Genomic DNA, 72089 nt, shown 5'->3' on the forward strand with positions numbered 1-72089 from the left:
AACATATGTACGCAATACAGTAAAGAATGCCTCCCTGATGTCCACAAGCATAAGAGATGATGTCCATTCCATTGTAATCAAGATAGGAGATGTTACAGTCATCAATATCTATAAACCTCCAGCTTCCACATGGCCAGCAAATGTCATTTAGCCATACCCTCACCCTGCTGTCTATCTAGGCGATTTTAACAGCCATCATGAGCAATGGGGATATTCTGTGACTGATTCCAACGGGGACCCTTAGACTTCGTGCGCTGAAGAGCACAGTTTCCATCTTCTTTATGACTCTAAAGATCGGCGTGCTTTCAGATCAGCTGCTTGGAGGAGAGAGTATAATTCTGATTTATGCTACGTGTCTACCGACTACAACACTATACCTCTACCAACCATACGAAGAGTTCTCCCCGTTTTTCCTCATAGCCAACATCGATCCGTTGCATTGGAAATTGGAATTAAAGTTCCAATAGTGTCTTCAATTCCTCGTCCACGCTGGAACTTTCAGAGAGCAAATTGGATTGGCTAGGCTAAACACCTTGATAAGTGCCTAGGATGGATTCCACCTGTAAAAGACAACTACTAGAGATGTATTGGTGCTAAAAAAAGCACAGCAAAGAAGTTCATACCTACAAGTTACCGAAAGGAATATATACCTGATTGGAATGAAAAGAGTGATGTTCTCTACCAAGAGTTCCTTACAACTGGTGACCCGTGCATAGCAGATGAATTACTCCACAGTCCGGATGCTGCCCGCAGGCAAAAATGGACAGAAACAGTTGAAAGCCTTGACTTCAAACGCTCAAGTAGAAAAGCATGGCCCATTCTAAGAAAGCTAAGAGGGGGATGCCGGGTAGTTCGAATTAGTTCTCCAATAACTCCTGATATGGTTGCAACGCAGATTGTGGTCAACTCAGAAGCTCCAGAAGTCGGGATCACACTACGCGGATAAAACGTGAACTGAAAACAATGAAGGAAAACAGTCCAGAAGAGAGTACTTATTCCAGGCCGCTCACTCCACAAGATATATCAAATGCCTCACAAGATATGAAGTCAGGCAAAGCCCCTGGGTTTGATGGCATACACCCTGAAATTTTTATACACTGTGGAAAATATGGTAGAATATGGCTGGATAAATTCTGCTCTGACATTCTGGACAGAGGGTCTATCCCTTGGCTCAGAAACGGACAAAGATCATCGCTATCCTAAAACCAGGAAAATCTAACGACCACCACAAAAATTACCGTTCAATTGCTCTTCTGAGTATAGTATACAAACTTCTATAACTGAATTAGTTCCGTCATTTTTCAGAATTTGCCTGTAGAACAAGCAGGGTTTCAACCAAACCGTAGCTGTAAAGATCTGGTTTTGTCACTAGCGACATTTATTGACGCTGGCTTTCAAAAACAACTGAAAACCCCTGTAGCATTGATTGATTTGACGGCAGCTTATAATACTGTGTGGAAACAAGGACTTATCTGCAAACTACTACGCGTTTTGCCATGTAAGAAGATTGCACAACTCATTGAGAGTATGCTCACCAAGATGAAGTTTCGTGTAATACTGGGAAATGGCACTAGCAGTGAGAAAACAATGGTCTTCCCCAAGGTTCTGTATTAGCTCCTTTGTTTTTCAACCTGTACATAGCTGATATACCTGAAACTAGCTCTAGAAAATTTGGATATGCTGATGAATGGGCTCTGGCAGTACAAGATAAATTCATAGAAAACACTGAAGAAACACTGACAGCTGATCTTGCCACCTTGGGACAGTACTTTCGCAAGTGTAGATTACAACCGAGCCCAAATAAAACTGAAGTTGCATGCTTTCATCTTAGCAACACAATGGTCAATCGTGAATTGAAAGTTCAGTTTGAGAACACTTGTATTGCCCACAACAGACATCCAATATATTTAGCGATTACTCTTGACAGAACTCTGTCCTTCAAGAAACATCTTCATAAAACGGCTGCTAAGTTATGATCAAGGAACGACATTTTACAGAAGCTGCGTGGAATCATCTGGGGATCATTAGCATCTACCCTACGATCTTCAGCTCTTGGTCTTGTGTACTCTGCTGCAGAATACTGCTCATTGATATGGCTGAACAGCAGTCACACCAAATTAATCGACACTCAGCCGAATCCACTATGCGTATGATATCAGGGACAATTAGATCTATTCCCAATGTCTGGCTACCTGTTCTATCCCATATTCCACCACCTCACCTCCGTCGGGAAAATGCTCTCCTACGAGATTATAAGAAAATAACTAACAACAATCAGTTGCCAATCCATGGTGACATGAATGGTGCTCTTTTCAACAAGCTATAATCTAAACATCCACCAATTAGAACAGCCAGAAAACTAGCAGACGCTAACTTTAATCTGCTTCAGGCCTGGAAGCAAGTATGGATATCCAGTGTTCCATCAGAAGATCACAACGTACCATGGCTGAAAACAAACCACAGGGTTTTGATCTTCCAAGGAAGACCTGGACAACTATAAACAGGACTCGCACTGGCCATGGCAGATGTACCGACTCTCTCCATAAATGGGGAATTCTTAATTCGGCAGTGTGCAGTTGTGGTGCTGTGAAGCAAACAGTTCGGCATATTGTGGAGCAGTGTCCTCTCACCGCCTAACAGGGAAACCCTAGAGAATTTTTACTGCTCTCATATTTGTGTGTTGACTATGTAAATAACTTGAACCTGTAAATACTTTAAACTGTAACTCTTAAGTATTACTGCTGTAGTTACTGTATATGCAATGTGATGTGTTAGCCATACGCTAAGTAATTAATAAATTAGGGGTTGTGTCGTCTTTTATGACGATCATTTTCTACAAAAGAAGGAATAAGTGGTCAGAAAAGAGTGGAAAGTTACCGAGGCCAAGTGTTTATTTTCACGACAACCACTTGACAGCGGGGAAGTCCCTTGAGTGAGTTAAAAATGAGGACAGATATTTATTTATTATTCTGGATTGTGCAATCAGATTTCGTCCGGGCCAGTCTTAACCATCCTATAAGTCCGGCCCCACGGTGTAGGTGACAACGCGTCCGCCTGTCACCCGGCGACCCCGGGTTCGATTCCCGGCTGGGTCAGGTTTTTTAAACTGTAATGATTAATATCCTTGGCCTGGGGACTGGGTATTTGTGACGTCCTTAATCTTCCTTTCCTCACACACAACATTCCACACTACCGCCATTCCAATTACACGCAGGTTCATACAATATGGTGCCAGTAGAGGGGAAAAGGATCCACATAAGTCGACGCCCCGAACAAGTAGCATAAAAAACATCTTATAAGATCACTGGTCACCTGATTAAGACACTATTGCGCCTCTAATACCCTGTGAATAGGCCGTATATGAATTTTTAGAGGGGGAATCTACCTAGTTGATATAAGAAGCGGGAAGCGTTATCCTGGAGCATTCTTCGGTTTTATCTCGCGAGGGACAGACGTGTGTCAGTCTCGGACTACAGTTTCCTATGTGTGTGAACTATTAATGTAGAGAATAGTTGAAACGACTTAATTCAAGTGGTGTATGAGTAGAAATAAGAACGGGGATGTAATTGAGTGCGCGGTCGAATGATTTCGACGATATTTGAACAATAAGACTGAACTAATAGAATTATTATTATTATTATTATTATTATTATTATTATTATTATCTCCGTCGCCTGAGACAAAGAAGGGAGACGGATGATAGTATAAGCATCTCTATAATGAGCAGTGATACAACAGTTTTTTCTTGAATGGTTATACTCAGTGTTATTCCCAAAGCTTGAACAATGCTCAACGTTTCCTTAATTTTTGTGAAATTCTATTTTGTATTCGTCATGTATATTTGCGTCATTTTCCATCATCACCAGCAGTCCAATAAACCCCCTTTATTTACAAATTCTAAATAATGTTCTCATTCGTTTATAGTTAGATGACACCCGTATTCTCCTACCCTAGCCGCTAAGTTTTGTATATATTTATTATGCCCAATAGATTAAAACCCAAATGCTGGGGCTGTACCTTAATTAAGGCCACGGCCGCTTCCTTCCCATTCCTAGGTCTTTCCCATCCCATCGTCGCCATAATAATAATTTCGTGTGGCTATTTCTAGCCGAGTGCAGCCCTTGTAAGGCAAACCCTCCGATGAAGGTGGGCGGCATCTGCCATGTGTAAGTAACTGCGTGTTATTGTCGTGGAGGATAGTGTTATGTGTGGTGTGTGAGTTGCAGGGATGTTGGGGACAGCACAAAACACCCAGCCCCCGGGCCATTGGAATTAACCAATGAAGGTTAAAATCCCCGACCCGGCCGGGAATCGAACCCGGGACCCTCTGAACCAAAGGCCAGTACGCTGACCATTCAGCCAACGAGTCGGACATCGTCGCCATAAGACATATCTGTATCGGTGCGACGTAAAAAAAAAAAAAAACATTAAAACCCAGTTCACGACCCTGTAGATATATCGCCGGACACCCTTACGGATAGCGGGCGGGTGAATAATTGTTTATACCAGAGAAAAACGACAATGCATCAATACGCCGAGTGTGGGAGACACTGTCTCCTGACAGCGGTATCATTTTCAGACTCCCGCCATGATCTTCTCGATGCATGATCGTGCATCTTTACGTTTGAAGGAAGTTCCGAGATGTCAGTGGAGAGACGGCGTGGAATGACATTAGCAGACGATAAGTTTGAGTGGTGTCTTTAAAAGTAGGAAAGATCACAATGTGAAGATAAAGTTGGAATTCAATAGGAAAAAGTGGGGTAAATATTCATTTGTAGGAAGGGGAGTTAGAGATTGGAATAACCTACCAAGGGAGATGTTCAACAAATTTCCAATTTCTTTGCAACCATTTAAGAAAAGGCTAGGGAAACAAGAGATAGGGATTCTGCCACCTGAGCGACTGTCCTAAATGCAGATTAGTAGTGATTGATAGAAAAGTCAAGTAATTTCTCACCAATAATGTACGGCGTCATAGATTTACAATAAAGTAAGATGCCTCTTAAGATGCTCTTAGTACTTTCTTAGGCACTGTGGCATGCTTTTCTAGAAATTTGACATTTACTTTCAATTGTTGCTCATGATGCTTAAAAAACCGATAGATTCACTCACATGCTCTGTGTGTTTTGTCTGGAAGTATCTCGTAAGTTTTGCATGTTTCAAACTCTCGTTGGTTAAAATATCCGAGCAAAGAACACACTGCAGCCGCTCCTGGTTATTCACAAGAATGGTACCTAGTGAAACCTAATTTTAGGTAACAGTTTTGATATTTGCACACTTTTGTTTTGTCGAATAATTAACCTTACTGCCGGGAGATGAAGCAGATGTGGAAGGTGAACACACAACTAAATTCACATCCTGATGTTTATTCGATATTTTTATGGAAGAACTAACTTCGACGAAACACTTTCGTTTTTTACCACAGTGAATCAACCACTTGTCCATGATTATGATGCAGCATTTACCACTAAAAGAGGAGCATTAACCTCCACTCAGAACGCCCTAAATCCATCTGTACAGCACAGTGTACAAGCAATTTCCTCGTTAACGACCGGCACGCTTTTGAATACTAGGTGGCCGGCTGAGTTTACATTCCTTGTCCGCGGAGTGCCAGGATTTCCCCAACTGGAGACACAGTTTTGTCAACTCTTCACCGAACACTGTAGGTTGGAGGCCAGCTGGAGTAACCGTTGATGGTTGTCCACTGTGTGTGAGCAGCGAGACTGGGCAGAACTGCGTGCAGCTGTGCAATACTGGAGACCTGACAGGCGAGCGAGCTCCAGGACCGGCACGCTTTTGAAATATTCCACGTTGACTATCACTGACAATGTAAGCATGCTATTGGTCAAGAGCCATTTGCTACTGGTCACAGCAGGGGAGACTGTACAGCAGACAGTCATAAATCGGGTTACTGCTCGGGGGTGATACTGTTTAACGTTTGAGTCGCTGGTCGTTAACGAGGAAATTGAGAGAGCTGCACTATTCACTCATAGTCTTTGCACTGACTGACGAGTTTCCGGCTGAGAAGGAAGAATCTATTTCCATATCGTAGCGAACTAGTGGTGGTAATACTGTCAAGTGGCTTAGTGTCATTACGCTCTAATGGGTGGAGTTTGGCGCCACGGGTGATAGGTTCGGATCTGAAATGGCGCTAGGTAATTGCTGTAGTCAAAGACGTGTGACAGCACCTGATCTTCGAACTCGTGCTGGCAGGGTATGATTGCCAGCCTTTCTGGTTAGTAATTATCAAAATATAAGTAAGGTGACCAAAATATGGCTTCTGATTGAGATAGCTAGAAATAAAATTCAGGAAACTCAATCGTCAAAAGTTACCAGTGTTTCACCCATCAGTTGGATACCGCACCTTTTCCAAGCACGCCGGTAGAGACACCACTGCTGCTGCTGCTGCTGAGGTTATTTCATTCCTGTCCTTTGACAGGCGGGCCGTCAGCTAAACTAGTAGCTCTTTGGCCTTTGATTTTTGTTTTATTGATACTTTGTCTTTAAACGTGGTTGTATGTGTTGTACATACGTCTTATTTATTGTTGATTTGGCGCAGAGATCGCCGGACCACCAAGGGGAACCAGCCCACGGAGAGGACCCGCACCCCCCCCCCCCCATAGTCTTCCCCCGCTAGACCCCGTTTATTGAATTCTTTCTTTGTACATTTGTATTTACATATATTTACATTTGATAATTGTTTCCTTGAGCATTCTTCTTGGGTTAGAGTCTTTAAGTCCTTCTTGCTGATCGTATTCACTACATATGTATTAATTTACAATAATTACATAGCAAGCACAAGTTATATATTTTACACAATTATAAAGGTAAATTTGTTGTTTCGTGGTGCCTCTTGCTTGGCTATAGTTTTTGGGTCCATTTTGTTTTGTATTGTAACATATGTGTTAGGTAATACGATCCATTTTGTATTTCACAGGTTACAGTATTTACTATTTATTTATACAATGGTTTATACTACTTAGTACGTCTCTTGCGGGGTATGGTCTGTCTTGTCTTGGTGTTATTTGTTTGTTTATAAACATCTGTGGTAGTACTACTAGTCACATGTTTGTTTGGAATGTCATTCATAGTCGTAGTGGTCACTGTGTTAGTGGGTCAGTCAGTGTTGTCAACAATGCGGTAGTAGTAACTATGTGTTCATTGTTTTTGGTCTCGTCTTGTGGCTGTTTATATTTTGAATTTGGTCTTTGCATAGAATGGAAATAAAATATTTTATAGATTAATAGTAATAATAATAATAACAGTAATGTAATAATGATAGTGATAATTATGTTAACCAAATGTTTATGTTGTCCGTTTAGATATTATTATTGCTGTCCAGGGAAGTAGTGACAATTTTGATTAATAGCCATAATATGGTAATAATAATAATAATAATATTTTGAAAGGCAATAATAATAGTAATAACCGTTTAGTAATAATATTGGTGATTGTGATATTATTCATTTTCACGTATGCAATTTGAACACTCTTACGGTAAATTCACTGAAATTTTTCACTATCTTTGGGATTACTAGAGATTTCACTTCACTTCACTTTCACTCGTTATTTGTGACAGCACTTTTTGGTGCCTGAGTCGGCCGGTACACTATTCTGGTGATGTGTCACCGTGGTCAGGAGCATCCTTTCAATTATGATATGCGATTGTTGAGACTTTGTGGCGGTGACAGTGGGAAGGTGGTGGAAGTTAGGTGATGGGAGGTGGGAAAATATGGGAATTTTCTGGAGTGCGGTTGCCGTTTAGAATTGCGGTGGCTAGAGGTGACAGTGGTAGGGCTTCTTTAATTATAGGGTTGTTATGGAGTGTGCCTCTTGTCAAATATTGTAGGCGTAGTTTATGTAGGTATGATGTTATTTTTGGGAAGGTATAGTAGGGGGTGAAGTTGGCAGAGGGTGTGTCTGTTGGTAGGTGGTGAGCTATACGTATGGCGTGTCGGTCGAGTCGGTTGAGTTTAACGTATTCTGTTGGGTGGGCAGTAATCCATGTCAGGGAGGCGTAGGTTATAAATGGTCGGATGAAAGTCTTATAAACGTTAATTATCTGGGTGGGTTTAAGTCCCCATGTGAAACCTGTTAGGGATCTGAGTGCTCGAAAACGGCTTATAGCTTTCCTGTGGATGTCATCTAGGTGATGGTTCCATCGCAGGTTGTTTTGAAATTTAATTCCTAGGTACGTTAGTCTGTTAGTTTCAACAAAGGGTGTATTGTACATTGTTATGTGGACTTTGTGGCGTGCAGGGCAGAGACGGGATTTATTTCGGAAAACTATGAATTGGGTTTTGGTGGGGTTGATGGAGATGTGCCAGTGGTTTAGCCAGGTTTCGAGGGTGTTTAAGTATTTCTGTAGCCTGTTGTTGAGGGATGTGAAGGTAGGGCTGAAGGCTAGGATGGCAAGGTCATCAGCATATTGGTAGAGTCGTAATGGTGGTGATGGGTGCGGTACGTCGTATGTGTATAGTATATAAAGGAAAGGAGAGAGTGGGGAGCCTTGAGCAAGACCTGAGGTTATGGGGAAGGTATACGAGTGGGTTCCGTTTATGTTAATTACGGCTTTCCTAGTTTTGAGATAATTAAATATTAGTCTTATGATGGTGGTGGGGAGAGGGAGGTGGCTAATTTTGAATATAAGTCCTTCGTGCCAGACAGAGTCGAAGGCTTTGTTAACATCAAGGCATATTAGGGCGGCTGGTTTACTGGTTTTTATATAGGTGTTTACGGAGGATGAGATGTGGAAGAGGTGGTCTTGGGTGGAAAAATGTGGTCGGAAGCCGGCTTGGGAGGTTGGAAGGAGGTTGAGAGAATGTAGGTATCTCGACATTCTTTTATATAGTATTCCTTCAAATATTTTACTGAGTACTGTGAGGAGTGATATTGGTCTATAGGAGTGAATGTCAGACGGAAGCTTGTTAGGTTTCGGGAATAATATGATAGATTTACCCCAGTGTTCAGGAAAAACACCGGTATATAACATAGTGTTATAGATCGAGCAGAGTATGTTAATTAGGATGAGTGGGGCTTCTTTTATGTGGCGATAGGAGATGTTATCTGGACCGGGAGCGGTGTTACGTTTGTAACGTAGAAAGTTTTGTATTTCTTGGGGTGTGATTGGAGCGTTAAGTGGATGGTTATAGTCTACTTCTCGAAAGTGGTTGAAGGAGGGTTTGAGATGAGTGAGATCTGGGTTATTATGCTGTATTATTGTAGGTTCTTCTGGATGTATTGTGGTATTTGTGGGGGAGAGAAGACTTGAGAATAATGGTCGGCAAAAACGTCTGCTTTTTCTTTATCTGTAGTAGGAGGGTTAGGAGCGACGTGTATAGGATAGGTGGGTCGTGGTTTGTGTGATTTAGTTAGTCTTCGAAATGTAGTCCAGAATTTGTTAGAGTCGTGCATATCAGATAATTCTGAACATGCAGTAGTCCATAGTTTTTGTTTTATTGCTTTGATGTATGAACGTGCATGTCTTAGTGTTCTTCTGTGTTCTCGTAAAGTCGTATTGTCGCGAGTACGTAAGTAGGAGTTGTACAGTTCGTGGGATAATTTTAGTAATGATAGTGCTTTGGGGGGATTGGGGGTTTGGTAGGATGATAGGAATGTGTCTTTGGTCAGCTGTTATTATTACTTGCTCTACTAGACTGATTAGTGCGTGTAGGTTCGGGATTGAGGTAGGTGGGGGGGAGTGCTGGAGCAGTTCTGTTATTGTTTGGCGGTATTGTTGCCAGTCGGTTTGAAAATAACGTCTGGTGGGAGGAGGGCGGGAATATTGGTTACGTAATGTGTAGGATATGTTTGGGATGGTGATTATCGCTGGTGCGTGGTCAGAATCTATACATAATCCTTTTTCTATTACTGGGTTAGTGGAGAGTGAGGGTGATAAGATAAGCATGTCGGGAGTGGAGTTGGAAATAGGACGGGTGTGGAAGGGGAAGGGAATCTGTACTCCCCGGATTTGCGAGATTACTGTATTAAAGTCATTAGATTGTGTTACATTATAAGAATTAATATTAATGTCGGCTATAAATATGTAATTATGAAAAGTTGAGTCTATGTATTTAATGAAATCTACTGGTGGAGGTGACCTGGGTGTAAGGTACATTGTTACTATTGCTATAGTGGTATTGTTTGGAAGATATGTTTCTATTATTAGGTATTCTGAAAAGTTATTCGCAAAATTATAAGAGAAAGATTTAGTTGTTATATGTTTCCTGATTCCTATGGCTACTCCTCCACGAGCTTGTCCTGGTCTATCTGCTCTGTGGAGATGGAATAGCTTAAAGTGTGGGCTTTGTTTTGGAGTTAGGAATGTTTCATTTAAGATGAAAATATCCGGGTCGTACAGCGAGAGGGAATTGTCCAGTAGAGCACGGCTGGTGTTTAGAGAGCCGATATTAGTATAATATAATTTGACCATTAATTAATTATTGGGACAGCGTTCAAGGGAAAAAATGCATAATGCATTTTATTCCCCGAGTACGCTATATCCACGTGAGTGTTAAACACCAGTCGCGCTGCTAGCTGGACTTGGGATAGGATATGGGGGCGATTAAAGGGAAGGACGTTCTGTAACACCATACTTATGAATCGTATGATGTTCTCAGTACTGGGGGAGGGGAGGTTGGATGAGGGAGCGGGGGTGGGGAGATCTTGGGAAATAACTGGGACTACTGATTCTGGTTGGGTTGGGTCTGGAGCTGGGCGGGCTTTACATTTGTAGGAGAAAGTTGGGTGGGGGAGGTTACAATTTACACACTTCGGAGACGACTTATTACTACAGTTTTGAGTGGGATGCTCCTGTCCACAAATAGCACATACCTCTGGGTGCACGCAAGGGGTGCCTGGTGCGTGGTCGTACCTCTGGCAACGATCACACCTGATCTTCTGGGGCGGTGAGGATCTTGAGGGCTCCACTCGATGCCTGCGACGGTAGATGACGGCGCCGTCCCGCAGTAGGCCATCCAGCGTGTTGACGTCCCTGGATAGTATCCGGATCAGGGAAGTTGGACCTTGGTTGTTTCGGATCCTGACGACCTTGTAGATCTGGTGACCCTCTTGCTGCAGCTGGGCGGCGATCTCATCCTCCGTCCAGTCCCGTTCCACTTGGTAGGCCACCACTGATAGGATAGGTGAGGGGCGAGAGGGAGGCGCTCGCCTGGTTGAAGCCTGTTGAGTGATGTTAGCTGCCCTCGCGTGCTTTCCGAATTGATGCACTCCAATGGCTGTAGTTAGATGGTGATAAAACGGCTTCGATGTTTTAATATTGAAATAGCCGTCCCGTGTTCTCTGTATTTCGATTTCATAGCTGGCATGGTTAGGAGTGAACCTTGTGATGATCTTGTATAAGGCTCGTGTGTTGGCCTTATCTAGGTCGATATGCATTAGCTTGACGACGTAGAAGTTTGGTGGTGGCATAGGCACCGTGGTCACAACACTTCGTTGCCTGATGGAGGGTGCCAGCGCAGGGTTCTTAGCCGCTTGGGCGTAGCTCCTTACGTTGGTTGGCATGAAGTCCAGGGTTCGCTGCGGCGATCTCTGAGGCATATGAAAAGGCGCTATGATGTTGGCTTCTTCTTCTTCTTCTTCTTCTTCAATTTCCACTCTTAGTGGTCGGATGCCGGAGCCTGGAGAGCCCAGTGGGGTCAGGTTTTGTACCACTGAGCTCGGCGAAGTGTAGGTTGAACCTGATGTCAGCGTCTCTGAGTCGAATGATGAATTTAGGTTGCACCGTCTTTTCCGTTCTGTGCAAGCCGTACATGTGATAAGCACAAATGCAGTGCCGACGTACTAGGGGAGAATTGCATCTCCACTTGCTATATTGCTCTCCCGGGCTAGCATGACCAAAATATGACTGGTAACTTTTGACGATTGAGTTTCCTGAATTTTATTTCTATAAGTAAGGTGCATTGTTCCTGTGAAGTATATTGGCTTTGAATAGGAGCGGAAGAGCTTCTTGTCTGACTTAGGCCTAATACTGAGAATATGAGGATAGCAATAATTGCTCAAAAATGACATAAGTTTGTATCGTCATATGAACTTCCGATCTTAAATGCGTCCCCTCCCTAGATTACCTTCCCCCCATCAAAGGGGAGTGCCCCCACTTTGAGGACCACTGGTTACTAGGAAGAGGGGTTAGGTTTTTTCTATTTGCTTTACGTCGCACCGACACATATAGGTCTTATGGTGACGACGGGATAGGAAAGGCCTAGGAATGGGAAGGATGCGGCCATGGCCTTAATTAAGGTACAGCATTTACCGAGTGTGAAAATGGGAAACTCCGGAAAACCACCTTCCGGGGTGCCGACAGTGGGGTTCGAACCCACTATCTCCCGGATGCAAGCTCACAGATGCACACCCCTAGCCGCACGGCCAACTCGCCCTGTAGAGGGGTTAGGGATTGATTAATTTACCAAGGGAGATGTGCAATAAATTTCCAACAAATCAATTAAGAAAATACTAGGGAAGCAACTGATCTGCCACCTCGGCGAAAGCCTTAAATGCAGGTCACCGGGCGAGTTGGCCGTGCGCGTAGAGGCGCGCGGCTGTGAGCTTGCATCCGGGAGATAGTAGGTTCGAATCCCACTATCGGCAGCCCTGAAGATGGTTTTCCGTGGTTTCCCATTTTCACACCAGGCAAATGCTGGGGCTGTACCTTAATTAAGGCCACGGCCGCTTCCTTCCAACTCCTAGGCCTTTCCTATCCCATCGTCGCCATAAGACCTATCTGTGTCGGTGCGACGTAAAGCCCATAGCAAAAAAAAAAAAAAAAAAGAAACTAACTACCATGAGTGAAGCGATGTATATAATATGTCATATTAAACAGTAGTTAGCAAAGTTCTCCAACTGCAGTTCAATAAACATGAACCGCAATTCTAAACATACGAATGAAGTATAACAACTAGAAAAAATATCATTCTCATCCAGTTCCTCGTTCTAACACTTCGATTCGTTTACGACTAAAAATATCCCGTGCAAACCAGTCCATTCATAAAGCTTAACTGTCAGCAATCACTAAAGTAGATTGAGCCAACCTGGAAGCCATAATATAATTTGGACGAAGGAGGTGGAAGGTCACCTTCATTATCGAACCATTTATTTTAGATATCAGAATCTTATTATTTGTAAAACTGAGAAGTCACATGCCAGTGGTTCGGAATGCACGTAGCCCCGTGGCTTATGTCAAATGATAAGTCATGAAAAACTCTTTCTATAAACAATTTTCTAAGTAGCCAAATTTCAAGATTTATATTCAAAACCTGCAAACAATTAACAATGTTCCATGTCAATTTCATTTTAGCTACTGGTTCTACGTCGCACCGACTCAGATGTTATGGTGACGATGGAATAGGACAGGGAACGAAGAAACCATAGCCATAATTAAGGTACAGCCCCAGCATCTGCCTGGTGTGAAAGTGGGGAACCTAACGAGCGAGTTGGCTTTGTGCTTAGGGTCGAGTAGCTGTGAGCTTGAATTCGGGAGATAGTGGGTTGGAATCCAACCGTCGATAGCCCTGAAGATGTTATTCCGTGGTTTCTCATTTTCGTACGAGGCGAATGCTGGGGCTGTACCTTAATTTAGGCCATTACCTCTCCAATCCTAGTTATTACCCATCCTTGCGTTGCCGAAAACATTCGATGTGTTAGTGCGATGTTAAACCACTAACAAAGAGTAAATAAGTGGGAAACCACGGAAAAGCATCTTCAGGGAAGCCGACAGTGGTGTTGAACCCACCATCTCCCGAATGTAAGTTTACGGCATCGTGATGTGAACTGAGCAGCCAACTTGCTCGGCGACAACAAATTTAAACAGTGGGAAATATTCAGAATTATAACAAATGCAATATGATTCATCATTTGCACGTTTTCTGCAAATATTAATAACTAGGGCCCGGACGTTTATGACCTAAACATGTATTAGAATATGACAATAAATATGACTTAAAAGTTTTTTGCTCACATTTTCGAAATTTTCAAAATCTTTCAGCTGTTTAAATTAACATTATATAGAAAATATATATATTTTTAAATCTAGAACATTCAATAATAATAAGCAATACTATTAATTTTATTATTTTGAATTTATTTAATTACTCCTGGAACTCTCGACTCTGCACAGAATGAAATAATTATCACATTCTGATGGTCGATCAGAAAGAATTACAATAGCAAATTACATATATTTTAATGCAACATTGACTTGTAAATGGAAAAAGACCGCTCGACATCGCAGGATGTTCTTGGGCCATATATGAAATACGTCAAATCATTAGAGTGCAATTAAGGCTCACTAATCTGTCGCTTTATACGCATTTGTCTCTCTTTATACAGCTTACCTTCGTAATTCACATAAATACGCGTATTTATAAGAAAGATAATTGTAAGAAATTACAGACAAGAATTAGGAAATGTGAAAAATCCGTCTTTGAGGCGACTGAAAGCATGTCTGCGAAAATAGAATTAAAAAGTTAAACATATGAAAAAATCAAGAAAATTCACGGGGAAATATGAACATAATATGAAAAATTACTGAAAAATGACAAAACATGACTACATATGACCCGTGAAAATTGCATAATTTTAATTACCGTATATAAAATCATTTAACTTGTATTTTCCACGGAAATAATATAGAGAAATAAAATATGACATGTCATAAACAGCCGGGCCCTACTAATTATATCAAATCAATGCTGCTAAATTTTAAAGTCATGCGAAAATAGTACGTAATTTGTGTTTAATTTCATATTTATTAATAATCCTACACACATAAAAACATAAATGTTCAGTGACAACTGGACTAACAATATACTGAAGATCAACGTAGGGAACTACGGTACATAGAATTGAAATAGTCCAAGAAACACAGAAAATAGTGGCAACATTCTAGTAGAATATGAAGTAGGATTCAATCAATCGTCCAATTATAACGCAATGGGGCCTCATATATTACTTGTATTAAAGGACGCTTTATTAAAAAAAAGTGACTTCTGATTACTCCTCGTCTTCATAAAATTCAGACGAATCATAGAATTCTTCGGATTTGTTCCCGTCCTCCTTTGCGAAGAATTTGTGCTCATCATCACTAACACTAAATTTGTTCCCCTTCTCACTTGCAACGGGTTTGTGAATATTTTCACCACTAATTTTTTTTACCCCAGTGCCACTTTCTGTAGACTTGTGCTCACTGACGCTTTGAACGGACCTGGAACTATCTTCACTCAATGTAGATTTATGTTTATCATCCCGTGCAACGGATTTCGATGTATCATTGACTGCCAAAGATTCGTGCTTATCTTCACTAACAATGAATTTGATCCCATCATTAGTTCCTTTAGGCATATGGCCACCATCGCCTTCGACTGATTTAGGTCCATCGTCACTTCCAATGAATTTATATTTATCATCTTCTGGTATAAATTTAGGCCCATCATTCATTACCAGGGGTTTGGCGCCATTACGATCGGCAACAGAAATTGGCTTCGTAACTGACTGAGTCGTCCCCGTTGATGGAAGGCCAATATGTGCAGCAATGGCTTCTTTATTAAGCAACCAAAATGGTTTACGGCCTTCAGGATATTTCTCAGTGTCATTCAAGGCAAGATCAACGAAGCCACCTTTATTCATAAGGGTAACTTCGCCCTCACTGACTCGCTTATTTCCTTCATTGTCATTATTAGACGATCCTACGGGGCTGGGATATATGAATGGTCGAGGAACGTACGATGAAACGAACTGCGATGCAGCAAAATTCACCGACACCAGAACGACCAACAGAGAGATCACCTTCTGCAATATAAGAAACGATATACATAAACAAAGGAACATTAACAAATCACTTATAAACATATTTCCTAATTGATTTTTAAAGGAGATTCATTGCACAATTGATAATCATAACAATCATGTTAACAATATTCACTCCTTAAGCAGATGGTTCGGTTTTGCCAACAATGTTTCCAGTCAAATAATTATAGGGATTGCCAACATAATCTAGCATTTGGTTAATAGAGGATAGAGAAAAGTTGTAACTCGTGTTGATAGAGTAACTATTAAATAACCAAATAAACATTTCATCTGCGTGCATATTTAAAGCTACCGTAATTTAAGAAGTTGCAATCTCCCGTTACAAAACACTTCGACTATCTTCTTGTACCACGCAACGCAAAGAATAGGACTAAAAGAAATAGATAGTGATCTCCACTTCAACGAAATATTAACGCGGTTCTTCGTCTTAAGGAGCATAACAGAATGTAGGTGATGTTGATAGCTAACACACATTCCACTATGAAGCAATTTTTATCCCACCGAGTTGTACGAATGAGGAATCGCCCACTCTCATATAAATCGCTATCAGGCATTCATAACGTGTGCGACACGGCATGGTGACTACTGGCTTGCACTTACAGTGGCCTCAACGTAGGAAGATGTAATCTTATTTGATAACCCGTTAGGAGGTGCGTGGGTAGTTTTACGCATGGTGAAATGAATTATTAATACTTTTTGGTTGTATGGGTATTTTGTCCTACCCCTTGCTACTTTCTAATGGTCTCTCCCACACAGTCGTTATTGCTTGATATTTTACTAGCATCCGTGTTATTCGAGCCGGTGATATGTTTGTGTGTCGGTTATTTATACCCAGCGCGCGTGCTCACGTAAGTTACTTATAGTGAATTTTAGTGTTCTCACTGATTTACGTTCGCAGTGGTCAGACTAGCTTTCTCATTTTGTCGTCTGCACAAACTGTAGTAACTGAAGCCATCTCTTTTCAGTTTCGAGTCAGTTAAACATTTATAATAATATATAATGTTATCGGCTTTACGTCCCACTAAGGCTAGGGCCACACGTGACAGTAAATACTGTTGCAGCAAGCAGCAAAAACTGTACCACGGCAATTGCTGTCGCTGGATGCCACACGGCGACAGCAAATGCAGTTGTAGCACAGTTGCAGCAGAGCAAGAATCCTCATCCCCCCTGTGGGTGGGGGACGTAGACGAAGAATACACCCACGGTATCCCTTGCCTGTCGTAAGAGGCGACTAAAAGGGGCGACCAAGGGATGATCAAATTAGAACCATGAGACTACTTGTGATTAGTACCACCACGCGGAGAACACCATGGGTCGCTTTTACTTGCGCGTAGTACCACTATATTACTGTAGGTACCAAATAGGTTTGTGATTAGTAGCAATATAGTGCATTGCCGGCTTCTACAGTACCTGTGATTCGTACCCCTATATGAGCAACACCATGGGATGAGCGACTCCATGGTTCTGCCTTGCCTATGCTTAGTACCCACTATGTGAGCAACACCACGGGATACTGCGGGTCCCTGTGGTTAGTACACTTATGTGAGGAACGCCATAGATTTGCGTTGCCGGTAAATAGCGCCGCAGTGTGCGAAACACCATAGGTCTGTGTTACATGTGCGAATTTCATTACCTGTGAGTAGTACCATAATGTGTGGAATACCGCGAGTCTACGCTACTTTTGATTAGTACTGCAACATGACAAGTAGCATGGTTCTATTTTCCTAGCGATAAGTACCATTATGAGGGGGTGATGACCTGGAATTTGGACCCGTTTCGACTACAAGCATTGTGCTTTAGACGCAGTCCCTTGGTCAGTAATACTATTATTTAACGATAGTTTCTGGGAATGTAGGCGCTTTGCGGGTAGGATCCACTGATTGTTTTATCTTCATATCCATTCCATTTATTCTTGTCCTCACGTTTTGGAATCTGGTCAGTGGAGGATTCTGGATTTTTAAATTGTCATTACATTTCGTCTCATTTCGCACCATTAGGGGCCGATGACGTAGATGTTAGGCCCCTTTAAACAACAAGCATCATCATCATCATCATCATCATCATCAGGATCTTTATATGTTGTTCCCGAAGATCTAGTTCAATTATGAAACTTGCAATTGTACGACTGAGGCGGCGTTGACAAAAAAGAAAGTGGTAGATTCATCCTACTATCAGCGAAAGGTCAACGAAGGGTAAATTTGTCCTTATTCATGAGAACCTGAAGCTTCACACAAACATTTTTTTTAAATAATACCGAATGTCACTGAACTCTTTTCACGATCTATAGTCAGTTATAAGTGGCGAAATATCGTCGTCGTTGCTGTTCATTCTTGTACTACGAAATAAACATGTAACTTTACTCATCAGGAAGTGAGGGGCCCATTTCCAATTATTTGTGGGGGGGGGGGTCGAGTATCTTAGCGCCGCTACTGAGCGTATTGTACAAACAACGGTACTTCTCCACTTCCAGAATGACATGTTCACTGTCCACACACTCCATATTTCGTAAATGTACTGGTGTTATATACGTAATGAACGAAAATGAAATATGCAGTAAATACTGTCTCGTGTGGCCACTGTCCAACAGCTTATGCAGTGCAAGAAATGGGCTCTGGCCCTACGGCCACACGAGCAGTAAATGCTGTTGGAAGTCATCAGCAAATGCGGAGAAAAAATACGCACCATGCGTTGCAATGTGATGGGCCACACTTGCCAGTAAATGCAGTTCGCCGGATGCAGTTCAAGGTCTTGCTGAGGGTGTCAGTTCTTCGCCCAGATTAGGTCGGCAAGTACAATCGCTGTATGGGAGTAACAGATCGGATGAACTAGAAAGTGGATTTACAAGATTGGCTTAAGAGACAATAAGGGATGGTGGTACAGCTTCACCTGGCTTATCGATATCATGGTGCACAATGCTTTACGACTTGCTCAAAAATATGAAGTACAGGTTTTTCAACTGGAATTCCACAGGTAAATCGCGACGACATACCCGATGCCTCACCCGGAACGAACGCGACCCGGATAGGCGACGAAGACCACCAACTTTATGAGGCAGCACGATCTATATCAGATATGTGAACATATTTTACACCTTGGGGCGAAATGAATCTATGTAAATTTCTTTCAGAGTGTCTGACAATATAAGACTGGATATCTATAATTTTACAGTTCGACTCCATGGCTAAATGTTTAGCGTGTTGGCCTTTGGTCACAGGGGTCCCGGGTTCGATTCCCGGCAGGGTCGGGAATTTTAACCCTAATTGATTAATTTCGCTGGCACGGGGCTGAGTGTATGTGCCATCTTCATCATCATTTCATCCTCACCACGACGCGCAGGTCGTCTACGGGAGTCAAATGAAAAGACCTGCATCTGCTGAGTCAAACTTGTCCTCGGACACCTCCGACACTAAAAGCCTTTTCATTTTTATAATTTTACACAGCAATATTGTAATTTCGACTTAATATTATTTTTAAAATCGAAGCTACTTTTTTTCAAATTTAATACTATGAATTAAAGCAAAGAATATCATAAAATAAACTGGAGATAGTAGAAAATTCACATGTGGTGCTCATGGCAAAATAACGGGACAAGTAACGGAAGAAAAAAAATATATAGGTCGTTTGGAACGGATATGCCTAGTCAAACTCCAGTAACCACGCCGCATGGCAACTGGATATATAACAAAAGAAACATAAAAATGTCATTGAGTGATATTGCATTCGTAATTTTGCCAGGAAGTTGTGAATCACAAAGTGCAAGGCTAAAGTCGCACCAACGTCCAACCACAGCGGGCATTAGCCTGCTACAAATTTAGAGACAGTGTTGGATATGGTAAATTAAGAACAATAATGCGTAGAAAAACTGAACGTTGTGAACACGAAGACCAGAATTAGGAAAACGATACTGTGAAAAACTAAGATATCCCATAGCTCAAATCATAGGTTTTAAATATTTGGTTAGGAAGAAAAGGAACTAATCATAGATATTCATCGTTTTCAGAAGCTAGAAAACTCTGCTCCTATTATAACAAGTATCACGCAATTAAAAATATGTTGTTCTTATCGAATATTTACGGACTAAGGACTATACGACCCTGTATTCAGTGTGTATGAATCATATTTAATAGTATGCATTGTTGTTTTATTAACGCCAATCCATTATCCTGTACTTAATTATCTATTCTACTCCATTGACAGTTTACTATTTGTACAATTGCAGCTATAATGTTACCTAGTCATACGAATGTCAAAAAATAACACAGAGCATATCTCACCTAACAATAGCCAATAAATATTATGGAGAGTGCCTGGAACGCGTTCTTTGATATCTTCTTATTCTTCTGCCGCGTTTACATTTTGCACGTCCTGATGCAGTCACGGGTGCAAGTTGTGACGTACATGTGAGGACTCAACCCAGTCTTACGGTCGGTTGCCCTTCATGACGCGACTCTATTTGGAAGGATGTATTTAACTATTGCGTGTTTACCCGTCAATTTCGACGTTCTTTTTACTCTGCCAGATAATCCAGATCTCTCTTGGGGAATCTAAATCAGAGACATGTTCCAGGAAAGACTTTTCAGGGATCACTAATGGACAAAGAGAGTGTATATATGAGGACTGTCAGAAAGCAAGAGTATTCCGTCAGCAGTGTGAAAAGATAACCTGATATCTGGATAACATCCAGACATTTACAAAAAGTCTAGAGATGAAAGACAGACAAGGAGCTAGGATTGATACGATTTCTGGGAATATACTATTTTCTTTCTTTCAAGTTGCTTTATGTCGCACCGACACAGGTAGGTCTTATGGCGACGATAGGACACGAAAGGGCTAGGAGTGAGAAGGAAGCCATCGTGGCTTTAATTAAGGTACAGCCCCAGCATTTGCGAGGTGTGAAAATGGGAAACCTCGGAAAACAATCTTCAGGGCTGCCGACAATGGGGTTAGAAACCACAATCTCCCGACTTCTGGATACTGGCCGCACTTATCGAGCTCGGTGGGAATATACTAAAGGCAATGGGTTGGGCATAATGCCGTATCTGAAATATTTATTTTATTACAGTTTTCAAGAAGCAACTATAAGTTACCAAATGAATGGAGAGTTGCTATAGCAGCCTTACTGTACAAGGGCGGTGAACATAAAGCGGATAGTTAAAGGCCAGTCAGCTTGACAGGTTCGTTTCTGGAAAAAACATTCCTTCTCTTTATATTAGATGCGCCTGCGAAGTTACGAACTGGTTCGAAAGATGGCATTTCGGGTTTCGTAAAGGCTACTCCAATTAGGCTTAATTTGCATCGCGCACCGGAAGGAACGAAGTAACCTCTTTTTCTCGAAAACAAAAATATTCTCCGCCAATCCGATTGCACCATCGTTTTTAACATTAAAATCATCCCCGGTTATTTTTGCCGGTATAATTCTGATACACCCTGTTTAAGCAGAATAGTCCAGTCTTTTTGTCAACCTCCATGTGCTTATCTTTTTATCATATAAGCATCATGTAGAGCTCCTGCACAGATTATGTCAGAATAAATATAATATATTTTAAATTACAGAGGGTAAGTTATTGCAGAACTTAGGTGTAGTTCCCACCCGTTTAATCGTTTTCAGAGGGTTAAGTAAAGCCCGCAGCGAATGTACCAATTACATAGCCGAATGTACACGCGCTGGGAGAGAAGAGACAATTTATCATGCTTTATTTAAACTCGAGGGAAACATTTTGGTGAACAATACCACTGAAATTACGGAAAAATCAATTTATTATTATCCCCAACCCCGTATCAGGAAACGGCACTCGGAGGTAAACTATACATTATTACTTCCAAATCAAATATAGTTTGATATAGCACCAAGTTGTGGGGTAAGCAGTTACTTAAAATGCATGATTGATGAAAAAAACAAACACCATCTCATTTTGAGACATCGAATGATTTTGCAAATAATTTCGCTACCAACGTGTTCTGATTAATATTTAGCTTCCGAGAAATTTGTGTAACAACTCACGAAATTCCACCAAGCGTCAAGACGTGGTATTTCGGAAAACAGACAGACAGCCTTCATTTCGATTTTATACAGGGTGAAGCAAAATTCGCGCACTCGGGCGTCGCAGCGCGACTCCTCACATGCCAGCAATAAAAAAAGTCTCTCACAAAAGTTCGTCCTGCGAGTATATCTGGGAGAAAAAGGTCGTTTAAGAGTGGCAATCTGGCAAGACTGTAACCACATGTAGGGTAACTACCTCTGCCAGCATGTAATAGTCGTGCTGTGCAGTTGGTGCATTGGATAGAGTTTTGGGTTAGCATGCAGGAGGTCGAGGGCTCGATCCTGGGTTGAGGTGGTTTTTTAATTTGCTAATTTCCATCGGACATTACATACTGTAACACAGCAATGCACCGTTTCTTAGGTCACATGTATCTTACATTTACAAAATTTCGTAACGCTGAGCACGTTGTAACGCATCTAGTAGATGAAATGGTTCGAATAAATTCACGCCCACGACGTGGAAAGGGCGTCTTTCAAAGCTGACAAATGAAAACGAATGTTCGTCCATTTCTAGAGAACCCGCTGTAACCGCTGTTGACGATTAAAATGCCAGGTACCATACCACCTGGACTACATTTACGAAATAAAAAACATACGCCTCAGCCCAGGATCGACCCCTCGACCTCCTGCATGTTAACCCAAAACTCTATCCATTGCTCCAACTGTACAGCACGACTAATCTGTGCTGACAGAGGTACTTACCCTACATGTGGTTACAGTGTTGCCAGATTGTCACTCTTCAACGACCTTTTTCTCCCGGATATACTCGCAGGACGAACTTTTGTGAGAGACATTTTTTTTATTGCCGGCATGTGAGGAGTCGCGCTGCGACGCCCGAGTGCGCGAATTTCGCTTCACCCTGTATAGAACTAGTTAATGTACCCGTGCTTCGCTACGGAATTCAACTTTGTATACAGAATTGTAGGTTAGGTAGTGTACACGTTGTGAGCAAGACTGTATTAAATTACACAGCTCTTAACGATACCCTAGAAACGCGACGGATAAATTACCAAACGTCTTTTGTCATATGAAGACTGGATAATGGAATTTTCATTGTAATGGTAGGCCCGCTTGCCTCCCATCAGTCGCAATCAGGTTGGGGAATTTCATTATAATGGCAGACGCTCACTCTCCACCTGCCTGTTTACATACTCATAAAGACTGTCTTAGTGGTTTTCCCAACTGAAATGAACATAGGCCATTACTAGGGCTCTCTAAAGACCAGGTATGCTCGCCCGCCATTATGGTTCATTCCTGCCCTGCGTTGGTAATGCAGTTGACCGCCCCAATCTTGTATATCCCTCTTTTTTACAGTTCACCACGCTAGAAAGTAATGCTAAACTAACATATTGTACAAATACTCATTCTCAGTATTACTCAAACGGTTACTCATCATAAATATTAGTATATTATGTACATTATTGCGTAATTTTTACTCGAGACGGTGACTGTAAAAGCAAGGTCGTTGATAATTTGCCTTTTAATAAACAAACAAACTAGGCAAGTACTCTCACTGGATAAATATTAGAAAAAATAGATTACTAATAAATCGGTTATTATTATATTATCGATAAGTAGAATAAGTTGTTCGTAAGCTATGCGCCGCGGTACCGTCAAATGAAATGAGGGACACCGTGGTATTGATATAGTCTACTGTCATTCTTAAATCGTGGAATTTGACGTGGTAATCGGTCAGTGTCGAAGATATATAAATTGTGATATAAGATTTTGATACCATACGATCTCAATCGGTATCTCATACTTGCGTGAAACTGATTCAGCGCTATTTTCAATGTTGTCGAAATACTAAGAAACATATTTTTCGAACAAAAATAACGCTGAAATGTGATGTACGAAGATGAACACACCCAAGTAACTGGAATTCTTTAAGTTTTCTTCTAAAATTTAGTCCCTTTTCTTATTTACCAATATTTTTAAAAAAAGACATTCTATGTGCAAAATAAACTTAATTTTTGGTGAGTGTTATGAATCTCATCTGCTTATGCAGTTGTAATGAACAGAGGATTTTACCGAGCTCGATAGCTGCAGTCGCTTAAGCGCGGCCAGTATTCAGTATTCGGGAGATAGTAGGTTCGAACCCCACTGTCGGCAGCCCTGAAGATGGTTTTCCGTGGTTTCCCATTTGCACACCAGGCAAATGCTGGGGCTGTACCTTAATTAAGGCCACGGCCGCTTCCTTCCCAGTCCTGGCCCTTTCCTGTCCCATCGTCGCCATAAGACATATCTGTGTCGCTGCGACGTAAAGAAAAAAAAAAGACGATTTTAGTTTATTCAACCGAACATTCATGACACAAATGTTATGTTATTATAAATTACATTCGGGAAGAAAACAGGAATAGAGTAACTACTTCTATAGCTGAATCTTCTCTCCCAACCTGAAGTATTGCACTGATAATCATTTACCAGTGACTTGCAAGGGGGAGTGACCCACGAGGTGTGGAGAATATTGAAAATTTTTGACTTTGGCAAAGTTAAGAGTACTTCTTTTTTTCTTTACAGAGATTCCTCTGGTTTGAGAAGAAGTAGTATTATTTCTTAACATGACTCACCTTATTAAACTTCAAAAGGTTGTAACATTGGTTAACTTGCTCAGGCAGCACATTTAAAAAATAATATTTAATAATATTTTACAAATTTACTGTCTCCTTTTATTACAGTATTTACAAAACAATAATATTCCATCCCATACATTTTTGTTAAAGTACACAACAGCATAGTATCGAATTTTGAAGAAGTGTCTAACAATTTTTCTTTTAAATTACAGCACGTTGGAGAACATGTATTGGTACATTTGTCATTGAAAATTATCTCCTTTACAAGATTTGCACCATTTTGCATTATGTATTATACAATGCTTATAGTCCCTATAGAAGTCCTCATAGTTCCAAATTAATTTCATAACTTCACAATTTGGTTTCTTTAGACCACCCAAATAAAAAATACGAATTTTTCAGAGCTTGCGTCAGAAAGCTCATAGTTCTGTCTGCATATAGGCCAACCACAGATCTTGGTTTTCAATAATGCATTTGCTGCAATGCCACCGAAGTTAAACAAATTATTTCTGTCATATGAAGTTAGTTTTGACAAATATTGTAACTGTGGTGTTTGGATGTTGAACTCCTGTTGCCGGACTTTGTGGGCAGAACTGAATATGGAACGATCAGTCTGACTGAATTAAGGGGTGTAGTAATGTCAGAGGGAGCTGGATGCAGGTTTAAGTCAACAGTTGAAGTGGAAGGTGTAGCAGAGGCAGTGGAGGCATAATGCAGACCAGAAGGGAATCCAAACAACCTGTATCCCACAACAGAGACATTACTGCAATTAGGTGCAGAACAACCCACCATTATGTAATAAATATCCACACAAATATAGCACTATTCTGTCCCTGCACGCGGTGATTAAAGCAATACGTTCGATGTGACGAAGCGAGCGCTCGTAGGAGAAACTAGAGTTTGATCACATGGCCGATTGCGCATGTATGAACCAAAATGGCGGCTAATCATACCCATCTTATAGAGCCTTAGCCATTACGGCGACGTCAGTAGGAATGGCGCGAGTAAAAGCAATGCTTTCACATGAAATACTCGATCAAATGAAAAACCACACATTTTGTCACTTTTAACAAAGAGTAGTACGCTGCCGACCTAACAGTCCAAAGTTCCATAGCTGGAATGACCAAGTCGCAAACAGCCTGATCCGTGAATAATCTTACTCCCTCAGACGGTTAAGGCGCTGGCCTTCTGGCCCCAATTTGGCAGGTTCGATCCTGGCTCAGTCCGGTGGTATTTGAAGGTGCTCAAATACGTCAGCCTCGTGTCGGTAGATTTACTGGCACGTAAAAGAACTCCTGCGGGTCTAAATTCCGGCACCTCGGCGTCTCCGATAACCGTAAAAGAGTAGTTAGTGGGACGTAAAACAAATAACATTATTATTATTAATCTTACTCCGTCGGATGAAGAGGTTAAGCCTTGGACAGAAGCAGACCCCTTAATGCTCAGGCTACGTGCCCTCCCCCTTCCTTCTATCATTTATCACGTCATTCGTTTCATTAACTCCTCTGATGAGGGTGACGTCAGGAAGGGCATCCGGTCGTAAAAAATCGCTACGAACATTCATCTCACTTCATACCCGACCGCGTAGGGAAACGGGGCAAGGGTTGAGATACATTGATTTTCAAATGCGAAACGAGCCCATCGTATGGGCCATGACACAGCGCACGCAGCCACATTTATTGAAATGAAATATATGGCTTTTAGTGCCGGGATATCCCAGGACGGGTTCGGCTCGCCGGGTGCAGGTCTTTCTATTTGACTCCCGTAGGCAACCTGCGCGTCGTAATGATGAAATGATGATGAAGACAACACTTACACCCAGCCCCCGTGCCATTGGAATTAACCAATTAAGGTTAAAATCCCCAACCCGGCCGGGAATCGAACCCGGGACCCTCTGAACCGAAGGCCAGTACGCTGACCGTTCAGCCAAGGAGTCGGACGCCACGTTTGTTACTTCCCCCTTTCTTACTTATTAGTTGATTCAAGCTCGCATGAAACGTTCACAGTGTATGCAGGCTTGGCAGTCTTGTTGTATTATTTTAATTAATACGATGAGAGCTGGAATTATTTATAATGCTTAAAAGCAAATGTTTTCATAAATCCCTGAAGGTAGAATTGCCACTCTTGATAGCTGTGAGCAGAACCCTTTCTTTCCGAAGTATTTTAGAGCAGTAAATGTTTAATTCAATCGGTCATTTGGAAAAGGGCTCATGTACATTTTTTCCAAATGCATGTTTTCTCATATACCTGTAGCTGAAATGTAGCCGCGTTGATCGACGCGAAAAAATCAGTGTTACCAACTATTTCTTTAGGGAAAAACATATCTAGAAAATACAAAATATATTTCCTGATTTCTGTGTATAATGAATTTCAATATGATTGTGCAGCGCCCAGAGTTCTAACAATGTCAAAGTGGATCTCCAGCCTATCAGAATGTCAGAAACATTTGCTTTCTCTAAGCTGACTGGACTGCGTTCCGTTTACTGACACTACTCGGCTTTCAGGCTTATAATGGAAAACTTCCCATAGTATTAAAAAGATCAATAGCATAAGGAAATTGATACAGTATATTGGTGATGAACATATGAGTTTCTACCATGATCTTGTGAACAACTGGCCAACTATTGTACAGAAAGCACTGTAAGAAGCAGCATTCTGATCCTCTTACAGAGAAGCTATTCAAAGTTCTAAAGTTCTCGTTTTTTATCAAAACGCTTTATGCGCATTCTTTGGGATGTTTTCGTAATTTTTTGATTTCTAAATGTTACAGACTGATTGAAAAGAAACATTATACTGATGATATACAATGAATAAATAAAAATGAATTTAAATAATAAAATGAAGAAGTCAGTTTCTTTCTAGCAGACGCCCTATAGGCGACCTGCGGGTCTCTGAGGATAGGGTCCTACGTAAGATGATTTTTTAAATTATGAAGCCAGCACAAACACCCAGCCCCGGAGCCAAAGAAATTAACCAATGAAAGTTAAAATCTCCGACCCAGCCAAGAATCGAATCCGGTACCACTTGAACCAAAGGCCAGCATGCTAACCATTTAGCCACTGAACCAGACATGAAAGATACTTTGGTTATAAGTACCTAACTTCGCAAAATTCCGAATATTGTAAAAGTGATAAACAAATGGATTTTATGTTTCTTAAATTCATAACTTTATAAATGTAAATTTTAAATTAATGAAATTCACATTTAAGCCCAATATGTAAACAGAGACGAACTACGTATAAAACCTGTTAACATTCTTACTAACTGTAGTGAAAAAGTAAATTGGTTATCTCCATTTTTAAACAAATGTCAGCTTTTTGTCTCGCACTGCACGCACGCCGTAGAGCCCACTAAAGTGCTATGAATTGACCTTTGCACTTAAGCCGTTGAGTTGTAAAATGTATTGTATAGCTCAAAAATGCTTGAAAACTTCTTTACTCGATAACTCATAACATTTTTATTCGCTCTTATAACCAGGCTACCCAATCAAATTTCTCTCATAAAAATATTTTTGAGCGGTACCGTATTTACAAAAAAATAAAAAAATAAAAAAACTGTAAGCTTAATCGATTGATTTCTGGTCCAGTGAACAGCCTCATGAAATTTTCTCTACATTTTCTTCCAATACTGCTACAGAATTGTAAAACCTTCATCTGACCTTCGATTTACATTTCTTCCATTTTGTGCTAGGACGAAGCAGAAGATGACGCAGAAACGCAACAAATAAAGCAAGCATTTATATTTGTGAAGTCCGACTCGTTGGTTGAATGGTCAGCGTACTGGCCTTCGGTTCAGAGAGTCCCGGGTTAGATTCCCGGCCGGGTCGGGGATTTTAACCTTCATTGGTTAATTCCAATGGCTCGGTGGCTGGATATTTGTGCTGCCCCCAACATCCCTGCAACTCACACACCACACATAACACTATCCTCCACCACAATAACACGCAGTTACCTACACATGGCAGATGCCGCCCACCCTTATCGGACGGTCTGCCTTACAAGGGCTGCACCCGGCTAGGAATAGCTACACGAAAAGGAAAAAAAAAGTCTTTGCGAAAATATGTTTTCTCTGAAGAATCTTAACGAAGCTTTCACTATGAGTAAACCTTTCTTATACAAACTTCGAGTGTTTGTGCAGTGTGCGTCAATTCCTTCGCAGCAGATATTGAGCCGGGCTGAGTGACTCGGATGGTTGAGGCGCTGGCCTTCTGGCCCCAACCTGGCAGGTTCGGTTCAGATACGTCAGCCTCGTGTCAGCAGATTTACTGACAGTTAAAAGAAATCCTGCGGGACTAAATTTCGGCACCTCAGCGTCTCCGCAAACCGTAAAAAAGTAGTTAGTGAGACGTAAAGCACTATTATTACAGATATTGAAATATTAAAGAAAACACAAATGACGAGAAAGATGTTAAAAGTGAAGCCTCCACGGCCTGTTGAGTTATTTCGTTCTTCTTTCGGACTGAACCGTGTTGTTTTCTGTACCTTCCGTTCAGTGACAGATTCCGACTCGTTGGCTGAACGGTCAGCGTTCTGGCCTTCGGTTCAAAGGGTCCCGGGTTCGATTCCCGGCCGGGTCGGGGATTTTAACCTTAATTGGTTAATTCCAATGGCACGGGGGCTGGGTGTATGTGTTGTCTTCATCACCATTTCATCCTCATCACGACACGCAGGTCGCCTACGGGAGTCAAATAGAAAGACCTGCACCTGGCGAGCCGAACTCGTCCTGGGATATCCCGGCACTAAAAGCCATACGCCATTTAATTTTTTTCAGTGACAGATTTATTACCTTGGATCGAGTAGGGGTTTTTCAGTCGCCTTGACAAAAACATACTGCAATGTATTCTATCATCAGCAAACGGTACGGAACCAAGAACACGGTTTACCCCATGAGAAGAACGAATTGAAAGACGTTAAAACTTAAACGCAGGCTTCCCTAGCCCACCATTTTTCCCAATTAAGGTATCGGTATTGAAAGTGTGATAATTAGTTCTGTATTTTTTAAATTTTATTTGATGGTAATTGTATATTAGTTTATTGCGTGTTAAGTGCTACAGCTGTGGAATCAAGCTCTGCATTCGGGAGACGAGTAGGTTCGAGCCCCACCGTCGGCTATCCGGAGAATAGTTTTCTGTGGTTTGCCATTTTCACTTCCAGGCAAATGCCGGGGCAGTTCCTATTCATAGGCCACAACCGATTTATTCCACCTCCTTACCCAATTTCATTCACCATCATCTATTTCACCTCCATTGTCTCCTCAGGAAAGGCGTCCGGCCACAAAACATGGCATATAATTTCGTTTTACATTATCTCCAACCCCGTATCAGAAAACCGGACTAAGGGGTAGATATATAACTGTGAATTGTTTTACATTAAGACGTCGACTGATAAGAGGTAACTATCATTACAGGTCCTGCAGGCAATGGTATTGGTCAAGTCAAGTCGAAATGTATCTACAATTAAGTTCATCTGCAATGTATTTCTACACAAGCACCACACCGGCCAATTACAAACGCTGCCAATTGTACGGCGGTAGTTCTTGCAATACAGATAATATAGCTCCATACCACACTCTGTACTACATATAGAGTCATTGTACTCTGTACCACTCGGTGGCTCCGAAAGCACAGTGAGACAAAGTTGTGGCCATAGCAATGTGAAAGAGTAGAAAGTGATTGAAGCACTCCAAAGAATAGCAACTTACAACCTTTGTTCACACACACAGACATACGAAGGATCATGAGGGAAAACAGGTAAGTCAACTTCCTTCAGAACTTAGAAAGAAACCGAAATTTTCATTTCAGAGCATTACTTTATAAACAAATAAAAAGCTGCAGGTTCGAAATGGAGTGAACTGAATTAAGCTTCGTCCTATGCCCAGTATTTCATCGCTGACTCGATTACGACAAAAAGTGAACTTACCTGTTTTTTCTTCCCTGACCCTTCATATACAACACTGCATAAAAACTCCTGATAACTGAACCATAATATCAGATCGATCACAATGAAACGAAGTATAAATCAATATTGCAGCCGTGAGATCTTTCAGGGAGCAAATAAAAGCTTCAATCATAAGTTAGTTGCACCTAGAATTCGTGTAAGTATAATAAATTTCGTGAAAAAAATTGGGAAATAAGTGAGCAGTGCAATGAAAAAATGTTTCAATTTACTTTACGCCGCACCAACACAGATAGGCCTTACGGCGACGATAAGATACGCGGGAAGAAGGGGAACACGGCCTCTTTTTAAAAAAATTGGCTTTACGTCGCACCGACACAGATTGGTCTTATGGCGACGATGGGATAGGAAAGGGCTAGGAGTGGGAAGTAAGCGGCCGTGGCCGTAATTAAGGTACAACCCCATCATTTACCTGGTGTGAAAATGGGGAAACCACGGAAAACTTCCCGTAACGTCAGGGGTGCCGAATGCCAGCTCACATATGTGCACCCCTAATGGCCTTAATTAAAGTACAGCCCCAGTATTTGCCTGGTGGGAAAATGGGAAACCGCGGAAAACCATCTTCAGTGCTGCCGACAGTGAGGTTCGAATCCACTATCTCCCGAATGCAAGCTGTCGGCTACGAAAGGAATCAAGATGAAGGATCAAGGAAAGATAATGAGTAACAGATTGCTAGTAAAACATTCATTATCAGCTCGGTCGAACATAGAGGGAATCAGGACCAAGAGAGAATCGTTTAAGAAAGTATGTAACAGAGAAAAAGAATAATGTATGCCTACATATGATGCAGAGGGACTATAGAAGACAATAAACGGAAACATTTAAAATATAACAACAATGATGTTATTCGCTTTAGGTTTTACTAACTTTTACGGTTTTCGGAGACGACGAGGAGTCGGCATTTCATCCCACAGAAGTGCCGGCAAATCTATCGATACGAACGTGATTAAGCCCCTTCAAATCCCACCGGACTGAGCAGAATAGAACCTACGAACTTAAACTCAGAAGGCCAGCGCTTCTATTGTATCAGTCACCCTTCCCGGCTTAAAAACATAGGCCCTAAAAAAAATGGGAAAGATTTTGAACAGAAGGTTGAGAAGAAAATAAGAGAAGGGAAATCAAATCGAGTATACTGTAGTATGTTTTATACACCGTACTGTAAAAGCAAATCAAAGTCGATCATCTCCGTGCAGGCCATGAAGGTCCTGGGAGGGATAGTAGCTAGTGATGGGCGATAAATCACGACTTCTGATTTTTTCTAACTAATATTTAAAAATTACGAGTGTCGACTGTTGCTTCCTACGCCATCATGGATCACCCGTGATTTCAAGGTTTCTTTCCAATGTGATTATCGCGCGCCCTCATAACGCCGTATACCGAACTAGTGAACGTTGCTACATAAACTGTGACTGTGATCAGCCGTGATACCACAGTATGTGCTGCCGTAACGGTATCCACGCGAAGCGATGTGATCGAGGAAGGAGAATCACCATCATTGCCAACCGTATGGATATTTGTAATAAAAAACGTATTTACAACAATAATTGTGCACATTCCTTCCGAACATAAAAAATAACTTAAACCTCGCGATCGCTAGTAATATAAATTTGAGGAATTTGAATGTTGACTCGTAGTGTGGTATTATTTCTAAGCGCGCGTTCAAATTGCATCGTGATTCATGGGACTCTCCTAGAATACTAACGAATATGTGTAAATAATAGCCTCCGTGGCTCAGACGGCAGCGCGTCGGCCTCTCACCGCTGGATACCGTGGTTCAAATCCCGGTCACTCCATGTGAGATTTGTGCTGGACAAAGCGGAGGCGGGACAGGTTTTCCTCCGGGTACTCCGGTTTTCCCTGTCATCTTTCATTCCAGCAACACCCTCCATTATCATTTCATAGCATTTATCAGTCATTAATAAATCACTTTGGGAGTTGCAACCCCAATGTAATAATAGCCTATATATGGTTCATTCATTATGTCCCTGACCCGGTCAAAGACTGGAAAACCAGGTTGTAGGTTTTCATTTTAATTTTCATGTGTAAATAATAATGTTTCATTGGCATATTTTATGGTGATTTATGTGTTTTATTAGCTCTGTTTTGTATTAATTCAGTTTCTATTAGCAAGTAACGTTTTACTTCTAGATGATATGATACTTCGGCACTTGTTGAAGTATAATATATAATTTCGTGTGGCTATTTCTAGCCGAGTGCAGCCCTTGTAAGGCAGACCCTCCGATGAGGGTGGGCGGCATCTGCTATTTGTAGGTAACTGCGTGTTATTGTGGTGGAGGATAGTGTTATGTGTGGTGTGTGAATTGCAGATATGTTAGGGACAGCACAAACACCCAGCCCCCGGGCCAATGGAATTAACCAATGAAGGTTAAAATCCCCGACCCGGCCGGGAATCGAACCCGGGACCCTCTGAACCGAAGGCCAGTACGCTGACCATTCAGCCAACGAGTCGGACATTTGTTGAAGTGATCAATGTTTTTGTATTTAGGGAAAGCTGCAGTGGTAACCCTAACCTTATCTTACCGAGAACAGAGTAATACATCATTAATTTTTCACTTTTGCCAGACAAATGTGTTGAATTTCATTTTCAAGCACATACCAAATAATTGGTTAAGGTACAGAACACGACCGATGGCAATGTTGTTCCTAACTTTTTTTTTTCTTACATATTGGTTAGATTTTAGCATGTCCAGAACAAGCAAATTTAGGTGCAAAAAGTATTATATTTGTGCGTCTAAAAGTAAATTGGTACAGGGCGAGTTGGCCGTGCGGTTCGGAACGCGTTGCTGTGAGCTTGCATCCGGGAGATAGTGGGTACAAACCCCAATGTCGGCAGCCCTGAAAATGGCTTTCCGTGATTTCCTATTTGCACACCAGGCTGGAGCTGTACCTTAATTAAGGCCACGGCTGCTTCCTTCTCACTCCTAGGCCTTTCCTATCCCATCGTCGCCATAAGACCTATCTGTGTCGGTGCGACGTAAAACAAATTGTAAAAAAAAAAAGTATATTGGCAACGGTCGAGTTCTGTACTGTAACCAAAATGCAGGCTGTTTATATATAAGATATTTACACAGAGAGACAGTCGCAATAACGGGGCCCTCTCCCGATCATAAGCTACAAATAACAAGCAGCACCGGCGGTCCAGTGGCCGAGATACATCACGGTAAAAAAAAATCACTTCCTCATCTTTTCCTACCGCTTTTTCCCACAGCTGTGGGGTCCGCGGGTGCGAACTGCGTCGCACATGTGGATTTGGCCTGCTTTACGGCTGTATTTTACTTCGTAAATTCCCTGGTATGTCTATCATTGTGCTAAATTCGATAAAACACTTAACAAAGCATAGCTGAGTGTCAAGAATATTTAAATTTGGTCCTTTATTCTACACTTAACCAAACCAAACCTACTGGCGCAACAGCCGCGAAGGACCATGGCCTACCAAGTGTCCACTGCTCAGTCCGAATGACTGCACATTACGAGGTGACGAGTGATCGGCACCACGAATCCTCCCGGCCGTTATTCTTAGCTTTCTAGACCGGGACCGATATCTCACCGTCAGACAGTTCTTCAATTTTAATAATGTAGGCTGAGTAGACCTCGAGCCAGTCCTCAGATCTAGGTAAAAATCCCTCACCTGGTCGGGAATCAGATCCGGGGCCTCCGAGTATGAGGCAGGTATGCTACCCCTTCACTGCGGGGCCGGCTTTTTTTATCCTATACCTCAGGGATCATTTAATGTTTCTGAATTACAAGTGCCACTGCTTTAAGGAACACGTACAATCGTGAGATTTAACTGAAAATTGTCACTATATATGTTGCTGCCTAGCCGAGGCGATAAAGGCGTGCTCGGTTCACTTGGAAAACTTGGGTTCGATTCCCCGTCAGGAAGACGAAATATTTAGAAAACGAGATTTCCACTTTCGGAGAGGCACGTGTGCCTCAGGTTTACTCTGACTACAGAGACACACACACACACAAAGGCGGTGAATGTCCAGTGGGCCTCGGCTGGTCCGTGGTCCAACAGCTCTTCACTCCGACCGGCCAACCGAGCAGAGGAGGGGTGGCCGCGGCTCTACATCTCTGTATTCGGGAGATGGGAAAGGGCTGGTCCCCAGCGTCAACTGTCCTGAGAATGGTCTTCCGTGTTTTTCCGTTCTCCTGCGCTAAGGCGAATGCAAGGACAGTACTAGTATAGGCCACGGCCGCCAACCCTCTCACCTTCTCCGAGCATCTCCTTCAGCATCACAAATCTCTCGGCCTGAGAGACGGCGGCACCGTCTGAGAGGCCAGCCTACCCTCTTCAGGGGAGGAATGAAAACAATTTAGTGGTAGTGGTACACAAAAAATGATGACCAGGTTAATTCCAGAGCAAAGCGGCCAAGCATACAGCCAACCACTTACCCCTCTCAGTGCCGAGATTAGGACAGCGGAAGCCTTTACGTTTCACTCCTCGAAGGGCCTTTATAGTTTTACAAAAATGACAACACTACTTTAGCCATCGTAGTTCACTTAAAGTCGTTGAGTGAATGTAACAATATCGTCCGTATGTGCGGTCTATTTTGCTATCCGACACTTCTATAGAAAACTAGAGATATATGAATAGGTACGTATTGTAATTACTATATTTTACAAAGAACCGATTTACATTGTATGGAACGGAAAGCCGTGAACATTAACGACGTCAAAACATAATACTCCCATCATCAACTTCCCAGAACAAAGATAATTAAAATATCAGCGTAAATAATTCCTTTTACTCCAGCGGAATGACAATTTTGTGAACATGCGTTAGACTACTCATATACATTTTAGTACTTAGAATATTAGGCTATAATTTATGTGTATACTTCAATAAAATATGTCTGTTTTATAATATTATCAGAAGAACTCACCATATTCACAGAATATTACGCCTAAGAGCTGCACACTTCCTTGTAGAGAGCAAAGCAAGTTCCCACTAACGAGGCCGCAGAGTGCTTCAATACTATTTAAACATCAAGCATGAACCAATCTACTCTGCCTGGGGAAATCCCACCTTCACCTTGGAAGGACATCTCATCCATCATGGTGCCTACCTTCCAGATAATTAGCCAGAAGGAGAATCAAGACCTGTCGTTTTCTTGTAGTAATGTCCTAACACGGCTCCATGTAATGAAACCACAGTTTACAAAAGTCCTTGTTTATGCAAAATGATATTATTAATAACTACACTGATGATAAACTGACTTAGAGATAGCTGCCGTTTTGAAAAAAAAAACCCAGCACTGTTGTCGGCCCGGCGAATAAAATAGTGGTGTGGTACAATCGCGATCACACGAATTCCGAGTGGAAAAGGAAAGAGGTAACGCTTGGGCGAAGATTTTGGCCAACCCTGAGGATGAAAGAGAAGTAACCAATTAACCTAGGCTTCATCACATGTGTTCGTCTTCCACGAGGCGTGTCTTGCGACGTTGCGCACTCACAGGTCTCTCCCAACTCCATTTTTTTGGGGGGAACTGATTAAGATGTTTCTATGCTTAAACATTCTGGATATACTAGCTCTTCCTAATCAAGAAAAACAATTAATTAACTGTATTTTAATAAGAATGAAGTGTGCACGATGTAATCCCACCCCAATATATGGCATTTAATTGTTTGATCAGCGCTGACAATAACTTCGTAGGAACGGTTTTCCAAACGCCTTTGCGTCTCTGATAATCATAATTATTTAATGCAGGGTTACTTTTACTTTGGTTTTTGAGGATATAAATTATTATTATTATTATTATTATTATTAGTAGTAGTAGTAGTAGTAGTAGTAGTAGTATTTAACAGGGCATACAGCCGCTCGCAAAATTATTCGTCTTCATGTGAGGACAATAGCCAGTAGCACCAATATAATAAAGAAGTTAATTGCAAACAAGTAATCGTATGTTTTATTTGCCATCTGAACATCTGAGGAGATAATTTATAGCACCCTAAGCACTGGCATTTGGAACAAATAAAAAATCACATTGCTTGCAGAAAAGTCACGTTGCAAAAGTATTCGTCCACAATAAGAAGTCAAGGAATGTTCAGTCGTTTTCTAAATATCAGTAGTTTGTCGAACGTCCTTTGGAACCAATCACGGCTTGAAGGCGTTTCGACATGGATGTCACCAGTTTTTCTGTCACTTCCGGGCCTATTTCGTGCCATTCTTCCATGAAGTATTGCTTCAGAGCTTTTTTATTTGGAATACGCTGCTTGCTCAGTGTACATTTTAATTCCGCCCATAAATGATGTATGGGGTTTAAGTCTGGGGAGTGGGGTGGTGTCTGGGCACATGAGGTGAATTGTAGAGTAGCCATTCCCTAACAACACGAGCAGTGTGCTTAGGGTCATTATCTTGCTGGAAGATGTACCCACAACTAAGACCTATTTTTTTCACGCTGGGTGTTAAGTGTTGCTTTAATATACTCAAATATACCATCTTATCTATCCGTTCAGGTATTATATGGCAGTTGGCTACCCCAGCCACCGACATACACCCGCATACCATTATGGAACCTCCTCTATATTTTGTGGTTGGTTGCAGATTTTGACTTTGGAGCTCGGCGTTCTTCTTTCTCCGTACACGTCGCTTTCCAGAGCAATTGAATAAACAGAATTTGCTCTCGTCCGTAAACAACACGCGTTTCCATAATGCTGGTGGCTTCATAACGTACTGTTTGGCGAACGCCAGCCTCTTCTTATGGTTCACATCACTTATCCAGGGCTTCTTCCGGCTTGTACACCCCTGCAAACCAGCTCTGTGTAACACACGTCGTACGGTGTCGGTGCTGATGTTCTTCCCAGTGGAGGTTTGTACTTCTGTTCGAAGCACAGGTCCAGACACATGGGGATTTTTCTGGACGGTGCTTATTATGCTTCGCTCTTCGCGTGTTGTCAGCTTCCTTGACCGCCCAGTTCTTGCTCTATTGATTAAGTTGCACTGGTCTTGTATCACTGAATGATACTTGCGACTGTAGTTCGCGGTATTCCTGTTTTTCAGCAATTACTCTTCACGAATTACCAAGTATGTGGAGTTGGATAATTCGTTGGCGTTCAACAACAGTTCGTTTCCTTATCTTTCCCATCGTACTCGGGGCATGCACTAGATGTTGTCTCACCGACACTGTCCGTATCACTGATGGACTGATCTTGGTGATGTGTCCCTCTTTCTCAATGCTGTGTTTGTTACACAAGATAATGCACAAGGCGGACGAATACTTTTTGCGTCGCCATTTCCTAGCCCAACAACACTCATTCTTTATTATTAAAGAGTACTGATGTGCAAGAGGTATATTCTGCCGGTATTATAGTACATACATATTGCATATTCACTGCGTATTTGTTTCTGAACGTATCCGAAGCCTTGTAATGCAGTTTTGGTGTTCAGTATATGAAAAGGACACATGGACGAATATTTATGCGAGCGACTGTATATTGACGAAAATAAGGGCCATTCGTTCTTACAGTGGTTGAGCGCGATGCCATTTGATAACGAAGTCATAGTCGAGACCGCTAACATTTCAGCCAGACTTCGCACACAAGAATTACAAAGAAACTGGAGAAATTAATCGTCAGTGAGTTGACATACACATTACGTCTGTTGCCTTCAAAGATTCGTGCGGTTCCTCCCTTCATTGTCGAGCCAGTGGGACGTGTGGGCAGGCGGGGAAGCGAGTACTTTCCCCTCCGCGTGTGTTTCGTTCATGCTAGGTATCCTCGTACTTCGTTTTCTCCACCACCCCTCACTCTTCTTTTTTGCTATTGGGTTTACGTCGCACCGACACAGATAGGTTTTATGGCGACGATGGGATAGGAAAGGCCTAGGAGTAGGAAGGAAGCGGCTGTGGCCTTCGTCACATTTGCCTGGTATGAAAATGGGAAACCACGGAAAACCATATTCAGGGCTGCCGACAGTGGGATTCGAACACACTATCTCCCGGATGCAAGCTCACAGCCGCGCGCCTCTAACAGCACGGCCAACTCGCCCGGTCCCTCACTCTTCAGAGGTGTGCATGTGTTAACGCGTCTAATGTATGTGACCAATGAGAGGGAGTGTGTAAGCAGGTACTGGGTGGTTCTGAGGGCTGTACTGATTTCTTGCCTGAAATGAATATTTCTGGCCACGAGATACTAAAGATTTTGAGTATACATGAGTGCGATGTCGTCAGACCTCGTACTGGCCGTGTGAATAACAGGTGAGGACAGGATGGGTAAAACACGGCGCGTTCGACCGCGGCCAGATTGTTGGTGCCATATGCATGGTCCATTCCATCTCCGAAATCGTCTAGACCAGTGGCTCCCAGCCTGGGGGGCGATCGCCCCCAAGTGGGCGATTTGGGTTATCAGGGGGGGGGGGCAATAAATAACTGGGAGAGATTTGGGGGCGATGAGTATTCGAAGGAGGAAAAATTAAAATAGTACTGTGCAGTAGAAGTTGCCGGGTAGCACGAGTCACAGGCTATTCACAGCCCGCCAGTTCACTGCACTCACCCCTCTCCACAGTCTGCACCTGTTGTTGCTCAGCGTGACAGACTGGTGACTCCCCTCGCCTTCCTGCCATCACAACACACTTGCCATTGACCTACATTCGTCTTCAGTCTCAACTAGCCTTTGTGTGCCTCACCATCAGTTTTTGTGCATGTCTTTTCTCTTTTTGTGCGTTTGTTTTGAAGTGAAGTTCATGCACAATGGGTTCAAAAAAGAAGTAGTGTCGCCAATACTCAGCTGAGTATTTAAAATTCGGTTTGATCGCGTTACAGCCAAATGTGCAGTTTCGACATTGTCTTTTGTGCGATAAAACATTTACTAGTAATGAAGCCTTCGAGAATGAAATATCATTTATCAAGAGTACACAGACCGAGCTCGATAGCTGCAGTCGCTTAAATGTGGCCAGCATCTAGTGTTCGGGAGACAGTGGGTTCGAACCCCACTGTCGGCAGTCCTGAAGATGGTTTTCCGTGGTTTCCGCATTTTCACACCGGGCAAATGCTGGGGCTGTACCTTAATTAAGGCCATGGCCGCTTCCTTCCCACTCCTAGCCCTTTCCTGACGCATCGTCGCCAAAAGACCTATCTGTGTCGGTGTGACGTATAACAACTTGTAAAAAAAAAGAGTACACAGTGATAAAGTGAGTAAAGAACTTAGTTATTTTCATCATTTCAAAGCTTAAGCTGATAAACGGCCTAATGTGAGATGTGAGTGAATTATTTAAAAAACGAGCAACCGATCATGACAAAAGTCTCCTTGCTTCTTACGAGGTGTCTTTATTGATCGCTAAATGTGGTAAACCTCACACAACTGGCGAAACTATTGTTTTAGCGGCTACCAAAATAACTGTTGCAATCATGCTAGGCGAGGGCCCTAGTAATCAGATAAGCCAATTGGTTCCTTTGGGCAACAATACCGTTACCGTGCGAATTGACGAAATGACCACGGTCGTTGAATCCAAACTCACCAATAGGTTGAAAAAATAAATTTGTATTGCAGATTGATGAATCAACTGTGATTGATAACAAAGCAATTTTATTAGCTTATGTGAGGTTTATCAATGAATAGAAGGAAATTACCGAGGAAATGTTGTTTGGTAGAACTTTGACAACTGATACGAAGGGATCGCCGATTTTTAAAGTGGTGCAAGATTAGTTCGAGGAAAAAGAGATCCCCCTAACAAACGTGAGCGCTTGCGCAACAGGCGGTGCTCCTGTCATGTCAGGTTGTCATGGTGGGTTTCTAGCCCACCTTGAAAAAAAGTGCCAGAGGTCATCACTATTCTCTGTGTCATTCATCGTCAACACTTAGCTGCGAAAAAAATTGAGTGGTGGGTCCTGCATGAAACCCTACAACTGGTTATTACTGGTGTCAACAATATCAAAGCTAATTCCCTCAATGACCGTCTGTTCCGACAACTTTGCCATTAAAATGATGAATTCGAACGCTAAGTGTATTGTCCAAAATAAATAATTAACCATGTGAACCTCTCTTAGGGGAGGACTTTCTAAGGTGGAATTGTAAAATTTAAATATGATCAATAAAAGCACTGGCAGGTCACTCTTTTAGGGCCTGTCGCTTTTGCCTTCGCTGGCTCGCGGGCTGCGCCCAGTGCTCCTCAAATTACACGCGATACCCGCTCAGGCTATAAAAGCCGGGGGGTACAGGAGCTCTGGGACAGTCATGAGCCAGGGAAGGCAGAGGCCGTGAGCTGGCTTTCCAAAGGAAACTGTTTGCGCCGCTTCTTCGAAATATTTGACACGGTTACTCAGTTTCTTGACACGTCTGATCCTGTTTTAAGTGAGACTTTGAAGCAACGCAAGTTGGAACTTGCGTACTTGACAGATATTTTTGAAAAAATGAACGAAGTCAATATCAGGCTTCAAGGAAACATAGATGAACCTTATAAAGCCACAGGAATTATTTCATCATTCATCGCCAAGTTTGATATTCACAAGGTAAATATTTGCCGTAAAGAGCTGATTCAGTTTCCGACCCTTAAAATGTGTTCAGTGTCAGATAACGAGACTCCTGAACTCCCAGAAGACAAAATCCTAATTTTTACTGATCACCTTGACCAGTTAAAAATTGACACGGAATCAAGATTTGAAGATTTGACCAAGTTACAAATTCTGGATTGGATTCTAGATCCATTCTCGTTTGAAGCTGTGGATAAGCTTGATAACTCTTTGCAGACAGAGTTTCTGGATCTGAAGTATGACTGTGAAGCGAAAATCATTTTCAAGCAGAGCGGTTACGAGTTAGCTTGAGTGAAGCTTATGGACACTTATCCATAACTGTGGATAAAACCAGAACTACTTCTCATCTCGTACCCACCAACATATTTAGTTGAAAAAGGATTTAGTTCTGTTGTCCAGCTCTTCACAAAACAAAGGAATAAGTTGGACATTTACCTCAAAGGAGACTTGCGCCTGAACTCGACGAACATAAAGCCGGATATTCAAGCTTTAACTGAAATCCATCAAGCACAAGGCAGCCATTGAAAAGGTAAAATAAAACAATAACCACGTTTTCAAACTTTAATTTATTTTTTCGAATTTTAACTGTCAAAATGTTCAATTTTTTCAGATTCTATTTCCAATGAAAACATGTACTGCTGTTTCTTAAATGTACGTCAATGATCTTAGTTTATTATTTCACTCATTTGTTCTTAAAAATCTCTGTAAAATGTATATTTTAATTTACGAGTAACCGGATAAAACTCGTTTGGTTGTTTTTATATACAGAAATAAAATTGTTTAAAGTAATAAAAACGCTTTATTATTTACACTTTACTTCAAATTAAAATTAGGTATACAATTAAAACGAAAAGTGGGCGATAGGTGTTTGTCAACCTCCGGAAAGGGAAGATGGACCATAAAAGGTTGGGAAGCACTGGTCTAGACAATGAGCCTGTCATGGGACCCCATGTCCGGAGTGTACCATGAGTGCGTAGATTCGGATAAAATTACTACCCCCAAGGTCATCTGCCGTGTTGTTCACAGGAGTCACCGTCGACTGACTCGGATTGTGTCGTCTCAGAACTCAAAAGTATCAAAATTCACGAATTCCAAAAGAGGATTAGTAAGGGTAGGTTTCTTTTACCCGGGCCAGTCTCAAAACTCACGAGCCGGGCCAGTTCTTCTTTGAATGGATAAATGCCCACCCTGCACACATAACAACTGTAGATATTTGAAAATGTAATCGGAATTGTGCGAGAAGATCTACTTTTAGCGCCAGACGGAAATGCGTGCCCTCTTGTAATTGGCACCTCTCTCATCAAGAGGTGGCCCTGTCGTGTAGCTTCGCACAAAGTACACGTCACAGGATGTTGAGAAACCTACGGACATCAGGTACACATTGGTGGGCTGTTTCACTTAAAACGCTATTGTTACTTGTAATCATAACGCGGATGACAGCCTTTTATGACAAAACCACACTGTTTCGCCCAATTTGTTTTCTATCTGCCTATAAAACCTATAACCGTTGTACATTAAATTAAATTTACCCTTTTGCGAAGTAATGAATTCCATGTTGTGCACTGCTCGATCATACGAAGCAGATTGGTCTTGGTAGGTTGATGATAATTCCTGTTAACAATACATGGGATATCCCATTCTAAAAGTAGATGGACGAGCATGGGTTGAAGGGCAGTTAATTTAGCTACTAGTTTGTAGTCGTGAATTTTGATAATATTTTCTACTAATTTTATCCCGTGAATTTTGAGACGTAACCACTCTGATAGTAAGAGAGGATGGACGGATTACAGCGCAACAGGTAAACCGTGAATTCAATGCTGGATAACAATGAAGTGTGAGCAGCCACACCGTCCAGGACTACCTCCTCGCAATGAAGTTCAAAAGCCACCGTCCGATTTGATCACTACTGCTTACCGCACAGAGAAAGATCGCCTGGACAAATGAGTCGAGCTACCCCAGAGGTGGTCAGTTGGGCGCCCGTTGAGGCTAGCCCAGTGCGGTCGAGCTGGCCTGACATAAATGAGGGCAGCTTACGTAGCAAGCACACGTCACTGTGAAGCCAGACAGCGAACACACTTGACAGGGATGTGGAGCGGTGTCGTTCGATCGTGACTATGAAGCTATCCTCCACTACTCAATGAAATGTTGATTGCGGTACCGTGCAGTATTTAAATATTATAATGGCCAGACAACCGACCTTTCCAAGATATTCCGGTTTGATTTAAACTGCGTTTGATATAAAAAGTCAGTTTTATTTTCTTATATTTACATTTATGCATTCAAAGAAAACTGGCACGTTATAATTTTTTGTGTTACAATTTACGAACATACAGGGTTTAAACGTACAAGCTACGATTTACAGTTCTTTAGATGTAAATGCCAGTATTTCCATTTAAAAATGTAATTCCTGTTGTTCATTCAGCAAAACTTAATATATTTACATAATTCAACAAGTTTATTGCTTGATTTTGCACAATGTTTTGTGACTTTCCGTGTTCACTGAATTTCTGAAAATAGTCAGGAGGCGAGGGAGTTTCATCACGAGTGAGGACATAGATATTTACTATCCAAGATTAAAGGACAACAACAGTGTAAATGTATCAACCAAATAAATGTACAGCATGCCTTCAAAAAAATAATCTAACTGATAACCGATGTTATTCCCGGTAAGCATGATTGGATTGTTGGTGAGTTTTTCAGGTAATTTAAATCCAAGCAACCACAAGCCACAGCTTGTCCACCTTAACTCCGTATTATATTAAAGATGTTTCTACAGGCACCTCTTAAAATATACTAGTGAAAATTGTAATTCATTACATACAGTAGAGAAATATTTGAGGTTGTAGGCCTAACTCTTTACTGTTCCCGGTCAAAATTCATGAATTGCAGTGAACATAAATGACTTATTCCTTACAACATAAATTGAAAATGATGTGGATTTCTGCCCACTTTCTTTCATTATTTTTTGCCTCCATTTTAAACTCGGGTGTCGCCGCAGGAATCGAGACTGACTGGGAGAACTTCTCCAAGCCTTCACAGCCTTTGACATAACCACAACGTCACTCTGGCTGAATACATACGCTCATCGGCTGCCTGCGCTCCTGCACTTGAGTCTAGGGAATGTCGAGGAGCAGCCATCATCGGCTTTGCTCGTGACTGCTCGAGAAACCTCGGCGTTTAGCACCTCCTACCTATCATGGCGATTTCGCGCCACGTGTGGAGCACGAGGAGGAGAAGAAGAAGCTTTGTTTTGCTGTCAGGCATTGTCGAGGTACAGCCGATGCAGCTTTTCGTGAAGCCAGCACTGTGTCTCGTGAGCGCAGCGCGTGGAGCCGCTCCCACGTTTTAAAGTAGGAATTTCTTTCATTCTTGAGCAATAGTACAAATAAAATCTGTCCCTCCAGACGCCGTACATGTTTGTATAACTTTAAAGCCTAGAGTTTTAACTACGGTACTTAACTATATTTTTAAAGCATTTTCAAGTCCCTAAAAAATAATCAGGCGGCAAGATTGAACAACGAACGTTACCGGTACGTGTTCAAAATTGATAAACTAAATGATTTTTGCTTCTTTCTATTACAATAGTTGAATGTTAATACTGACAGTAATACTAATAAAATTCAATAAGGATTTCACTTTGTTCGAATCCTTGGCTGTGACCGTCATTTCAGAAGGTCCCGGATTTGTTTTCCATCCGGATCGAAGATTTTAATCACGCCTAATTACTTCTGGCTCATAGACTGGGTGTTAGTGTTTGTTCCACCACTTTTCTCTTAATATTCCGACAACACACTGAGCCTCCCTGTCACAGACGGCAGCGCGTCGGCCTCTCACCGCTGGAAAACGTGGTTCAAATCCCGGTCACCCCATGAGGGATTTGTGCTGGACAAAGCAGAGGCAGGACAGGTTTTTCTCCGGGTACTTACGCTTTTTTCCTGTCACAAACCAAGCAATACTGGCTTCGCGAAAAGCTGCAACGGCTGCACCTCGCGGAAATGCTTTATGGCTGCACTTCAACAACAAACAAAACAGAGCTTCTTCTTCTCCTTGCCCCAGACGTGGCGCGCAATAGCTAGGCAGGCGGTACTAAACGCCGAGGTTTCTCGAGCAGTCACGAGCAAAGCCGATGATGGCTGCTCCTCGACATTCCCTAGACTCAAGTGCGCTCCTGCTAACGATATGCCCAGTGTGAGCACCCCTGTGCTACCCGATGGCAATACGGAAGGCACCCCGGTAAAAGTCTAATGGGGCTTATGGTTCCAATCTGTAGCTAGCTTCAGGTAGTTCCAGTCCTAATTTTTAGATGGCGCTGGAGGTCATTCACAACGAGTAAATAGTTGTAGGAAGGTTCTGTAAATGGCAGGCAGGTAGGCATGAAAAGAGGTATTTTAACAATTAAAGGCCGCTTGTCCCGAAGTGAAGTATTTCAAGTCTAACCTCTATCAGTGGGCCCTTCTGACAAATAATTAGTCATATAACGTCAAGTATTATGGGGATAATATTGCTGGATTGCATTGAATCCGACTCACTGCCTGCTCGATCTGCATCCGATGGCTGCTTATACTGCCTGCTCATTCCATATTCAAACGTGTAACACTACTTACAAGCAATCTGCCGCTAGATGGCAGCACCAGACGTACCCAGTTATCGCGTGAATACAACTAGATAAGCATACCAGCAAAATTTAAAATCTGAAAGTAACAGAAAAATTAAAGAATGTTACGTATAAAGTGGTGTTCTAGAGAGTTATAGCTTCAGCACTTTTCGAGAAAGAGGTTTCGACGAACAAGAAAACCTGGAAACTTTGTCTGTATGGTACTTCCCTACATTACTAAGTAGAGGTTTCACGAAGTAGGCAACCACAGTTTCTGACACAAGTTCCTGGTGCTTATTGTTACTAAAACACTTTAAAATCTTACATTGACACAAAGAAGGTAGAACATCTGTGTCGGTGCGACGTAAAGCAACTAGAAAAAAAAACCGAAGGTAGAACATAGTTTTTAGAGTCTGGACCAGACTTGCAGATTTCTTGCAGTACGGTAAAGCCGCCTCAACAAATTTCTGTAGCCCCATAATTAGGCCAATAAATCGTTGCTGGGGATAGCGCAGGCCTCCTCTATCCGACTGTCTGATTAGGCCTAAGCTCATCAATGGGGATGCATTAAATGGGGTGGAAACGTTATTCAACCACGTGCTGCATTCTGTTTTCTCTTCCATTACACGCACTAAATAACCACACCTGGTAAGCAGTTTCCAAAGTGACACACACACACTGACTCAGGGGGTTCACGAAAATCTTCCAGTAAATCAAGTACATACTCAGGGAATAATAATAATAATAATAATAATAATAATAATAATAATAGATGGCCTATTAGGCGGCTTGCATGTCTGTGAAGATGAAGGCCCCACCTAGGATGATTTCTAATGCTGAAGACGCCACACACACCCAGCCCCCGAGCCACTGGAATGAACCAATTAACGTTAAAATCCCTGACCCGGTCGAGAATCGAACCCGGGACCATGTGAGCCGAAGGCCAGTACGCTGACCATTCAGCCAACGAGTCGGACATACTCAGGGAGCAACACTGGTTCTGTTTCGTCAAGTCCGGGAGAGAATACTGAGGCAGAAAATTTTGAATTTTGCTTGTGGATAACGTTAGCACCATCGGCGGAGAGAACCTGACATTAGTTTAGCTATAACTGTAAAACCGAAACAACTAAATAGGCCCTACTTGCGTAAATAATAATAATAAAAAGAGCAGTATATTGACACGATTTTATACCGCTAGCAAACGACTCGTAATGGAATCTTAATCTACTTACCCTCCAGGGTTGGCTTTTCCCTCGGACTCAGCGAGGGATCCCACCTCTACCGCCTCAAGGGCAGTGTCCTGGAGCTTCAGACTCTGAATCGGGGGATACAACTGGGGAGGATGACCAGTACCTCGCCCAGGCGGCCTCACCTGCTATGCTGAGCAGGGGCCTTGTGGGGGATGGGAAGATTGGAAGGGATGGACAAGGAAGAGGGAAGTAAGCGGCCGTGGTCTTAAGTACCATCCAAGCATTTGCCTGGAGGAGAAGTAGGGAAACCACGGAAAACCACTTCCAGGATGGCTGAGGTGGGAATCGAATCCACCTCTACTCAGTTGACCTCCCGAGGCTGAGTGGACCCCGTTCCAGCCCTCGTACCACTTTTCAAATTTCGTGGCAGAGCCGGGAATCGAACCCGGGCTTCAGGGGATGGCAGCTAATCACGCTAACCACTACACCACAGAGGCGGACAATGGAATCTATGACAGCATATTATTCTGTTTTGTACCTTCACATTAACAGTACAATTGTCCCCAGAAATTATATTACTTAGTATGTAATACTTCAAACCTTATGTAACGCTTACTATTTTCTGCAATGTTATTTGAAGAGCTCTTGTTAGACGTCTCTGTGCTTGAATCCCTTCTCCTGATCATCGCTGAAATTAGCGGTTGTTTATAAGCTGGATAATCAGGGAAAGGGCTGGGTACAGATCCTGTTTTTAATTTTCGTGTTTTGCTGGTCACTTTGAAATCGTCATTGACGAAATGTAGACTGCAAACCACGGAATAATCAGAAGGAATCCATTTACTTCCCTTGTTGTTTCCTTCCCTGGATATAATACTTAACCACTTTCGACGCAATTGTGTACTTGAAGGTATTTCGTGGAATGAAATATCACGGAATTCTGGTTTCCCTTTCTTTGATTTGCAGAAAGGCACGCAGCAGTACACCATTTTCACTGAAAACAAGTACAGTACTATCCTATTTCCCGCTATTTCATTCCGACAGGTCCGGAGCCGGTTGGTGCTGCCACCTGATGTGTGTATTTGTAAACGGAGTGTTTCATTTAGTGCCATGTTAAAATGTTGTAATGAGCAGGCAGTATAAGCAGCCATCGGATGCAGATCGAGCAGGCAGTGATCCGACTTTACCCAATCGATTAACCTTGTTCGAACTAATATCGATTTTAAGCGATAGTTCCCATGATGATACAGTATTTGTGTTGTTTGAATTCCAAGTGCCCATGTGCTTGTGCTGTAAATCTTTGTTCCTTGTGCTTGTTTACTAGAAATATATCTTCGCCAGTCCTCCTGAAATCCTGTATTTCCTGTTTGAGTACACCTCAGGGGCTGGAAGCTGAATGGTTCTATTAATGTATTTTTATATATTTCCTGTCTCAGTGCACTTAATTCTGTTATTTTTTATTTTCATGTGCTACTTGGATACTGATGTGATACCCATATCTTGCGTATGCTGTGCACTGGTGTCTTGCTTCAGAAGGGATTTATTATTTGTCATAATATCAGCAGGGGCTGCCTTGCCGAGGCGGTAAAGGCGTGCTCGGTTCGCCCGGAAGGACGCGGGTTCGCATCCCCGTCAGGAAGTCGTAAAATTTAAGAAATGAGATTTCCATTTCTGGAAGTGCATATGCCCCTAAGGTTCACTCAGCCTACACCAAAAATGAGTACCAGGTTAATTCCTGGGGGCAAAGGCGGGCGGGCGTAGAGCTAACCACTCTACCCCATCAAGTGCCGAGGTTACGGATAGTGGAAGCCTTTACCTTCCACCCCTCTAAGGGCCTTCATGTAAGGAGAAGATTTTGCTTTGCTTTGCATAATATCAGCTTTGTGGTAATGTGTGGTGGTACCTTGTGGTGTGAGATTATGCTCTCAATAACACGGCGAGCCGTACGAACTAGGGGGTATCAGATCATTATTTAGAACATATGAATTATATTGTATTGGGACTGGAAATAGTAGAACTGCATTATAATCGTCATAGAAGGGGAGGGGGTGCTGATAGGAGGGTGAAGGAAGGGTGACGGAGGAGGGAATAGGATTGAGGGTGGTGGGAGGGGTGGTGAGCATAACCGGATGTGCGCCACTACGGCGGAAGTCACCTCTCTCCGCTATCTGTTGATAATAGTAAGGTATTGCACACAATGCTGATTGCGGCGCAATCTCTGATTGCGGACTGAAACTACAGGGGGGGCATCTGTCTTGGAACCGAAATTTATTATTGACTTTCACATCTATTCTATTATATCCTCTTTGATGGAAGGACAAACTACGTATCGAAACTGTGACGGAAGTACTCTCGAGTAGTAGTGTGACATGTTGCATCAGTTGGACAGCAGAGAAATCCAACAGCAGAAACAAGGGCATATAGAATGGACCGCAAAAGCAACGACACGACAAGGATGAAAGAAAATTGATGAATACGGCTGCATAACCAGATAAAATCAAAGGGTGAGATAAGCCGGTTTGTTAGTAAACATCATTCAAATGTTTACATTATAATAGACTAGTTCGGCAGGGACAAATCCGCCCAAAACAGGCCAAGAAGTGGACAACCGCAAATCCTCACACCATACGATAAGCATGTTATCCACCGATCTATCAAGAAAATCCCGTCTCAATTACAGTCGAACTACAGAACACCGGTATCACATTTCTGCGAGCACAGTGTAGCGTGTCTGTAATCATGAAGGTTACCATGGTCGAATTGGTCGAAAGAAGTTCTGGGTGATTGGAACGAACATGAAAAAAGCGACTGGAATTTGCTTTGAAATATCAGGATATTATCGTACAGAATTCCAATCCCAGGTGAGGTTAATATTTTATATTTACGGCAATATTTACGCCAAGTTATAGGTTATGTACTTATGTACTTATTGTCAGCGTCATTTATTTTACTGTAGGAATACCGTAGGTATTTATTAATGTATCATAAACATTATTTAGTTCATTGTAAGAACTCTGTGTTAAATTGGTGGCATTCTGTGGTACCAAAAGTTGGGAATCTCGGTTAAGCAACGGAACTAAATATAGAGAAAGTTGTGTAAGAAAACGGTTTGCCCAACATGACATATATCTCCCAACAGTTTTCAAGGCGTCAGTACGCCAATGTTGAGCGTCAACGTTTTGGAAACGGCGTGTCACATGTGACAGAAATGGAAGATAGTGATTAGCTAGGACTTGACTATTTGCAATGCTGTGATCGGCTGGTTGTCCCATTTGAAGTGTGCGACGTTTTGACCTATTGAATGCTGCTCACGTCTGTGTCTTGAAGAATTGTGTCTCGTCTCTGGACGTCCGGTTGGGACATTCGACTGGTTTAGGTATCGTTACATGTACCGGTGGAAGTCTACTATGAAGTGCTAAGCCATTATACGTAGCTGAATATACCGTGAGTATGGTTTTTCTGTGGAAACAGACCACGAACTTGTCAGCAAAGTTATCGGCGAGTTTGGCGAAGTATGGTGGTATTCTACTTCAACTTCGAGATGGTGTAGCAGGTTATGCGGCTGTGGTTCGTGATCCGGCATTTCTGACTAGTCAGATCATATATATATATTCACGCTAATAAGAAGATACTGTGTAAATATGTACAGTGGAGTTTAGCGTGTGTCAAGGGACGGAGAAAGTCCTAATATAATATTTGCTAGCAAGGCTGTATTACCACCTAATTTATTTCAATAATTATGTCGTGTAAATTTAGTGCTGATTGTGAAAATAATAAGAGAAAACAGTGTATTTCTTATGTTGCAATTTCTCCTGTCATGTGTTATGGAGGTGGATGGTAGTGGTTTGCTATACGTATATCGATTTCTTACGCTGTCATTTTTGTTGCCATGTGTTATGAAGGTGGGTGGGAGCCTATTGGTATGCTACAGGAATATTGAGGTGGTTAATTTTGAAAGTATATTTATATATTTTAATTCGCTGTGTGTCATTTCAGAAAAGAGTATAAACTTCTCAGTATATATCCTCATACCTTTTAAGTTCAACAAATCGTCAGTTTAGGTGAGTAAGTCAGGATATCGTCAGCCTATGACCCCACCCTGGAAGATTTAGTTATTAGTCTCATGCTAAGTTCATATCGTGTATCATCAAGTACACTGCCGCCCAATCAGTTCTTTTATTGTGTTCTGTAACATGGTATTAATTGTGTAAATGTATGGGGGAGACCAGAAACCAGTAGATGCCACTTGCATGCTACAGCAATTTAGGTTTCATATTAATAATAATAATGGATTTATGAGAGTTACCCTGAGTAGTGAAGATTTAAAAGTGAATATTATGAGTTTACTCTTAACTAAAAGGAAGAAGCCTCCGTGGTTCAGACGACAGCGCGTCGGCCTCTCACCGCTGGATACCGTGGTTCAAATTCCGGTCACTCCATGTGAGATTTGTGCTGGACAAAGCGGAAACGGTGTAACCGACCAGGTTTCTCCAGCCATACTTTTACGCGATATCACTCGATATCAAGATTATCAGCCAACGGTAATTATTTATATACATACTTATTTTAACTTCAATCATTTGTAAATAAGGCTTTTGGAATCATATTGTATATATTAGAAAACTTATTATTTAAATTAATATATCACGTAGGATAGGAATTCATTATGTATTGTAAATATGGTTAATGTTGAGACAGAGTTGTTGTCATTTCATCTCATACTTGTGTACACGGAAAAGTTATTCTTGAAGCGGGGAATTTGTGATGAGTCACTGGGTTAAACTCATGAGCAAGGCACTACACAGCTACCCGCGTGCAAGGCTAGGAAGCCCAGCAGACTACATCATCGCCACGCCTACTGGTTACTTGTCAAGAATCAAGAGAGGGAGATGATAATGCGATCTACGAATCAGATGCTTCGTTATATTGTGATTGGTATTGAGCTGTTACCAAGAGTGAGGGAGAGCCCGGGGATATATTAACTAGCGCGGAGTAATCCTCGACTGACATCACACATCACTACCAGAACGTCAAGTACTTTATTGATGTTTGAGACAGTGAGTGCTCGCTTCGAGACAGTTATTTTCGTACAATGTGTTGTCGCTTCAACACAGTACTTAGCTGCTGTGATGCTGTCGGATCTGCGTGAGACGAAACAAGCTTACGGCTTGTGAGATATTGAGTAATTATTCTGGACGAAGAACTACGTTTAGTTCAAGTCCATGGCATTTGGTACAAGTCTGTATAGTATCAGTAGTTTAACTAAGTTGGATTGAGATTTCCTGCTAACATGGAAAAATTCATATCTCTGAATTTTCTCCTCCTACGATCAACGCTGATCAATTTTCACAAGTATAGGGCCATGCCTAATTTAAAGACTAGGCAATTAGGGAGTGCTAGTCCACATAGCCCAAATTACATCACAGAAGGAAGGAAGGATGTCCACGGAGTCAATTCTATAACGAGAAGGGGAGAACGAGTAACCACGAAATATAGATGACCTCAACGGAAGCTGCAATTGGTGAGCTTCAATTAGATAAAGCAAGCAACAGTTAATTTCAGTAACGTAAATTCTTAAATCCCTCCACGCTTAAAGGAACTTTTCCGATTCCTCTCATTTTTTTGTATAATACATTCATTTGTATTTTATATTGCGTTAATTTTCTTTCTCAAGCGATACTTAATGGTTAATTATTTAAAATCCTACCCCTGTGATATAAGTGTAAGTCTCTATGCTAGTAAATATAAATTTTGCTTTACAGTTTTGTTTAAAACTGTCACGCTGGCGCCCAAATATTACATAGAGAAATGGGAAACCACGGAATGATAATTAATTCTATTTGCGTGGCAATTTGCGGGCAAGCCACATGTAGTTTATATTCATATGTCCCCATGTATTAACTTTCGTCTCCTCTAATGTGTTGGTTAGGAGAGCGAACAGTTACAACGGGACAGGTTTTTCTCCGGATACTCCGATTTTCCGTATCATCTTTCATTTCAGCAACACTCTCCATTCACATTTCATAGCATCTCTCAGTCATTATTAAATCACTTTGGGAGTGGCGATCCCATCGTACTAATAGCCTATATCTGCTTCATTCATTACATCCCTGACCCGGCCAATGACTGGAAAACAGGTTGTAGGTTTTCATTTTCATTATGAATTTATGAGTTCTAGTAAGGTTGTGATCACGTTGTGGACCTAGTGTTTGGTTGGTACCAGCGCAAGGATAAGACTAAGGTATTTTGCAAAAAGATGATATGGACTGATGAGAGTAAATATAACCTGTTTGATTCCAATGGAATGGCGATGGTATGGAGGAAGATGAATGCTGAGCTGGAGGCTCAGAACACCATTCCAACTGCTAAACATGGAGATGGCTCTGTATGTGTGTCGGGCTGCATGAGTTGCACTCGGTGTCGGGAAGATGCACATTACTGATGGAACAATGGACTACATAATATATATATGGAATCCCTTAAACCAGCTAGCTCAGAAAATATGTAGATGACGGACGACTGGATCTTTATGAGAGATAATGACTGCAAGCATGCCGCTCATAAGATTAAACTGTGGCTGTTGTATAGCGATTCCAAACACCTCCACAATCCACCCCAATCCCTTGGCTTTAATCCCATTGAGCACGTATGGAGTCTCTGAAGAAGAAGAAGAAGAAGAAAAACAAGACGATTTCAAATATGCAGAGGTGTCAACTTTGAAACGGGTTATTAGTCAATTCCCCCACCCGCACCAACCCTCAGAAAATGTTCGAGTCAAATCCAAAGCATGCTCCTCCCCTACTCGATAATGACACCCACTTTTCCCTTCCAACAGATATCTATACTTAAATATATCATATTTCACAGTAAAATTTGCACATTATGTGATAAATTCTTTGTACCCAGTAGCTGCTTTTCAGTGTAGGTTTTCTTGAAGCATTCTTCCTCCAGAGATGACATTTCTGTCTTCTGAACCATAAGCGATTCCAGTGTAGATGTGCTTAATGTAGGCCTGAATCCTGTCTGATTTTTACGATCAACACTAAAAACTCTTTCTGTGGATAGTTAATGACAGGTGTGCTTAATACTGCAAATACAACATTGCTTAAGGTTTTGTAGTGGAGACAAGCAGAAGAGATTCACAATTATATTCTCAACGCTCACAGATAGCAGAAGGAAGTGACGAGTATAGTGGCCAAATCACAAGAATTGAAACGAGGAGGGTTGAAAAGTAATGCTTGAAAAGATGGAAACATTTATTTTCTTCTTTCCTTTTTCGTAGAATTTTTTTCGTGATAATACCGCTTTCCCGTAATATCTTCCCCTTTGTTCGCAATGCCGTAATCGTGAGGTGAAATCCGTAATAATTACGGATAATCCGTAACAGTTGGCACCTCTCAACAGGCTTTGTTAGCTGAATGGGAAATAATACCTCCGACAGTAACTGCACATTACGTAAACTCCATGAAACGTAGACTAGAAGCGAAAAGCAAAGTTAAAGGATATCTAACGATATACAGAATGAAGTGTGATGTAGATGAAGTGTATCCTTTTGACCGGAACACTGAGTATCAGAATACTTCTGACGTATGAGAAAGGAACCTTAATTTATCTACCAGTTGTTCCTAATGTTATTATTCATGTTTTCCTTACTTTCTTCGGTGCAGGTGTAGGTGCTTGATTTTTGTATGACTGTGTATTCAAACTTCCATATGTATAATGTCACTCTACGAGTAAACTTCCTAAGAAGCTTGCTATATTTCAATACTTTTGGTTTCCTCAATATATATCCATATCCAGGATGAACCCTACATCCACAGATACACTTTCGGAGGTTGTTCAGGGATACCTTCTGAGTATATTGGTATAAGGGTCGCTCGTTATAAAGTAATTTCATTTCTTTTGATATGTTGCCCCAATTAGCTTTGTATCTGTATTACAATAATAATAATAATAATAATAATAATAATAATAATAATAATAATAATAATAATAATAATAATAATAATAATAATAATAATAATCTCCAGTAAATGAAGTAAGGGAGATCTGACATCAGGATAGAGTACTGCTGTTCCGCTAGTGATGGGAACAGTAGGACAAATTCTCGACCAGCTGTACGATGCACTTCACCTGCTTCTCACAACGGTCAACTCCTCAGCCGACTTCACAGTTGACTGAACCCCGTTCTAACGGTCAGATCAGCATTAACATTCCCGGATAAGTCGAGAATCAAACCAGTACCCCTACACTGTCTATTTGTCATCTTGTAGGCGAAGAAGAGTAAACATATTGAAGGTTGCTGTTGATCTCGTTGTTCTCATCAACTCGGTCTGTGAGTAATATTTCGCATAGTTTAGTTGGCTATTTTAGTGGTTATTATCAGGGGTCGGAAGTCCATACCCTAAAAACTGTATAAATATGCATTTATGCCCTAAAAGGTATCTAAATATGCAACAAAATATGCGTCATCGATTTGAGATTATTTCCATAAAATAAAATTATTATCTGTAACTTAAGTCGTTATTCCATGGATTTTGGAGTGCCAGCCTCATTATCGGAGAATTCTCCACTGCTGCAATTAACAACCAGAAATTGAAGGATGTTTTCCATGGTCAATCTTCGTCTGTTCTCTCTCTGTATAGTGCGAAAATCTCCGTTCTACATCGCACGAAGTGACTGGGGCATTCAGAAATGCTGTTAAATAAATTTCTTGTAGCTAAAGGTCCTCAAAAAGTAGCTAATTCCCTATCTAAGCAGTATTGAATGTCCAAGTTCTTGAAGCTAAAGAATAACTCAAAGCCGCTTAATTTAGTGTAAAATAGCAAGATTGGCAACACTGATTCCCAAGCGAGTGTGGGGAAACACCGGTATTGCATTATAGACACATGCGTATCGAAGTATCGTTGGTGACTCATGCTTCCCTGCTTGCTATCCTGCTGTTCCTTGCTAAATCCTAATTATTTCCCACTGGTGCTGTGCAGTTAAATGCTCATTTCTTATGAATGAGTCCTCTTAACTATGAGTCATCATTGTCATCAATCACATTCCTTGCACTCGCGAAACATATTACACATTAGTAGAAAATGTCATGACATATATATATATAAGCATAATACGAATGGTAATATCCTTCTAATATACCATTTTAGGGTATAAAACCCAAAATATGATGGGTCTATTTAAAAGAGGCAATATATGCATTGTTTCGCAATAAAAGAGGTGATATTCTTTTCAGTTATTTGTGATTTTCGTAAGTAATTTACCATTATATTCTTACAATGGTGGGAAAAGTATATGCGATGCATGAACTTCCGATCCCTGGTCGTTTGACAGGTTTTATGCGGATAAAGTAACTAGAATTAATAGATGGGCTGGATCAACCATCTTTCAATATATTATATAGCTTATTATCTGACAATAATGTTATTGTTCTTACGTCGCACTAACTACTTTGTCAGTTTTTGGAGACGTCGAGGTGCCGGAATATCGTCTCGCACGACTTATTTTACGTGCCAACATTGCTTAAGGTTTTGTAGTGGAGACGCGCAGAAGAGATTCACAATTAAATTCTCAACGCTCACAGATAGCAGAAGGAAGTGACGAGTATAGTGGCCAAATCTCAAGAATTGAAACGAGGAGGGCTGAGAAGTAATGCTTTACCTACTATGTCACCCGGGTTCAGTAGTTTGCCTCACCCTTTAGCGATGTTGCTTAGGGGTATTTCTAAGTTCTCCGTTAACTCTACTAGTGATGTCATCTCATTTCTAAGATTTTTAGTCGAGTTCCAGGATCACGCTATTGTCTTATCTCATTCTCCGTGTCAAATTCTTCAAATTATTTATCACTAATCCATAGGTGTCCTCTCGGACAAGATCGTTAGGGCAATTGCTGAACGATCAACTATTGAAGATTTTCATGCACACCTTCTGGCAAACTTTATTCCGGCTCGAGCAAGGTCGTCATTAATACAAAAGTATTATTATAGAGTACAGCGACTGGATGAAAATCTTGCCGATTTCATTCAATACATTAAATTCTACACCGGGGTATTTGCTCTTCATTTCCCAGAAGATCAAATTGTTCAGGCCATTGTGGAGGGGATTTCACCTCCCTACAGGTCATACCTGTGTTTTGCATCGCGTCCTCAAACTTTGCCGACTTAGAGGCTATGGCTGTCTCAGCCGATGGAGTTAGATATGCCGACACTGTACGTGTCGCGAAGGAGCCCCATACGTCCTCGAGTAATTCTCGGCCTCCACCTCGCCGAACTTTCTCAACCGGCAAATGTTATGCTTGTGGGTCGGCAGATCATCTCCGGAACAAGTGTCCTTTGGTTAAATCTAGCGGGACAAAGAATGGAGCAGGGTCATCTCAAGGCTGTTTTAAATGCGGCTCGTTTTCCCATATAGTCAAGAATTGCCCTAATACTAATAGAACCGCCTCCTGCTCAACTTCTGGTGCAACTTCCACCAACGACAATAATCAAAAGTGACTAGTGGCTTCGGCTGAGTCGGCAAATTCATCTTTTCAAGGCTCAGCCCCAAGTAAACCATCCGAAATCTCATGCTCGGAACATGGTAGAAAGTATTCCAACCCCACATTTGAATGCCCTAAAGAATGTCTTAAGATTGCGGCGGAGACCCCCGCACCGGTACCTTTCCTGAAAATTCAATTGAATAACGAACTTGTTACAGCTCTATTAGACTCGGGGAGTGTGTGTTCCATTATTTCAGCTGAATGGTATTCCAAATTAAAGTCTATCTGTAAACTTTCGGATTATTGTTTCTCTGCGGTTCAATGCGTTTAGGCCAACTCTTCTCCAGTAGAAATTTCAGGTTTCATCTTCGCCAAAATTAGGATTGCTAAATTTACTAGGAAAATTAAACTGTTTGTGGCTAAGCACTTGTCTTGCCCCATTATATTAGGAACAGACTTCATGTCTCACACCGGTTTAGTGCTCGACATTCAGAGCAAATCGTGCACCTTCAAGTTTGCCAATAATTGTAAAATCCCTTTGTTAAAATGTAATTCTGTGTCGTGTTCATCTGTTTCGCCATTCCAGGATGAAATGTTGTTAGACCTTAGACATCTACCCGAGGACCAGGCTGAGAGTATTCGTAGGTTGTGTCAGTCATTTCCAGAGGTTTTCTCCGATACTCTTGGTGTTACTGACCTTATTGAATACAAGATTGAGGTTACTGATTCGATCCCAGTTAGGTTTCCACCTTACAGGCTTTCTCCTCCTAAAATGAAGGCTCATAAGGAGATCATTGATCAAATGCTGAAGGATGGTACTATTCGACCCTCTAAGTCGGCGTATTCATCGCCTATTTTCTTGGTTCCGAAGCCCCAAGGTGGCTTCAGGCCTGTGATTGACTACAGGGCATTAAATCGGAAGGTGGTGTTACAATCTGTGCCCCTTCCCGACCTTCACTCTTGTTTCTCATGGTTTCGGAAAGCTAAGTTCTTCACCATCTTAGACCTTAATCAGGCGTATAACCAGATCCCTCTAGCAGAGGAATCCAAACATCTGACAGCTTTTGCCACGGATTGGAACGTGTATGAGTACAACCGCGTGCCTTTCGGGCTCCCCACGGGAGCAGCTCTGCTGACGAGGCTGCTAGATAGGGTCTTCTCCGACATCAAATTCGAGTACTTATACTATTATTTTGATGATGTCGTCGTATTTTCTGAGACCTTTGAAGAACATCTAGATCATCTGAGAGAGGTCCTTAATCGCCTTAATAAGGCAGGGTTAACTGTGAAGTTATCTATGGTTGCTTTCGCTAAGCCTTCCATGTCATTTCTAGGGCATATTGTGTCGCCCGATGGTGTCGCAGTGGATCATTCTAGAACACAGGCCATCCGTGATTTCAAACCTCCCAAGGACATCAAAGGTATTGCCAGATTCATTGGCATGGTGAATTTCTTCAGGAAATTTATTCCTAACTTCGCTAACAGAGCGGCGCCCTTGAACTTACTTCGTAGGAAAGGAGTCAAATTCGAGTGGGGGCCTTCTCAACAAGCCGCTTTCGAAGACCTCAAATTAGCTCTTTGTAACGCCCCTGTCCTTGCTATGCCCGATTTCTCGAAGAAATTCATCGTCCAAACCGACGCGTCGTCGTTGGCGGTGGCTGCAGTCCTTCTTCAAGAGAATGAACTATAGAGGCAACCCATCGCCTAAGCATCTAGGACTCTATCGGCTCAAGAAGCCAAGTATTCCTTCTATGAACTTGAAGGTTTGGCAGTCTTATTTGCGCTAGAGAAGTTCCGCCTCTATCTGGAACACGTCAAGTTCGACTTGGAAACAGATAACCAAGCCTTAAGTTGGGTCTTAGCTAGGCCGCGTCGTACTGGTCGTATAGCCCGCTGGGCCATCAGAATTTCTGCCTTCCAGTTTGATGTTAGGCATATAAGAGGGTCTGAAAAAGTTGTGGCGGACCGACTAAGCCGTATGTTTTCTAATGACGTAGAGACCTCTGAACAGGAAGATAGTTCTGCACTTCCCGAGTCCATACCTCCTGGTGTAAATGCCATTCTAACTGATGCTCCCATGTTGTTTAGGGATATTAAAAAATATCAACGTGAAGATCCGACGCTGGCTCCTATCATGGAAACCCTTTCTTCTGGGGAACATGTCGCCCCTTATGTGTTGAGGAATGGGGTTTTATGATACCCGTCGCGGCATGATAAGAAGATGAAAGTTGTGGTTCCAGCTGTTCTTGTACCCATGATCTTCAAGTACTACCATGAGGCCCCATTACGGGGGCATTTAGGCATCTTCAAAACCCGAGAAAAGATCCGAGAGATGTTCATTTGGAAGGGTATGGACGGTGAAATTCGTGATTTGGTAAAGGCTTGTAAATCTTGTTTGCTTAGTAAACCCACCATGTCCACTAAGCTAGGTCTATTGTCTTCTCATCAAGCGTCACGCCCCATGGAACGTCTTTACATTGACTACGTAGGACCCTTCCCCCAATCAAAGGGGAATGCCAATAAATTCATCCTTGTGTGTGTAGATGGTTTCACAAGATTTTCCTGGTTATTTCCGACTAAGCTGGCTACCGCTCAGTCCACCATTTCTTGTTTAAATTCCATCTTTGCTTCTTTTGGTCCGTGTCAATATATTGTTTCTGACAATGCTAAAGCTTTCACCTCCAATCTCTTCCGAAAATTCTGTTTTGACCTGTCCATATCACACGCAACTACTTCAGCGTATTATCCTCGACCATCTTTGGCTGAGCGAGTCAATCGTAATCTGAGATCGGCTCTTATTGCCTATCATTATGATGATCATTCCAGGTGGGACACATCCCTGTATTGGTTAGCCTTCGCTTTGAATTCGGCGGTTCATGAATATCATAAGTTCACTCCAGCTTCGTTGATGTTTAAGTCTGTACCCAACACGCCGCTCTCTAACCTTTGGTCTCTTAGTGATATTCTACTTCAGACAACAGGTCCCGATAATATTAGAGATCTTTGGAAGAAGGCTAAGGCCAATCTTAAAGTTTCTCATGAAAAGGTTAGGGAAAGATATGATCGTGGACGGAGGCCCACCAATCTAAAGGTAGGAGATCAAGTCATGGTTAAGAACTTTGTTCCCGCGGGCAAGCTTGTCCCCAGATTTCATGGGCCGTGCATCATTTTAGATTTCCTAACTCCGGTTACATTGTTGGTGAGCAATCCAGCCACCGGGAGGATCTTTAGGGCCCATATTTCACAGATTAAGCCTGTGTAATATCTTTGTTAACTTAGCCACTAAACTTTGCTGGAACTCGGAAAGTTATATTTTTCTAAGATTTAGGCCTTCTGCTTTTTGTTCTCTTTTCTGCTCTGTATACGTTTGTACGATCTTCCCCTCTGGTTATTCTGCTGTCCTTTCCCTTGCGGCCATTACCAAGCCCCTGCCTCCTGCAAAACAACTCCTGTGGCAAAAAGTTTCCACACCGCTGGCCCCTCAGCCTCACCAACAAAGATCGTACCCTAAAGTCATTAGTGACCAACAAATTCTGCCGCCGAGATCTGACTGTTTCAATGCCCCGCAGCCGTTCGTCACAGTACAGCCACCGAGGTGGGGTACGGGCTCACTCCACTCCCGTGATGTCAACCTGTGTACGGCGCGCCGGAGTCCATCTCCCGGCGAAGGCTGAAGTGCGGCGCACCAACCGCCAACTCATCTGAGGACTGTACCTATCTCCTTGATCTGCGGCGTCCTTCACCACGACTACCCCTCTCATAGTAGCGGGAGAGGTGTATCTCAGGGTACTTGAGGGGTCCGGGCGATCTCGACTGGATACCGGCAGCGGCGGCAGGACTTGCCGTCAAAATGAACAGCATGTATTTCAAATGTATACAGCAACTAAGACACTCTCAAGCCGGAGTTCAACTAACGCCTACCTATCTACTTCAAAAACAATACTTTGAAACTTTTTTACGTTCTTCAAAATTCTTGTACAAATCAACGTTAAAAGACTTTGGAAATTCTTAATGTCTCGTCCATATTCTTCCACCAATCTATCTGCAAGCAATTAGAAATTTTCTTCAACAAATGATAATTTTTCTGTGTCCCCCTGGGAAGGACATTTTTCTTGGGAGGGGGGTCTGTACCGGGTGGTACACCTCTATGCCGAACGTTTAAATCTTGCGCCAATTATAACTCCTCTACTGGAGAAACACTGAACTTGGAACTAGACATACTTAAATTTTTCCTCTGAAGATGTCACTGTGTGAATTTCGACTTGTTTTTGTTTACCATTTATCAAGAAGAGTGGACATTCTCTCATAGATGTCACTACTAAAAAAACTATGATCATGCACCTGGTGCCAAGTGAAGGAACTTTATTTGAAGAAATTTTGTATTCATAAGTTTTTTTCTTTACTAACATTTGTTCATTCATTCTTGGGTTGGCAATATTTATCTTTTCCTTCCGCCAGTTTCGACGTTAACCAATCAATAATTTCTGTAATTAATTTTCAGCCAATCTCGTATTTCTTCTTCGATTTTGTGTGTACCTTTTGATGTTAACCAATAAAACTCCGTGGGTGTGTCTTGATCATTCATGAAAGGTCTCGAACCTTCCCCGAGGGTATAACAACTGCTGATTTACTTGCCTCTCGGCTACTTCATCAACATCTAACCTAGTGTATGGACGTGTAGCAGGAGGCGGGAAGCGCCTCTTCCATCAGACAGCAGTTCTTCAGTAAGGTAATGGCCGCTTAACATCTTTATTTCTTGCTAGCTCAGCAGTTTAACCCGCGGGAAAGGTCCGAAACTTTTACAATGTAACCTACCTTTCAAAAAAATGTAAATTTGTGCCGGCTTATGTAAAAACTTTTACCCTCTCGAGCTCCCCTTCATTTTGATTTGAGGTGACTACGTTTTGGTAACCGATTTTCTACTCTTCCTTAATGTGTTAAATTTATTCATTATACGAGTCACCTCCATAGTCTGGGAATAGCCCCCGTTTCATCGGCCTATTGCCTCTTAGGTTTTAAGAATGTATGTGTAGGAGTGCAAGTACACGCCTCCATTCATTTTTGTATTTTGGGCCATTTACTTAACCTGTTCTTTTTCTACTAAGGCCCAGTAGGTTGGGTACGAGATACCCCCGTTTCATTTTGTGTAAGTTGTGCCTTGATGGCAATTAAGGGTAAAGACTGGTATCGCCTTTACTAGGCTTGAAAAACTGAGAGCGTGTTAGCTCTTTTCCAGTGTATAAAGGTGCCTCTGGGAGGCTTTAGGTTAAATAAAAGTTGGGAACAAGTGCTCCATGTGTTAGGGGTTTTCTGCCCTTTGGTAAATATGTGTTTGTGAGCTGAGAGCTTAGAAAATGTAAAGGGAGGGCTTGAAGCCCAAGTTCTGTTTATACCACCAATCTTATCTTTCCTAGAGTTAATTTTTGCTACTTATACCTATTGGATTGTTTCTTGTTGTTTAAAAAAAAGGAAGAAAAAATATAACCTTGTTACAGTTTTAAATTAACTTTGATTTTGGTAGTTAGACCCATTCACCCCCGGCACCTTCTTTCACCTCTGCTGATCCACCAAACCGCGGTTACAATAATAATAATAATAATAATAATAATAATAATAATAATAATAATAATAATAATAATAATAATAATATTATTATTATTAATAATAATAATCATCTTCATCATCATAATATTTGTTTTACGGCCGTCCTTAATGCTAGGTCTTAACAGACGCCGGGGTGTCGGAATGTTGTACCGCAGGAGATTTTAACGTGACGGAAGCCATGCGCTGTACGGTACACTGAAAGAACAAATTGAGCACACTGTGATAAACGCGTGCATGTTTCGTCTGAGGGCTACCAAGCCCATCGGTGCAGCCCTAACATCAAATGAGAACGATGGAAATCTAAAGCACATAATTTAAGCATCTGGAACATGGTTCCATTTACAAAACTTGAACGCAATGAGATAAAACGTCGCTCGTATTTCTGAGTGCAAGACATCGGAGAAAAATATTACAGTCCAGGTACTGCGTCCCTCTCCCCTCGCCTCACCTCGTGTGGCGTCCGCCACTATGGCTAAATGGTTAGCGTGCTGGCCTTTGGCCACAGGTCCTCCAGATCGCCACTGCTGTGCTAACGGAGAGATATCTCAGACTCGAAGTTCGGAAGTTTCCGAATTGACACATGCGTTCTTCATCGTACTGCATATTTCCTCGCCTCATACTTCAGAATTATACAGATAACAGAGTGCTGGTATTCCACTCCCTTTTGCTTCTACATCCTTGTAGAAAGATACTGTAGGAATAATGTTATAGGAGTAATATCGTTTTCCTTATGTACGTATATGTGCTAAAATGAAATGCATTCCTTCAGGTTTAGTGTTCTCTTTGGTTGGTTGGAATCGAACCGGTGATTATGGGTCGGTCACTACCGCTGATCTCCCGAGGAAGCTAATAAACCAGTGAACGATGGGTACGACCGCTGGTAATGCTGTAAAATTCGAAATGTCTTTAATAATAATAATAATAATAATAATAATAATAATAATAATAATAATAATAATAATAATAATAATGCATGGCATCTGTATAGGCTTGGTGGTGACCTAATGAGGATAAAATGAGTGGCGAAGACGTAATAAATACCTCGTCCCCAAGTCAGGGGAATCAAAAATACGAGGGGTTAATTCTGATAATTGAACGGGGTCCATCGGACCAAAGCCAAGCATTCTATCCATTTCGCCACAAAGCCGGACTTTAATTTGCTAAACCTCAGGCCACCATCTCCACTGATCAGATGTTGATTATTGACAGCAGCAGAAGCCAGGGCAGTAGCTTGTGGAACAGCCTTGACAACAGTGCAAGCTTCTCCGTTGGCTATTGGCTGCAACAGAGAACGCTGGGCTTGACATTCTCTAAACCAAATATCGAAAAGCGGTAACGTAAGTCTGTAATGAGCCACTGGAGACCGCGGGGCCCTTATACCAATATACCCAGAAAGTATTCCGAAGAACCTCCGAAAGTTTGTCTGTGGAGTTCGGGCTCACCCTGTATTGCAGAGATTCATAAAAAAAGTACCGAAAAATTGTATGTCAGAACTCCGTTTACTGATTACTGTTTATGTTTTACGGTTTGCTTTCCTACAATGTGAAGTAAGATTAGACACGGGACATAGAGTTATGTGCGTGTTCATCGTGAGCACAACCGTTTTCGTACAACTGTCGCTCTGAATTTACTTGGGAGAGAAGGCTTGGCAACAGCATAGGCTCCGGGAAGTTCAACGGCGTGTGTCAAGGTTAGTGATAAGTAGAGACGAGAATTATAGGCACTAAAAACAGATAAGATAGGCAGGCATATAGGCTCTTAAATTAGCAAAACAGGCATGTAAATTGGCACTAACGTGTAAAATAGGCAACAAAATAGGCATGAAAAAAATACTTATAATTTAATAACACGCTCAATTACTATAAAAGGAATTTACAACAAGCAACGTTCAATGTTTTCCGGTAACAATCTTGTTCTCCTGTCGGGCAAAATGTTTTGCACTGAGAGAAATCCCTCAGCATCACAGGAAGTGATTGGACAAAACTTCAATGAAGCCAATTCTTCATCTAGTTTTAGTTCAGCTGCTTCATCTACCTCACCTCATAGCACCCTGGCTACTTTTACCGTCACCGGGCGAGCTGGCCGTGGAGTTAGGAGTGCGCAGCTGTGAACTTGCATCCAGGAGATAGTGCGTTCGAACCCCACTGTCAGCAGCCCTGAAGATGGTTTTCCGTGGTTTTCCATTTTCACACCAGGCAAATGCTGGGGCTGTACCTTAATTAAGGCCACGGCCGCTTCCTTCCCATTCCTAGGCCTTTCCTATCCCATCGTCGCTATAAGACCTATCAGTGTCGGTGCGACGTAAAACAAATAGCAAAAAAATAAAAAATAAAAAAACCTTTTACCGTCCTTTTCCATCATGGATTCGGCTGCAGGACTCTTGTGGAACGTTTTGCTGACAGCGCCTGCCGCCTACCTTCCCAGAGATTCGATCAAAATTTCTCCTGACTTCTTTCACAACACTAAATGACTCCACCGGGCGAAAGCCACTCGTCTCCAACTCGGTGATTGCTCTCGGCAGCTTGTTGAAGTTTGAAGATGCTCCAGTTTATGCAGGGGAATATTAGCTCCCACCATGGCAGTGCACAGGTGGACTGGTAGAAAAGCTGCGATGACACCGCTTTCGGTATTCGTGTCAAATGCATCGCAGTATTTCTATGTTGGTCTATATGTTATCTTTTCACATTTGATCACAAAAATAATAAAATTGACTTAAATTACAATGTTCTTATATTTCTACAGCTGGGCTAACTGGCAATAATGCTTAATATAAACATAATAATGGCGTATGGCCTCCGGAGAGGCCTGGTGCGGGTCTTTTTCTCATAGGCGACCTGCATGTCTGTGAAGATGACGGCCCTGCCTAGAATGAAATCTAATGCTGGAAACACCACACACACCCAGCCCCAGAGCCATTGGAAATAACTAATTAAGGTTAAAATCCCCGACTCGAAAGAGAATCGAACCCGGGACCCTGTGAACCGAAGGCCAGTACGCTGACCATTCAGCCAACGAGTCGGGCAGTATAAACATGCATTTGTTTTATATAAAAAAAGAGAAAGACTATTAGAGGTGATGTTTCTAGAAGTACAAAATTTTAAAGTAGGAACAAGAGAATTCGAAATTTACGTGGAAATATGTCCTCAAAAATGTTCAGTTATAATTGGCAGTTTCCTGTCAAGTTCACCGGGTGAAAAAAAAATCATAAAAATGACGTGAAACGAAACTTGAGTAGCGTAGAGGAGAGATCCTTCCTATATGCTTGCCAGAGACTCGCCAAGCTGCCTCTAGCAGTGTTCTTACTTATACAGAAGAATAAAAACGGAGGCACTAAAAATCTCAGATTTGTGAACATTTTATATGTTGCTATTCACCGGCTTTAGTCAGCCGGGTCAGCCGTCATGAAGACTATTTTCCGTTGTCTGCAATAGATCCTGCATCATGTGTGCCCACAAGGCTGCCACCCTCGTTGAAAATTAGAAAACCGCGTGATTTGAAATTGTCGTAGCATGCGCTCATAAACTTACTTTTTGTCACAATTTAGCAAAACTCTAGATGGGATGCTAGAGCTTACGCACCCCAGACTCTCTTTGCTTGCCCCCTCCCCCCCCTCCCCCTCCTAACACAACGGTTACTAACCGGACCTCACCAATACAGACCAACGGTCTTTCCACTGGCCTGGTCTTATAAAGATAGTCTTTACAGCCTTGTAAAACACGCTGTGACATCGTCCAAACTGCACCACATTCGATCTACTACGAAATTTGAAAAGTGGCACGAGGGCTGGAACGGGGTCCACTCAGCCTTGGGAGATCAACTGAGTAGAGGTGGGTTCGATTCCCACCTCAGCCATCCTCGAAGTGGTTTTCTGTGGTTTCCCACTTCTCCTCCAGGCAAATGCCGGGATGGTGCCTCACTTGAAGACGCAGCCACTTCCTTCCCTCTTCTTTGCCTGTCCCTTCCAATCTTCCCATGCCTTCACAAGGCCACTGTTCAGCATAGAAGATGAGACTGTCTTGGCAAGGTACTATTCCTCCTCTCCAGTTTTATCACCCGACCCAAAGTCTCACGCTCCAGGGCACTGCCCTTGAGACGGTATAGGTGTGATCCTTCGCTGAGTCCGAAGGAAGATCCTACCCTGGGGGGTAAACAGATTAAGAAAGAAAGAAAGAAAGAAAGAAAGAAAGAAAGAAAGAAAGAAAGAAAGAAAGAAAATATTTCAGTTGTAAATCTCTATTTTCACGGGAACTGAATCAGTTCAAAATACCGATTTTTAATTTTCATCCACTCTGTGAGAAGAGACTGAGTAGAGGTGGGTTCGATTCCCACCTCAGCCATCCTCGAAGTGGTTTTCTGTGGTTTCCCACTTCTCCTCCAGGCAAATGCCGGGATGGGTTCTAACTCCTCGTTCAGTAATTAAACAATTATTTACATTTTAGCAACATAAATGATTGAAAGTTCACGACTAACACAGCATTGCAACAAAACAACTTACAACAATATGTAAATTAATAGTCCTATAAATGCTACAATGAAATGCGATCGTAGTTCAGTCACAAAAAAATCATAAAAGGAACAAACGAACTTAACTCCTTACAGCAAGCTTGGCAGAAGACTATCTCTCCATCCGTAGTGAAATTGGGATCCCCTGTGATCCACCACTTCAGCCAGTAGGACCTCGACGATTTTTCTTCGCAATTACAATTTTTTTACGTCACGCCGGCACAGATAGGTCTTATGGGGACGATGAGACAGGAAAGGCCTAAGAGTGGGAAGGAAGCGACCGTGGCCTTAATTAAGGTACAGCCCCAGGATTTACCTGAAGTGAAAATGGGAAACCACGCAAAACAATCTCCAGGGCTGACGACAGTAGGGCTCGAACCCAGTATCTCCCGGATGTAAGCGCCCAGCCAACTCGCCCAGTGATTTTTCTTTGGGCATTGCCACAGACACACTTCTTCACAATAAATCACAGCACGCTCCGAAGTTAAAGCGTACGCGTACAGACGTGCACATTAATGGTGTCCCGACATAAACAATCAACACTGCCCCACTCCAGTACTGAAAAGAAGGGGAGAGAGTGAAGGGGTAGTATTGAAGGCCAATCCAGTACAAAACATGGGGGAAAGGGAGTGAAGGGGTAGTGTCGAAGGTACAATGACTCACCTTCTCGCTTAACGCATTGCTGCATGGACCGCATGCAGACAGCCCGCTACAAGACTTCGTTGTGATCGAAATGGGCACAGTGGCGGATGTATTGAAGTACAGCATTAGGTTACCTACTCGTCCGGCCGCCCCGGGTTCGATTCCCGGCCGAGTCAGGGAGTTTTAATTGTAAAATTATATCCCTGGCCTGGGGACTGCGTGTTTGTGTCGTCCTTAACGTTTCTCACATTCAACACTCAACACTTCCGCAATTCCCAACACTCAACACTTCCGCAATTCCAATTACACGCAGGTTCATATATTGTGCAAGTAGGGGCAAAAGAACTCTATAGATCGACGCCCCGAACAAATAGCATTTTAACATTAAAAAAATTAAAAAGTAACCTACTCTCATAATTACAGTATTAAGAGGTAAAGGAGGTTTTTAACCGAAAAGTATTTTATACTAAGGAATATTTTGTAGCTTCTTCACCTCGTTCTTGCCATATTTATATCCATCTACACACTGTCTTATGACTGCATGGTATTGCTTGTGCTATTGCTTGGGGGACCATGAGAGCCTCCCACATGCCAATAATACGTCCTCGATTCACCTGTGATAGGATAGGAGCCCTCTTATTACAATGTTACAGTATAACGCCGGAATACACACACTGCGTATTCGGCACTACCTGTTCACTCCCTTCCCCTCCTTTTCAGTACTGGAGTGGCCTTCAACACTATCCCTTTACTCTCTCCCCTCCTTTTCAGTACTGGAGTGGGGCAGTGTTGATTGTATATGTCGGGGACCATTAATGTGCGTGCGTGTACAACAGTTCAAATCGAGAAGGAGGTGTAAGGGTTCGACGTTGATTGGTTCTCGCATAGTCGCATATGTCTTAGAAGGTTGGAGGGGTTGAAGGCTTCAAGGTCAAATTGTTCCTTGTTTCTCCTGACGGAAATTTCCCAAGAACTATATCTGGCGACTGCCAGGAATTCCCATTTTTGTTCGTGTGGTAAACAGATCTTGAGAAATGAGAAGATAATAAATACTGTCGAGCACATCTGTTACAATATAATGCACTGGAAGGAAATCGGCTTGTTTTAAAATAGATTCAAAAGGCATCAAATAGGCAGTTATACTCCAAATAGGCACAAACCCCTGAAATAGGCATTTATAGGCACAATAAAATCAACGACATCTAGCTTAAAGGACCCTAAAACAGATTTATATATCAAGAGTCTACGTTTCTGAACACAGGAATAACATAGGCAAATTCTCGTCTCTAGTGATAAGATAGTCCGACCAATGGCATGAATAATAAAATGGCTTTAGTCATAATATTAGTTCATTATTCAGCTGATACAATTGGAGGTTAGAATCGGTTTGATGCATGTTCTGAGTTTGTATTTGTTCCCTGCAGTAGGCTAGTGTTTGACTACGAACGGCTAAAGAAATAGAATATTTGGTTAAAGTTAAAGTTCTTAAACTGGAGCTCGAGGTGTTGGGAAAGGAAAAATCGTTGAAAATTGAACATTCGCCCCCTCACTAGTGGCATTGTGGAGCTGCGAGAAGAAGATCGACACACTCAGAACTTTTGCATTGCAAACAATGATTGTTATATAGTAAATGATGAAGGAAATTTTGTTATGGCTCATCCACAGACCTAACAGTAAATAAAAAAGCACTACTCCGTTTGGTGGCCATACCATTTGTCTTTTATTTAATTTTTATTCCGTCATCACAAAGTCAGTTCAGCCGAAGTGGTCGTAAAGGAATTACGTATTTATTTGAGGCTGGACCGGAAATTCCTCACCTTCCTGAATATCCTCTTCCTCCAAATGATTGTCTTCTATTTTAGGAGCCATGTATATTTTTTTTTCGAGACGTCTTGACAAGTTACAAGCACATATTCAAATGTTCTGTAACTAATCTAAATCTTTCATTGTAATCATGTCTGGCTCCATGGCTAAATGGTTAGCGTGCTGGCCTTTGGTCACAGGGGTCCCGGGTTCGATTCCCGGCAGGGTCGAGAATTTTCACCTTAATTGGTTAATTTCGCGGGGGCTGGGTGTATGTTCGTCTTCATCATCATTTCATCTTCATCACGACGCGCAGGTCGCCTACGGGAGTCAAATCGAAAGACCTGCATCTGGCGAGCCGAACTTGTCCTCGGACACTCCCGGCACTAAAAGTCATACGCCATTTCATTGTAATCATATGTTTGCTCCACACCAGTATAAGTTGTTCTTGGCCTAAAAGTTCTTGGATGGCGAATATACACTCCCTCCTCATCACTATTTGAATAAGAGTCAACCATTTCACCGATCTGTACAATTTTATGCCAAAATAGCAAAATACCACTCACTTTAGTTTCGCTAATAATATGGATATGAGTCAAAATACACCAATGGAAATAATCCCAATAATATCAATAATATGAGTAAATTGTATTAGTCATGTTGTATATGAAATACTTTACTAATCTTATTGGGAACATATACTCATAATTTTGACTCATACATTAATTACTAATATTATTAGCTAATAACGTTTTGAAACACTAGCAGCAGTACCCGTTCTTCGTACGGGTTATCAGAAACTAGCTTTAGTTACTAATACCATCGGTGTGAGCGACTTCATTAGATATTTATATCACTGATGTATTTACTTAAGTACGTATAAATTATTTGTCATGTTTGGAATTATAGTGTATCTTCTTCTTCTTTTCTTCATGGAGACCTCTACATATTAGTTCGTAATTAGCGTCGACCTGTAAGATCTTTTGCTACCATGTTTCTCTTTCATTCCCACCTAGATATACCTGCACCCTTCACAAAGCTGCAGGTTTAGTGTAAGTATACTCCCGCTAGATAGTACCATAAATATAAATATTATTGAATGTATTTGTTTGATCAGACATTTCGTAACTATTACAAATGATCAAGGAAATACGCGATGCATAAAAGAAACTACTATAATTATCGTGAATTATAATTCTCAGGGCTTGTCACTCATGTCGCACATCATATAACTTAATGAATCTGAGTATAAATGTTGAAAAAATTTTTCAAGTCATGGACGCACCATCTGGACAACTAACTGTGTACAGTAGGCCTATATAGGTTGTTTTCATGGTTACAATGATCGTAAAAGTGGACCAAAATATCGGCACTAATAACATCAGTGATCCCATTACTCCATGATTTGATAGAAAATACTTTAAACTATAGGTAGGAGACTCCGCAAAATGCTGAAACCTAAACCGTACGTAAAAACGGAGGCCTGTCGGCAACCGCTGGTCGCTGTACCACGGAGATCTCCGGGGTTATTATTTTTATACTTCTCTCCCTTTCCATTCCCGCCCAAAGGAGTGCTATGAGCGTCTTACACAACAGTTTATTTTTTCCAGATAGTAAGTCATATATGTATCAATTTTGGTTGGCAGCTATGCCCAAACGTACATGCATATAATCTAGCTGCTATAGAATCCTGGAGCTGACGTTCTCATGGTTACGGCAGTTCGTTTCTTTATCCGATTCCTAGAGCAGGGGTAGTGTGGTTCCAATATCTCCGTAACGGTTGGTTTTAGGACCTTAAAACATGGTTTTCGGGCCCGAAGGATTTACCGAGTTTTGTTCTTTGCGTCAAGGAGCTTAAAATGAGCTTTGTCTCGTCCTTGTACGACTAATTCGATTTCGCCTATATTAGCCTATTATTTTAATCTTTTTATATTTCCCCCCGTCGCCCCCCTCGAATTGTTTTGAAAATAAAATACAGCCCATGTTACTCATTGGCAATGTAGCTTTCTATAGGTGAAGTAATTTTTAAAATTGGTTCAGAAGTTTTGAGTCTATTCGTTACAAACAAATATACACATTTTTCCTCTTTGTAATATTAGTATAGAAGTATGGATTACATCCCTACACATACGGTTGCCGTCAGGAAGGGCATTCAGTCATAAAACAGGGTCAAATCCACATGTGCGACACAGTTCGCACCCGCAACCCCACAGACGTGGGTAAAGCGACAGAAGAAGATACTCATTTTAAAAATTCACCCGCTTTTTATTCTTTTCACACCCTTAAGTGGATTTTCCAAAAAAGTGTGTTCATTTTTAAAGGAGATTCCAAGTACCAATTTTAAAGTCTGTAACATCTTCATTTTTTGAGATATATGTATCCTCATATAAATAATTCAACTCCT

The 72089-nt window shown here is 41.8% G+C and overlaps 1 long non-coding RNA gene across 1 annotated transcript; it reads right to left on the bottom strand.

Moving 5' to 3' along the window:
* Positions 1-14071: 14071 nt before the first annotated feature.
* On the bottom strand, positions 14072-35382 carry LOC136885129 (uncharacterized). Its single transcript, XR_010861470.2, has 2 exons — positions 35291-35382; positions 14072-15798 (listed from the first exon to the last, which is right to left on the bottom strand). It is a non-coding gene; the product is annotated as an uncharacterized lncRNA (long non-coding RNA).
* Between the last annotated feature and the right edge of the window lie 36707 nt (positions 35383-72089).

The sequence above is a fragment of the Anabrus simplex genome, chromosome 1 (genome assembly GCF_040414725.1).
Source record: "Anabrus simplex isolate iqAnaSimp1 chromosome 1, ASM4041472v1, whole genome shotgun sequence".
Taxonomy (NCBI): Eukaryota; Metazoa; Arthropoda; class Insecta; order Orthoptera; family Tettigoniidae; genus Anabrus; species Anabrus simplex.